The following is a 72,089-nucleotide window of genomic DNA, read 5'->3' as shown; positions in this document are numbered from 1 at the left end:
AATCAATGTAAAGACCCTGGATTATAGAAACAACTAAGTAACTTAGAGCTCAATTGCAAAGGGATTATGATTTACAAAGCCAAGGATCACAAACAGACGCTCTGATCAAGGATGGATAAGTTTAATAGACATAGGGGCAAAATCAACGACAATTTGATTGGCGAGAACCAGCTCACGTTTCAAATGACGTCTGAGCCGGAAGGATGAATTCTAGGATCTGATTGAGAATTGCGAGCATTCGCAACAAATTGAATCAACGGACTCAAAATGATAATGACAAGAGATGCCAATAAGATTACGAGACTTAAGATTAATCATAATGCAAGTAAGCAAGAATTTCAAGAGCAAAAAGGCTCCTGAGGATTTTCGGAAGATCGAATGGTATTTCGAACACTTTTGTGAAATACTTGAATCAACTGGGGATGAGCAGATACTCGGTAAGTGCGAGAATTATCCGTAGGGGTATTCAGGTGGCAAAGAACTGCAAGGCAGTAGGCACAAAGTATTCTCGAAACAACAGAGAGAATTTTGGGTCATCTTGTAATAACAAGATCAACTGGGAAACATTGTATGAATGGCGAGTATACGTGGTTATCCATAGGAGTTTATCGATGGAAGGGAATTGCAAAAGCGATGAACACAAGTTCTCGGGTTAACAGCGGAGAGTGTCTTCAGGGTCTTCACGTGCAGCAGACGATCATCAATAATAAGGGGCTCTCCGGGTGAAAGTGATAACGAGATCCTAATGTTAGATTTAGCAAAATTCATTTAACCCGAATAGGAGAGAGATCAGAGTCCCAGAGTAAAGGTCGAGGAGTAAAAGATCCTAGTACCACCCAATGGCGACGTGGGCCTGTAAGACACACAGCCATGTTAGTAAAAGTTTTTGCAATGTCTAGACTCGACTTCGGCCAAGGAGTTTGGAAGGGGGATTCCTACAGGCAGTCGGCTCTGATACCAACTTGTGACGCCCCCGATTCAATCGTACACTAATCATGCACGCAAACGTGTACGATCAAGATCAGGGACTCACGGGAAGATATCACAACACAACTCTAAAACATAAATAAGTCATACAAGCATCATAATACAAGCCAGGGGCCTCGAGGGCTCGAATACAAGTGCTCGATCATAGACGAGTCAGCGGAAGCAACAATATCTGAGTACAGACATAAGTTAAACAAGTTTGCCTTAAGAAGGCTAGCACAAACTGGGATACAGATCGAAAGAGGCGCAGGCCTCCTGCCTGGGATCCTCCTAAACTACTCCTGGTCGTCGTCAGCGGGCTGCACGTAGTAGTAGGCACCTCCGGTGTAGTAGGAGTCGTCGTCGACGGTGGCGTCTGGCTCCTGGGCTCCAGCATCTGGTTGCGACAACCAGGTAGAAAGGAAAGGGGGAAAAGAGGGAGAAAAGCAACCGTGAGTACTCATCCAAAGTACTCGCAAGCAAGGAGCTACACTACATATGCATGGGTATATGTGTAAAGGGCCATATCGGTGGACTGAACTGCAGAATGCCAGAATAAGAGGGGGATAGCTAATCCTGTCGAAGACTACGCTTCAGGCCACCTCCATCTTGCAGCATGTAGAAGAGAGTAGATGGTAAGTTCACCAAGTAGCATCGCATAGCATAAACCTACCCGGCGATCCCCTCCTCGTCGCCCTGTTAGAGAGCGATCACCGGGTTATATCTGGCACTTGGAAGGGTGTGTTTTATTAAGTATCCGGTTCTAGTTGTCATAAGGTCAAGGTACAACTCCGGGTCGTCCTTTTACCGAGGGACACGGCTATTCGAATAGATAAACTTCCCTGCAGGGGTGCACCACATAACCCAACACGCTCGATCCCATTTGGCCGGACACACTTTCCTGGGTCATGCCCGGCCTCGGAAGATCAACATGTCGCAGCCCCACCTAGGCTCAACAGAGAGGTCAGCACGCCGGTCTAAATCCTATGCGCGCAGGGGTCTGGGCCCATCGCCCATTGCACACCTGCACGTTGCGTACGCGGCCGGAAGCAGACCTAGCCCCCTTAATACAAGCGCGAGCTTACGGTCCAATGCGGCGCGCGCCACTCAGTCGCTGACGTCAAAAAGATCTTCGGCTGATACTACGACGCCGAGTGCCCATAACTGTTCCCGCGTAGTTGGTTAGTGTATATAGACCAAATGGCCAGACTCGGATCAAATACCAAGATCTCGTTAAGCGTGTTAAGTATTCGTGAACGCCGACCAGGGCCAGGCCCACCTCTCTCCTAGGTGGTCTCAACCTGCCCTGTCGCTCCGCCACAAAGTAACAGTCGGGGGCCGTCAGGAACCCAGGCCCACCTCTACTGGGATGGAGCCACCTGTCCTTTCAGCCCCCTCATCAGAATCACTTGCGGGTACTCAACAAGCTGACCCGACTTTAGTCACCACATGTGTCATGTATATAAAGTATATAGTATATACCCGTGATCACCTCCCGAAGTGATCACGGCCCGGTAGTATAGCATGGCAGACGGACAAGAGTGTAGGGCCACTGATGGAACACTAGCATCCTATACTAAGCAGTAGGGTAGCAGGTAAGGGTAACAACTGTAGCAACAATGACAGGCTATGCAGCAGAATAGGATTAACCGAAAGCAGTAACATGCTACACTACTCTAATGCAAGCTGTATAGAGAAGAATAGGCGATATCTGGTGATCAAGGGGGGCTTGCCTGGTTGCTCTACCAAGAAGGAGGGGTCGTCAACACTGTAGTCGTACTGGGTAGCAGCAGCGTCGGTCTCGTAGTCTACCGGACAGAAGAGGGGGAAGAAACAATGAATACAATGCAAACAGATGCATAAAGATGCATGACAAAGCAAACATCGGTGTTAGGTGTGCCCTAACGGGGTAGGAGGAGATACCGGCGAAGGGGGAAAACATCCGGGAAAGTATCCCCGGTGTTTTGCGTTTTCGAACAGATGAACCGGAGGTGAAATGTTGCAGGTTCGCTATGCTAGGGATGTGTGACGGATGAACGGGCTACGTATTCGGATTCGTCTCGTCATTCTGAGCAACTTTCATGTACAAAGTATTTCAATCCGAGCTATGGTTTATTTCATTTTAATTTTTAAAGTTTTAAATCATTTTTAGAATTTATTTAAATGATTTAATTCAACATTATCCAGAATAGGGCATGTTGACATCATCATGACATCAGCATGACGTCAACAGTCAACAGAGGTGTTGACTTGGTCGCTGACGTGTGGGTCCCGCATGTCATAGGTACAATAATCTAATTAACCTATTAACCAGTTTAATTAGTTCATTAGGTAACTAATGTTTTTAGTTTAATTAAACAAGATTAATTAAGTTAATTAATTAATTATTATTTTCATTTTTATTTATTTATTATTATTATTTTCGTTCTAAATAGTACAGGGGCGTGGGCCCCTTGGGTCAGTGGCACAGGTCGGCCAGCGCCATGGCTGGGCACGCGGGGAAGGGGCATGGGACCCCGGCGAGGCCATGGGTGGGCGCGTGAGCCGCGCTCGCGGGGAGGAAGCAAGGCAGGGGCGGCCAGGGAGGTAGCGGCCACCGGAAACAGGCGGAGGCAGCAGCACCGCGGCAGGCAGCGGGGCGGCCAAGCAGCGCCATTGCGCGGGCGCGGCCAGGCCACCGTGGGGGGGGGGGGTCGGCACGGTGAGGGTGCAGTGCCGCGGGCGGGGGCTCGCGGGGAGCATGGCGCAGAGGGCGCGCTGGGCACGGTGAGCGCGTGCTCACCCCTGCGCGCGCGCGTGGAGGATCTAACGTGCGGTGACCGCGAGTGAGGCATGAGGCAGAGAAGGGGAGAGGCCTGGGGCCTCACCAGCGTTGATGGGGAGAGGGGGCGCCGAGGCTTGCTGGCGGCCGGCGGGGAAGAGGACGAGGACGCGAGGTCCCGCGAGGAGGCGGTCGAGGTGGCGTTCCGGGCGACGGCGACGTGGTCCAGCGGCATCGGGGGCGGCGAGGCCTGTTGTAGGCCGTCGTGGGAGGTGACAAGGATGCGGCGAGGTTCGGCGATGCAGTGGCAGGACGAGGCGGCGGCGGTGTGCGGCGGTGGCGTCGGGTGCGCCAGGGGCGTAGCCCAGATCTGGTCGGGGAGGTGGAGGAGACGAGGAAGAAGCAGTCCGGTGGGGGCGGTCGAGGATGGGGAGGTCGACATGGAGGGCGGCGGTGGCGGCTCCGGCGACGTGGTCCCAGGCGGCGGCATCGGGGTCGATTCCCCCGATCCAATCGGGGGCAGAGGAGGGGAAATGTGGATCGTGGTGGGGAAAGAAGTGGGGGAGTGGGTGGTTATGGTTTGTCAGTGGGGGGTTATGCATAGGGTGAGGTGGGTTGGGCCGGCCATTGTGGTCTGCTGGGTCGGCTGGTCCAGTTGGGCCAGGGGGTGGGGGTTTATCCTTTTGATTTTTTGTTTTTCTTTTATCTTTCAATTCCTTTTCTGTTTATTTCATCTTTCAAATTGTTTTAGTTTTGTAAAACATATAGTTAGCTCCTAAATTAGTAATAGTAATTATACCACTGCCACAATTAACTTGGCACCTAAATATAATAGTTTGTAATTGTTTATCATTTTAAAAGCATTTAAATAATTGTTTTTGCTATTATTTTACTCATTTTAGAGTATTGAGACATTTTATAAAAGTGTGGTTTCTCTGCCATAATTACCTATGCATTATTTGGCACAACCCGAACAATTTAGTTTTAATATTTGAAAAGCTTTATCGTTTGACTTGATTTTGAATTTAAATTTGAATCGGTTTCGAATCAACGCGAGTTTATCAACAGTAACCGAGGTGACGTGGCATCATTAGCAGAGGTTCACTGTAGCTTAATTATCCGGGCGTTACAGATTTCCCCTCCAATTCGTGAAAGATCTCTATCTAGGGTTCCACCCTACATCACATGTATTCCGTCAATAGTTATACATGCTTATGGAAAAGAACTTACATGACATCTTTTGTCATACCCTCCTGTGGCAGCGGGGTCCATAAGCAAACTAAGGGATATTAGGATCCCTTTTAGTAGAGAACTGGAAAAAACACATAGTGAATACATGAACTCCTCAAACTACGGTAATCACCGAAAAGAATCCCAATTATTGTCACCTTATGGTATGCGGATCATAACACGTAATAGGTGCATATAACTTGCAAGACCGGATCAAGAACACAAATATATTGGTGAAAATATAAACAGTTCAGATCTGAAATCGTGGCACTCGAGCCCTAGTGACAAGCCTTAAGCATAGCAAAGTCATAGCAACATCAATCTCAGAACATAGTGGATGATGACTCCCTAGCAGTGGCGCCAGAAAGTTCCTGTCTGCTAGAACTACGTCGGTGTTTCCCCAAAGAGGAAGGGATGATGCATCACAACAACGGTAGGTATTTCCCTCAGTTATGAAACCAAGGTTATCAAACCAGTAGGAGAACCAAGCAACACAACGTAAACAGCCCCTGCACACAGATAACAAATCCTCGCAACCCGACGTGTTAAAGGGGTTGTCAATCCCTTTCGGTGTACGGCGCCTCAAGATAGGCAAACAGACATGAGATAAATTTGTAGTAGATTAAAAGATAGATCGCAAATAAAATAAATAGAAATAAAATGGAGCAAGGTATTTTTGTATTTTTGGTTTAATAGATCTGAAAATAAATGCAAGAGAAAAGTAGATCGCAAAGGCAAATATATGAGAAAGAAGACCCGAGGGCCGTAGGTTTCACTAGTGGCTTCTCTCGAGAAAAATAGCAAACAGTGGGTAAACAAATTACTGTTGGGAAATTGATAGAACTTCGAATAATTATGACGATATCCAGGCAATGGTCATTATATAGGCATCACATCCAAGATTAGTAGACCGACTCCTGCCTGCATCTACTAATATTACTCCACACATCGACCACTATCCAGCATGCATCTAGTGTATTAAGTTCATGGAAAAACGGAGTAATGCAATAAGAACGATGACATGATGTAGACAAGATCTATCTATGTAGAGATAGACCCCATCGTTTTATCCTTAGTAGCAACGATACATACGTGTCGGTTCCCCTTCTGTCACTGGGATCAAGCACCGTAAGATCGAACCCACTACAAAGCACCTCTCCTCATTGCAAGATAAATAGATCAAGTTGGCCAAACAAAACCCAAAGATCGGAGAAGAAATACGAGGCTATAAGCAATCATGCATATAAGAGATCAAAGAAACTCAAATAACTTTCATGGATATAAAAAGATAGATCTGATCATAAACTCAAAGTTCATCGATCCCAACAAACACACCGCAAAAGAGTTACATCATATGGATCTCCAAGAGACCATTGTATTGAGAATCAGCGAGAGAGAGGAAGCCATCTAGCTACTAACTACAGACCCAAAGGTCTACAAAGAACTACTCACGCATCATCGGAGAGGCACCAATGGAGGTGGTGAACCCCATCCGAGATGGTGTCTAGATTGGATCTGGTGGTTCTGGACTCTGCGGCGGCTGGATGAATATTTCGTCGATGCTTCTACGGTTTTTGGAATATTGGGGTATTTATAGAGCAAAGAGGCGGTCCGGGGGGCACCCGAGGTGGGCACAACCCACCAGGGCGCGCCTGGGCCTCCTGGCGCGCCCTAGTGGGTGTGCCTCCCTCGGGGCACCCCCTAGGCGCAGCCAGGGCCCATTGTGTTCCTTCTGGCCCATGAAAATTCTTTGTAAAGTTTCATGGCATTTGGACTCCGTCTGATATTGATTTCCTGCGATGTAAAAAACATGTAGAAAACAACAATTGGCACTTGGCACTATGTCAATAGGTTAGTACCAAAAAATGATATAAAATGATTATAAAACATCCAAGATTGATAATATGACAGCATGGAACAATAAAAAATTATAGATACGTTGGAGACGTATCAGCGTCCCCAAGTTTAGCTCCTACTCGTCCTCGAGTAGGTAAGTGATAAAAACAGAATTTTTGATGTGGAATGTTGCCTAACATGTCATATCATATTCTTTTGTTTATAGCATGGACAATTGGACTTTTATGTGACTCAAAGCAATAGTCTAGTTTTGACATGATAATTTAGATACTCAAGCATATCAACAAGCAACCATGTCTTTCATATTATCAACGCTAAAATAAGTTATCCCTAGCCCATCATGCTCAACCATTGATCCATTCATGAAATGCACCCGAATAATAGCTACACCCAATACTTAAGTACGATCATATTGCCTCCTAGTTGGTGCTTTTATAAGAGAAGATGGAGACTCAAAAATAAAAATTGCATAAATTAAAAGAAAGGCCCTTCGCAGAGGGAAGTAGGGATTTGTAGAGGTGCCAGAGCTCAAAGCGAAAAAAATAGAGATAAAAACATTTTGGGAGGTGTATCCATCCCACCAACGAAAACGACTTAAAGTTTCCAACACTTTCCATGCTCGATATATCATAGGCGGTTCCCAAACAGAAAATAAAGTTTATTCCTTTTTCCACCATACTTTCACTTTCCATGGCTAGCCGTATCCACGGTTGCCCTCCATACCAACACTTTCCAAGGAATTTATTATTTGACAACATTAAGTAAATTCATTTTTGCATTTCGGGACTGGGCATCCCTAAAACCTTTGCCTTACTCTCGTGCAATGACAAGTGAATAAACACTCATCGTGAGAATAACACATCCAGCATGGAAAATATTAGCCACCCCTCACCGCTCCGCGAGCAAAACAAATACACAAAAGAGAAGTTTATTTTGAAAATTAGAGATGGCACATGCAAATTTGCTTAGAACGGCAAAAGAATACCGCATATAGGTAGATATAGTGGACTCATGTGGCAAAACTGGTTTAAAGGATTTTGGATGCACAAGTAGAGATCATACTTGGTGCAAAATAAAGGCTAGCAAAAAGATTGAGAAGCGACCAACCAAGAAATGAATAATCTCATAAGCAAGCATTAAGCATAATTAACACCGAATAATGCACCACAAGTAGGATATAATTTCATTGCATGACTATTGACTTTCGTACTTGCATAGGGAATCACAAACCTTAACACCAATATTCTTACTAAAGCATAATTACTCATCAACATAACTCACATATCACATCATCATATCTCAAAACTATTACTAAGAATCAAGTTTATTTTGTCCAATGATCTTCATGAAAGTTTTTATTATATCCTTCTTGGATATCTATCACTTTGGGACTAATTTTCATGTGTTGCTTTTCATAAGCTCAAACAAATATAAGTGAAGATCATGAGCATAATTTTTTCTTTCTCTCAAAATAATTTAAGTGAAGCAAGAGAGAATTTCTTGAAAATTTTACTAACTCTCAAATAAATCTAAGTGAAGCAAGAGAGCATTTCTTCAAAAATACTAAGCACACCGTGCTCAAAAAGATATAAGTGAAGCACTAGAGCAAGTCCATAGCTCATAAAAATTTAAGTGAAGCATAGAGAGCAATTCTAACAAGTCATGACATAATTTTGGCTCTCTCAAATAGGTGTGTCCAGCAAGGATTGATGACTTAAAACACAAAATAAAACAAGCAAAGACTCATATCATACAAGACGCTCCAAGCAAAACACATATCATGTGACGAATAAAAATATAGTTTCGAGTAAAATATCGATAGCCGTTGGAAGAAAGCGGGGATGCCACTCGGGGGCATCCCCAAGCTTAGTTGGTTGCTCATTTTTGGATAATAGCTTGGGATGCTGGGGCATCCCCAAGCTTAGGCTCTTCTATCCTTCCTTCATCCATCATAAGATAACCCAAAACTTGAAAACTTCAATCACACAAAACTCAACAAAACCTTCGTGAGATCCGTTAGTATAAGAAAGCAAACCACTAATAAGTATTGTATCAAACTAATTCATATTTTGTTTTTGTATTATATCTACTATATTCCAACTTTTCTATGGCAAAAACTCATCAAAGAAAACCATAGAGCCATCGAAATAAGCACACAACACAAAGAAAACAGAATCTGTCAAAACAGAACAGTCTGTAGAAATCTGACTTTTTCGAAAACTTCTAGAACTCCAAAAATTCTGAAAAAATAGGACGACCTCGGTAATTTTTATATTAATCTTCTGCAAAAAGAATCAGGGCAAAAGCACTTTCTGGTAAAAAAATGAGAATTGTTTTTGTGAGCGCAAAGTTTCTATCTTTTTCAGCAAGATCAAACAACTATCTCCCAAGAAGATCCTATCGGTTCTACTTGGCACAAACACTAATTAAAACACAAAAACACAATCATGCCTGTAGCATAATTATGCTAACACTCAAGAACAGAAAGCAGAAAGCAAAAATAAAATTTATTCATTGGGTTGCCTCCCAACAAGCGCTATAGTTTTACGCCCTTAGCTAGGCATAAAGGCAAGGATCTAAGTTTTGTCATCTTTGGTTCGAGATCCATAAGATGCCCTTATGGTTGATTCATAAGGTGGCTTAATTCTTGTTCTAGGAAAGTGTTCCATACCCTTACTCAAAGGAAATTGAACTTAATATTGCCTTCTTTCATATCAATCACGACACCGATAGTGCGTAAAAATGGTCTACCAAGAATAATTGGGCAAGATGGATTGCAATCAATATCAAGAACAATAAAATCTATGGGCACATAATTCCTATTTGCAAGAATAAGGACATTATTAATTCTTCCCATAGGCTTTTTATAGTAGAATCCTCCAAGTGCAAATTCAAAGAACATTCTTCAAGATTAGTAAGACCAAGCACATCACATAAAGATTTCGGAATTGTAGAAACACTAGCACCCAAGTCACACAAAGCAAAACACTCATAATTTTTAATATTGACTTTGATAGTAGGTTCCCATTCATCATGCAATTTTGTAGGAATTGAAACTTCTAATTCCATTTTTTCTTCGAAAGCTTTCATCATAGCATCCACAATATGTTTAGTAAAAGCTTTGTTTTGTTCATAGGCATGGGGTGAATTTATCATGGATTGCAACAAGGAAATACAATCAATCAAAGAGCAATTATCATAATTAAAGTCTTTGTAATCCAAAAGAGTGGGCACTTCACTAGTTAAAGTTTTGACCTCTCCAAACCCACTTTCATCAATTTTCTCCACAAGATTTTCACCCTCCGAAATATCAGGACGCCTTCTACCTAAAGTTGACTCTTCTCCAGTCCCTTTTTCATCAATCTTAACTTTCCTAAACAAAGAATCAATAGAAGAAACACCAATCATTTTAAGATCTTCATCACTTTTAATCACTAAAAACGCTTTTTCTAAAAATTCTCTTTTAGCTCTAAGCATAGCGGTTCTTTACTTACTTTCATCCATAGAAACATAAAGAGCTTTAATCGATTCATCTACTTTAGGCACAAAAATTTTCATCTTGAGATTTTCCACATCATGAGCAATTCTATCGACACTTCTAGACAAATCATCAATCTTACTCAACTTTTCTTCTATGGAAGTGTTGAAAACTTTTTGAGTGTTGATAAATTCTTTAATATTATTCTCAAGATCATAGGTGTTCCTATTATTATTATAAGATGATTTCCATAGGAATTACCATAATTATTAGAGGAATTACTAGGAAAAGGCCTAGGATTAAAATTACCTCTATAAGCATTGTTGTTGAAATTATTTCGAGAGATAAAATTCACATCTATGGCATCACTATTTTGCTCAATCAAAGTAGACAAAGGCATATCATTAAAATCAATAGGAGCACTTTTACTAGCAACCAATTTCATAAGAGCACCAACTTTTTCAGTCAAAGAAGAAATTTCTTCGACCGAATTAACTTTTTTACTAGTAGGAGCCCTTTCGGTATGCCATTGTGAATAATTTGCCATGATATTATCAAGCAATTTGGTGGCTTCACCCAAAGTAATTTCCATAAAAGTACCACCCGCGGCGGAATCTAAAAGATTACGAGAAACAAAATTCAATCCCGCATAAAAATTTGTATGATCATCCAAAGATTTAACCCATGAGTTGGGCAATTCCTTAGCATCATTTTCATCCTTTCCCAAGATTGTGCAACATGCTCATGTTCAAGTTGCTTGAAATTCATGATCTGGGTTCTAAGGGAAATAATTTTTGTGGGAGGAAAATACTTAGTGATAAAAGCATCTTTGCACTTATTCCAAGAATCGATACTATTGCGAGGCAAAGAAGAGAACCAAATTTTTGCAGAATCACGCAAAGAAAACGGAAATAATTTCATCTTCACCACATCATTGTCCACATCTTTTTTCTTTTGCATATCGCACAATTCCACGAAGGTATTAAGATGGGACGCGACATCCTCATTAGGAGTACCGGAAAATTGATCTTTCATAACAAGATTCAGCAAAGCAGTATTAATATCACAAGACTCCGCACTAGTGGCGGGAGGAGCAATCGGAGTGCCAATAAAATAATTGTTGTTGGTATTTGAGAAATCACATAACTTGGTGTTCTATTGAGTCATGATGACCACACAACAAGATTGCACTCAAAAACAGATCCGACAAGAAAATGGCGAACGGAAAAGAGAGGCGAATAAAACGGCAAATTTTTGTGAAGTGGGGGACAGGAAAATGAGAGGCAAATGGCAAATAATGTAAATTGCGAGGACATGAGATTTGTGATTAGGAACCTGGTATATGTTGAAGATCCTCCCCGGCAACGGCACCAGAAATTCCTCTTGATGACTCCCTAGCAGTGGCGCCAGAAAGTTCCTGTCTGCTAGAACTACGTCGGTGTTTCCCCAAAGAGGAAGGGATGATGCAGCACAACAACAGTAGGAATTTCCCTCAGTTATGAAACCAAGGTTATTGAACCAGTAGGAGAACCAAGCAACACAACTTAAACAGCCCTTGCACACAGATAACAAATCCTCGCAACCCGACGTGTTAAAGGGGTTGTCAATCCCTTCCGGAGTACGGCGCCTCAAGATAGGCAAACGGACGTGAGATAAATTTGTAGTAGATTGAAAGATAGATCAAAAATAAAATAAATAGAAATAAAACACAAGAAGGTGTTTTTGTATTTTTGGTTTAATAGATCTGAAAATAAATTTAAGAAAAAAGTAGATCAACGGCAAATATATGAGAAGGAAGACCCGGGGGCCGTAGGTTTTACTAGTGGCTTCTCTCGAGAAAAATAGCAAACGGTGGGTAAACAAATTACTGTTGGGCAATTGATAGAACTTTGAATAATTATGATGATATCCAAGCAATGATCATTATATAGGCATCACGTCCAAGATTAGTAGACTGACTCCTGCCTGCATCTACTACTATTACTCCACACATCGACCGCTATCCAGCATGCATCTAGTGTATTAAGTTCATGGAAAAATGGAGTAATGCAATAAGAACGATGACATGATGTAGACACGATCTATCTATGTAGAGATAGACCCCATCGTTTTATCCTTAGTAGCAACGATACATACGTGTTGGTTCCCCATCTGTCACTGGGATCAAGCACCGTAAGATCGAACCCACTACAAAGCAACTCTCCTCATTGCAAGATAAATAGATCAAGTTGGCCAAACAAAACCCAAATATCGGAGAAGAAATACGAGGCTATAAGCAACCATGCATATAAGAGATCAAAGAAACTCAAATAACTTTTATGGATATAAAAAGATAGATCTGATCATAAACTCAAAGTTCATAGGCTCAACAAACACACCGCAAAAAGAGTTACATCATATGGATCTCCAAGAGACCATTGTATTGAGAATCCAGCGAGAGAGAGGAAGACATCTAGCTACTAACTACGGACCCGAAGGTCTACAAAGAACTACTCACGCATCATCGGAGAGGCACCAATGGAGGTGGTGAACCCCATCCGAGATGGTGTCTAGATTGGGTCTGGTGGTTCTGGACTCTGCGGCGGCTGGATGAATATTTCGTCGATGCTTCTAGGGTTTCTAGAATATTGGGGTATTTATAGAGCAAGGAGGCGGTCCCGGGGGCACCGAGGTGGGCACAACCCACCAGGGCGCGCCTGGGCCTCCTGGCGCGCCCTGGTGGGTTGTGCCTCCCTCGGGGCACCCCCAGGCGCAGCTAGGGCCCATTATGTTCCTTCTAGCCCATAAAAATTCTCCGTACAGTTTCGTGGCATTTGGACTCCGTCTAATATTGATTTCCTGCGATGTAAAAAACATGCAGAAAACAGCAACTAGCACTTGGCACTATGTCAGTAGGCTAGTACCAAAAAATGAGATAAAATGACTATAAAATGATTATAAAACATCGAAGATTGATAATATAACAACATGGAACAATCAAAAATTATAGATACGTTGGAGACGTATCAGTGGATACTAGGGATCAAGGCCTAACAAAACCAACTCGATTACATGATCAATCTCATCCAACCCATCACCGTCCAGCAAGCCTACAAAGGAATTACTCACTCCGGCGGTGAGCATCATGAAATTGGTGATGGAGGATGGCTGATGATGATGACGACAGAGGATCCCCCTCTCCAGAGCTCCGAACGGACTCCAGATCTGGCCTCCCAATAAAGAATAGGAGGTGGCAGCGGCTCCGTATCGTAAAACATGATGAAACTTCCTCTTTGATTTTTTCTTGGGAAATAGGAATTTATAGCATCCAGATTAGGGTCAGCAGAGCCTCATGGGGCCCACTACCCACCAGGGCGCGCCAGAGGGGGCAGGCGCGCCCTGGTGCCTAGTGGGTAGCAGGGGGCCCCATCCAGTGGGTCTTTGCTTCAGTATTTTTCTTTTATTCCAAAATAAATCTCCAAAAAGTTTCGTCCAATTCCGAGAACTTTTATTTCTACACAAAAACAACACCATGGTACTTCTGCTGAAAAGAACGTTGGTTTGGGTTAGTTTCATTCAAATCATGCAAATTAGAGTCCAAAATAAGAGCAAAAGTGTTTGGAAAGTAGATACGATGGAGACGTATCAGCAGTCTCATCTAATTGTGTACACATACGTACAACCACGCTGCAAAAAAGACGGCCACATACGTACATACGGGCGTGGTCTCGAACTCGTACAACGATGACGTCCTGTTCATCGGCAGCCAATCGGTTGGGTCTGAACAGAGAAACAACATCATGCTCATCCGGAGACAATGACTGGGTCGGAATGCGTCCTGTTCAACGGGAGCCAACTAGTTTGGACGGAATAGCCGAAATGGGGTCTGGCATATCACAGAATGGAGGAAACGGACTTCTGCTTGAATGCCTATGGTCGAAACAGGATCCTATTCACCGGGAGGGGTGCGGCGTACCGCAAAACAGAGGAAACAGACTTCTCTCCAACCGCCTATGGTCGAAACAGAGTCTTGTTGATCGGGAGGGGTGTGGCGTACCGCAAAACGGAGGAAATAGACTTCTCTTTGAGCGTCTATGGTCGAAATGGGGTCCTGTTCATCGGGAGGGGTCTGGCGTACCGCAAAACAGGACTCCACAGGATACTATTCATCCATAGTCTAGTGCCTCGCTCCAGCCTCCACGGGCTACTGTTCATCCATCGTCGACTGCCTCCAACCTCCACCGGCTACTGTTCATCCATCGTCGACTTCCTCCAGCCTCCACCAGCCTCTGTTCATCCACGGGCTACTGTTCATCCAGCCTCCACCGGCTACTGTTCAACCAGCCTCCACGGGGTCCTGTTCATACAGTGGCAACCGCGTACTAACACGGGGTCTGGTTCATCCAGCGACAACTGCCTACACACGGCTGGGGCCCTGTTCATCCAACCCCCATCGGGAACTGTTCATCCACAGCCAACCAACCGGCTGGACTCACAATGTCTCGACTCATTATACATATCGCGCACGCGGCAGCATGGGGCATTGTCCATCCAGAGGCAACCCAACCGGCTAGCTATGTCTCGCACGGGAGTTCGATCGGCTTCAGTAAGCAGCAGCAGCGATCGGTCTGCTTCAGTTAGCAACGAAGCAGTCGGACGGCTTCAGTTAGCAGCGAAGGGTTCGATCGATCGGCTTTAGTGTGTAGCAGTGCGTTCACTCGGGTTCAATTATAGCAACACAGCTCGCACCACACGCTCGTATGAGAGAGAAATGCGCAAACCACACTGCATCGCTCGGCCCCGACCACCCATTGTAACCGGGAACTCCGCGAAAATTTCCTCGTCCCTCACTTCTACCATGATTTTTTATGTCATGGACGGCCCAAATAATATCATGCAGGTGCGTCCCCGGCCCACCTAGGACGAAAAGTCCATTTTCTGTCATGATTTTTTGTCATAGAAGCAGGAGCCCACCACATCTATGATGATACATGTTTTTGTCACAATTATCGTCATAGAAGTGTCATAATCATGACAATTTTTTTTCTGTTCGGGCCATAATGTCAAGGATGCGTCTTTTTTTGTAGTGCTACTACTAGAATGTGCCATTTTGAAATTGTATATGGTTTCCTACCTCGTGCACCCATTGATTTGTTGCCTCTTCCATCTTCGGGGAAGCCTAATTTGATGCTAAACAACATGCTGAATTGATCTTAAAAATGCATGAGTTAACTAAGGAAAACATTGAGCGTGTGAATGCTAAATATAAACTTGTTGAAGATAAGGGTAGGAAACATGTTGTCTTTGAACTTGGCGATCTTGTTTGGTTACATTTACGTAAGGATAGCTTTTCTGATTTGCGCAAATCCATGCTAATGCCACATGTTGATGGTCCTTTTATGGTGTTGTCTTTTTAGGATGCGAAGATAGAAAGCTCTTCTATGCCTCTGCACCCATTGCACACATTGACCGTCATACACAGACGAACTGGTAATGCTAATAGTGGTAGATCAACATCATAATAGCAGCAAGATCACTCGCAAAAAAAGTAGCAAAATAATCAATGATGCTACGACGGTCATGTACATCTGATAGTGATACTGACTCGTAAATCTCGTCCAGATTGACTCTCGTACCCTACTGATCTGATTTCATTTGCTTCACGACGCGGAATAAGTAGGACATATTACTTTTACTGAACGGTGGTGGCCGGTACGATAGCTTAATCCAACGGAATAGATAAATCCCGAACGTTCGATTTTTAAGCATGTCATGCCGAACTCTTTTCATGGCAACTTTAGTAATAAGGTGATGTTGACAAACATGGCAATTTTCTGATAAAAAATTAAAATGGAACAAAGTTGCCATATGTTAACAACTAAAGTTGCCACCTCGCAACAACTAAAGTTGTCATTAAAAAACGTTCGGGGTGACATGCTTAAATTCTGAACGTTCGGGACTTATTGAGGTCCTAATCCAATATTGGACCAGAACATGTCTATCTACACCGGTGGCGGCAGCATGACATCTTTCCAGGGACCCCAGGTGGGCTGGGCTGAAGCACTGTACATATACCTGGCCATACCTCGGGCCGGGCTTCGGGCCGGGCCTAGCCAAGCCCGACGCAAAAAACCCAGGCCCGAGCCCGGCCCGGCCCGGCCGTCGGGCCCGTTTTCTGGGCCCGAGCCCGGCCCGAACACGTAAAAGCCCGTCGGGCTTCAGGCCGGCCCGGCCCGTCCTTCAGGAAAACGTGAAAACGATGGGCCCGGGCCCGGCCCGGCCCGGCCTTTGGGCTCAAAATCTAGGCCCGAGCTCGGCCCGGGAGCGGCGTCGGGCCGGGCCGGGTTGGGCTTTTTCGGGCCGGGCTGCCCATGGCCAGGACTAACTGTACACTTGTGGCCCAAGTGTGCATGTTTTTTTATTTTTATTTTTTGTTTCATTTTCTTTCACTGTTTTGCGTTTAACTATTATACCAATTGAATTTTGTCGATTACAAAACTTGTCACATAAATACAGGGCAACATTCTGGGTCTGCTCAAAAAGTTTCAGGCCATTAGGAACTGAATATTTTTATAAATTGAAAAGGTCGGTTAAATGGCTGCTGGTCCATTGTTTTAATTCCAGTTTAACAAATCAAATAATGTTGGTTTCTACATGACAAACAATTAGTGATTATTTGAAATATTATGAACTATTTTGTTTGCATTTTTGGAGAAGTAAGTATTTGGCTGCAAATTAAATTTGAATTTGACTTGATTTTTATTAAGTGGCAATTTGCATGTAATTATGATGACATGGCCACCATTAGGGGGAGATTACTGTAGCATGATTCTCGGGGTGTCACACATCTCCTCTACTATTCCATTAGGCTTTGCATGATCGACTTGAATGACACAACCTGCCCACCGGTTGCAACACTCTTGAATTAGACTCCACCGGTGATTGAGTGAACCGATTGTGCATTCAGATGATACCGTCACATTGCGATGATAGTGCTTAGTAATATACTTTCAATATGTGTCCATGTTTTTATTATTCCCTGTAATCAGACCGATGCACCCATTCTCACATGCCATGACCAATGCCTTATCTTCCTTAGACGACAGTTGCTTGACCAAGACCCTTTTTTGTTGTTGCAAGGGCAACATTAACTGCTCCATTATCAACTCCATTGCATGCATCATTTGTTAACGTAATTTCGCCTATGCCGACAGATTCATTTATCAAGTTCATAAAGGAGTGTCAAATACATATAAAAATAATATGATTCAGTCACAAGTTCATGAATGGTGCATCATCATTCATAATTCAAAACATTGCATAATATCAACATATAATAAAAAATCAAACCTTTTTCTGCTTAGGATCGAAGTCATCAACATTGTCAACTCGCTGGCCTAGAAGAAGGTGTCCGTCATGGTCGGCGAAGGGGCTGCAATGCTCATGGGCGGAGTTTTGGTGTTGCCGGTCATCGGAGGTCTCACAGTCTTCATCTGCTTCTTCGCCCGTGGCACCAGTCGTGGTCGCACGATGACGTCTACCTCCACTCCTCCCAAGCCGGTGGGGACCCGACGGTGGCGCCATGAGTCCAACATGCCGGTGTGTGGCCGCGTGGAAGATGGAGCAAGGGAGGCGACGATTGTTGTTGTAGATCGCAGACCCGTGGTACGACCATAAGCGACAGGGGTGGATGCCTGCCCAGCCGCTACGGCGGCGCGCAGAGATTGCTAGAGGCATGGAGATAAAGAGGCCACGACGTGGAGTTGAAGGGGTTGTTTCTTTCCTACCAATGTAAATTGGGCTATTGGGAAAGATCCATGTTCCTCTTTGTATAGGGGGAAAATGTGGTGTTGTTTTTATGACCACCTAATTTTCTCGAGATATAGGGAAGCTGCTAGAGTGTGTTTTGTGCCAACTTCTGTTATAACACTTTTTTAAGGGGAAAGAGAAGCTGTTGGAGATGCTTTTAATTACTACATACACTAGTGGTCATAGTATCATATTTTCATTTTATTTATTCATTTGTAGAATCCCAATAAAGTGGTGGATATGATGCTTGTTTTGTTTGGAACTGTAGCAGAACATGACACTAGAATCTTCTCTCACATATTCTCCTTCTAAGTTTATGCGTGGTTTGAGTCTGTCGATTGTATGAGTCTTGCGCATGGGCCAGCACAGCTGGTGGTGGTGTGATTCACACGAGTCTGAGATTATATATGTAGGGCCAACCGATACACGACACTTGTTAATTGTAATGCCACACACATATCTCCTTGTAAGGTATACACCTATCGTACTTGCATTGAGAGAGATCCAAAGTTCGAGTTAATTTTTTTTAGGGATAGTTCGAGTTAAATAAATTGTAGAAATGTATCATGTTAAAAAAAATTGTAAGCCATATTAAGCCTTTTTAAAGGAGTTTGATGGCAATATGACAATTGGGCTTGTTGCTAGTCAGATTGGAGGAAAACCCAAAGCAGGCAGGGCAGGCAGCGACCAGCCCAAGCCTCCAGCATCGTCCTCCTCGGCTAATCCGCCCCGCCTCCGATACTCCCAAGGCGGCAGCAGCAGCGGCAGCAACAACAACAGCAAGGGAGCCAAGGCCAACTATCTCAAAGCCTCACTACTCTCTTTCCCTCCTCCTGCCCCTCCCGTCCCCGCAATGGCCGGTCTCCTCCACCTCCACTCCACGCTGCTGCCCTCGGCCTCCCTGCTCCGCCAACGCGGCGGCGCGCAGGCCGTGCCACGGCGCCGGCGCGCGTGCCGGGTGGAGGCCAAGATCCGGGAGATCTTCATGCCGGCCCTCAGTTCCACCGTCGCCTGGAACGCCGCCGAGGGGGACCGCCTCGCCAAGGGCGACCCTGTTGTTGTTGTGGAGTCTGATAAGGCCGACATGGACGTCGAGACCTTCCACGACGGGTTCCTCGCCGCCGTACTCGTCCCCGCGGGAGAGTCCGCGCCCGTCGGCTCCGCCATCGCGCTCCTCGCCGAGTCCGAGGAGGAGATCCCGCTCGCCCGGTCCCAGGCTGCCAGCTTCTCCTCCGCCGCCGCCTCGCCGCCGGCTCCTCAGGAAACCGTCGCTCAAGAAGCGTCCCCTGCTCCGCCGCCGCCTCCTCCTCCGGCGCCCGTAGCAGTCTCCGTGCCAGCACCGCCCTCACCGGCCACACAGGGCGGGGCGCGCGTGGTTGCCTCGCCTTACGCCAAGAAGCTCGCAAAGGAGCTCAGCGTTGATCTATTCGCAGTCACTGGCTCTGGCCCAGGGGGGAGAGTTGTGGCAAAGGACGTAGAGGCTGCGGCAGCTGCCCCCAAGAAAGCGGCGCCAGTGGCAGCTGCTCGACCAGATGTTCCATTGGGATCCACTGTGCCATTCACCACAATGCAGGGCGCTGTGAGCAAGAACATGGTGGAGAGCCTTGCTGTGCCGGCGTTCAGGGTCGGGTACACCATCACAACCGATGCTCTCGATGCGCTCTACAAGAAAGTAAGCGCTTAGTGCTCTGTTCAGTACTTACCACCCTTATGTTAGCTGTATGCTGTGAGATAGCTGGATAATTGAGTGAATCTTTTGCAGATTAAGGCAAAGGGGGTGACAATGACAGCGCTGCTGGCGAAGGCTACAGCGATGGCGCTGGTGCAGCATCCTGTGGTGAACTCCAGCTGCAGAGATGGGCAGAGCTTTACTTACAACAGTAGCATCAACATTGCTGTCGCAGTGGCCATCGATGGTGGATTGATAACCCCCGTGCTCCAGGATGCTGATAAGGTTGAATGCTTTGTGTATTTGTTGATTGTTCTGAAGGTTGATGTTTAAACTGATGCTTTTGTCGGAGTTAATCGAGAACTGTTGGTTTGTGCAGCTTGATATTTATTCACTGTCAAGGAAATGGAAGGAGCTGGTTGATAAGGCTCGTGCAAAGCAGCTACAGCCCCAGGAGTACAACTCTGGTACTTTGTTTGCTTCACACGAACTTGAATGTCTAATGCATTGTATATGCATCTCTGTACACTGATTCAGATTGGTATAGCCTTATAGGGAATTAACTGTTGTTTGTTACTCCCTCCGTCCCATAATGTAAGACGTTTTTTGACACTCAGTGGGGCCTGAAGACGTGCGCCCAGTAGATATTGCTTTAACCAGTTCCACCATTTTTCTTATGATATTGAAATTCACTTCAGTAATAAATAATGTTTATGGCTAGCAAACCTCCAGATCACAGTGTGTATAAGTTTCCTTGGATGAACATGTAATTAATTTCAGGTTGAGAGCAGACCAGAAAAGAACTGAAGTAATTTATATTTTCTTTGTTCTGTTGAAACGTTTTTATATTTTCTTAACTCATATTTGTGTAATTTAAAATGCTTGAGCTATTGTATGGCTGGTTTACAACTCTCTCACACACACATTGATTGAGAGGTTCATCTGAAAAACATTGCCAGCACTGTTATGTCTCTTATCGGACTGTGGCTGAAAAACAAGAGCTGCCTGAATAGTTGTATTGTTTAATTTGGAAGAAATAGCTATATGAATGTGCTTTACAGAATTTATCGTCTATTAAGAAAGAAATAGGAGGCAAGGTGAGGCACCATGTTATATGTGCCAAACTATACTAATATTATGCTATGATCTATCCACTGAGCTTCTGAGTCTTCTCTCCTTGGTATATGCTTGTATAGAGTTTCTTTAAAAAAATATAATGTGCTTCATGCCAATGATAGTATTTAGTTTGCATGTACAGGGTTCGTTTGGGTGTTGTTTATGTCAAAAAAGATGACATTTGCTACAGAAACCAGAGCTTGCTAACTAATTTGGCATTTGTTCGGTTGTTCTTATGCTTTCGAAACATAAGATTCAGTTCAAATCCAGCTGTAGATTGTGGACTGCATGTTTTTTTTTGCACTGAAGAGATCTGACTGAATTTCTAAAATTCACACGACAAAGCACTGGAATTATTTTTAATCGCATTTTGCTGTGCTACTTGTACTGTGTTAAAATCATATGGTACTTCATGGCTGAAGTATCTTGGCCAAAAATTGAGCAGTCACATATAAACTTACCGAAGCTACAAAGTTGCCTATGACCATCTCCTTTACTTTGGTAGTGCTTTAGATGTTGGGCACAAGAAACTGGTAGGATCCAACTGTACGTGTATGCTCATGTATGCTAATAACCATCAGTGTTCAATCTGCAGGTACCTTTACTCTTTCAAACCTCGGTATGTTTGGAGTTGATAGATTCGATGCGATCTTGCCACCTGGAACTGTAAGATGAACTCTTCATGTTTCCACTTCTGTTTTCATTTAATGCACGACACCCCTTTGGTAATAAGGTTTTGTCTCAAAACAGGGAGCAATCATGGCTGTTGGCTCATCACAACCGACAGTTGTTGGTACAAAAGATGGTAGAATTGGGATCAAGAGCCAAATGCAGGTAAAAATTAATTGTAGTTTTGGCACTTTTGCTTTCGCACCAACCAATTTGAAGTTAATGATTTTGTGCTTATCTGACCTGACCAATAAATCTAGGTCAATGTTACTGCTGATCATCGGGTTATTTATGGATCTGATCTTGCTGCTTTTCTGCAAACTCTGTCCAAGATAATTGAGGATCCCAAGGACCTTACATTCTAGACGCACCAAGTGATTCTTTTTCCCTGATGCGATCACATAGGATGCTTGTCAGTAGATGTGTAGCATGTTGGTGGTGTGAATTAGTTACTTAAGTTGCCAGCTTTGTTGGTATCAGGTAACCTTGTTACCGTCTCCCCATTGGTTTGTTTCTCAATAATCCTTTTACCTTCTGTTCAGATAGGTGTCAGGCATGAGTATTTACCTGAGTGTTTATTAATTGTTGATTACGTTGAGCTCGATGTACAAGTACAACAGATCATGTCACTGCCACCCTTGAATACAAAGAAATGGAATGAACTTTTATCATCAATGTGGTTAAATTTTATTATTGGATCCACACTGATTTCTGAATTATTTGATCTGTATGTTCCCAAATCTGAGCATATCAATCTCAACAAAAGATGTGACACGGGAGACAAGAAATAGCGAGCTTGGTCGGGTTGTTGCACTTGCAAGGGTGCCAAGGCGAAATTGCTTAAGAAGAATCAGAAGATGAGTGAAATGTGACACCATATCTGATATGTTTGAATGGTTGTTTTACAAGTGAAGGCTCATGAGTTCTCCCAACCACTCTCATCACACCATAGTCGGGCTATCTGATATTTTGTCTTGTTGTACGTTCCTGGGGCAGCATATATAGTACATTACTTAATTTGCTGGGAAAGCATTCCAGCCTCAGCTCAGCTGTACTGCCACTCATCTCTACTTGAAGGGTTCTATTAGGTGGCTAGTCTTGTCTCTTGCTTGATGGCCTTGCCATTTTGTAGTGGAAGCAAAGCAAGACAGCTGCTTTGATCGACCGCCTTCATAATCCCCTCAAGGAGCTTATTCTTGCTTCCATTTCCATAGCCTGGTGGGAAGCCATTGCCTGCAAAAGCTGTTGCTTCTATTTCTATAGCCTGGTGGGAAGCCATTGCCTGCAAATCTGCGGCATGGCTGCCGCCTCATCTGGCCGTGCAGAGGTCGACACCTCTCGCGCGTTCCGGTCTGTCAAGGAGGCGGTCGCTGTGTTCGGTGAGCGCATTCTCGCAACGGAAGCACAGTTCAGGCCGGGTGCACATGCCAACCATCGTGTTGTTAGGGAGAGGAGTTCTTGGCGAGACTCTGTCGCCATTGCTTCCTCAAAAGAGAAGCTTGAGGGGAGTTCTGACCTCATCAGGGGAAGCCACTCCACCAGTCCAAACGCCATCGCCGTTGCCATTGCCAAGCACGAGGGAAATAGCAGTGAGCCTGCTAGAATTGTAATGCCAGTGTCTAATGCCCAGCCAATGTGCCTGGTCCCGTTGTCTCCACGGTTCCAGGCATCATCGTCCCCGTCTCTAGCCCGTGGCGACGGCTACGACAAGCAGGACGGGAAGGAAGCCAATCTCATGATCATGAGCTCCATCAAGAAGGTGGAGGAAGAGGCGGCCAAGACAAGGCTGGAGGCGGTGCAGGTCAAGAGGAGGCTGGCCGACCTGGAGCTAGCCATGGCGAACCTCAAAGCGAAGCTCCACCGTGCCCTCTCGAGGCTGGCATACATGGAGGCTGACAAGGCGGCGGCCGCAAGGGCCAACATCCAGCAGAGGGATATCAACACGTCGGCGCTGACGGTCTGGGCCGAGGCCAAGACCGAGCGGCACCCATTGCGACACCTGCTGAGCCTCGACGATGCCGACGAGGAGGTGAAGCATGGCCAGGAAAGGGAGATGACGACGACAACGACGAAGAGGAAGATGCAGAAGCAGAAGCCAATCATGCCCCTTGTTGTTCCGCTCATCAGTGAGGTGCTTTTCTCCAAGAAGAAGAGGATGAACGACAAGGAGAGCTTGTACCTGAAGGAGCTCTACAGCTTGCTAAGGCTGTCTTGATCGGTGGTCTCCATGCTGATTAAACTTGTGCTGATGTGTATGATTGTTTGATCTTGCACACATACCTAACTAATTTGAAAATCTTTTCTCAGGTTCTGTGTTTAACTATGTTATTAATTGTGTGAATGAATGGATTAGGGGGAATGATCAAATGTTTGCAGCTTGTAAATTATAATTATTACGTATAAAGGTGGCTAGCATTCTTTATAATTATAATTATAATTATCTTATGGTCAATCGATGAAGAAGTCAGAGATTTTGTCCTCTTTGTCAGAGTTATTTATCCAAAATCACCACACTTGGGTTAGGGTAACAACTTGATGCCATATTTATGTCAGGGCACAAAAACCCACGAAATTGCGCCTAATCTATAACGCAAAGCACTGGTACTCAGATTTGGTTGAGAAAACAGCAAAACTGACATGATGGGCCCGCCTGTCAGGCTGATGTGTCGAAGACCAAAAACTTTGACCAACTGATGTGGCAAATGAGTCGTGTGCCCCACCTGTCAATGACTACACTGTCATCTTCTTCGCATCTCTGCTAGGGGGCATTCCATCGAGCAGGTTCTAGGCGGCCGGATTACGTCTGCGGCGTTGTGCCTCTGGTGGAGGCCGCTGTGGAGAGGAGGCGCTCGGAGCTGCCCGGCCGGAGAGCCGCGGAGCCGTCGCGTCGACAACGCAGCCGGCCGCCATGCCTAGCACGAGGAGCCGCGGAGCCGTCGCGTCGACAACCCAGCCGGCCGCCATGACTAGCGCGAGGAGCCGCAGAGCACAAACCACACAGCGAGCCAGCCGCCATGGCCAGCGCGAGGAGCCGCAGAGCTCGTGTCACACAGCGCATCCAGCCGCCATGGCCAGCGCGAGGAGCCACGCCACCAACGCGCCCACTGCAGGCTGGCGGAGGTGTGGCAGCGAGGAGCAGGCACGCGCACGCACACATCAAGCTGTCACGGTCGTCGACATCCCGCCGTGCCGAGCTCGCCTGCCCGTGCGCCTCCAGCCCGGCTCTCGGCGATGGGCGCCGCACCTCCTCCTGCCAAGCAACTATGGCGGTGCATCCCGGGTGCGCGCATACGAGCTCTACGGCGCACACGGCGGCGCTCCAGGGAGTGACGGCATGGTGGAATCCCATGCGGTCCGTGAGCATCGACGGTGGCGGCGGCTGCGACGAGCAGCCGAAGTCTTCGGGCACCGCCCGCAACCTCCTTGTTGAAATGCCAATGGGAGAAAAGAGGAAGAAATAAAAAGAAAAAGGTGAAATGAAAAAAACACTTGAGTCATTGACAAACGGGACACTCTTCCAACTCAGCATATTGTCGCACGCCAAATCAGCCTGACAGGCGGGCCCTATTGGTCAGTTTCGCTGTTTTCTCGACCAAATCCGAGCATCAGTGCTCCGCGTTATAGATTAGGCACAATTTTGGTGGTTTTTGTGCCCTGACACAAATCTGGTATCAAGTTGTTACCTTAGCCACAAGTGTGGTGGTTTTGGATAAATAACTCTCTTTTTTTTAAAAAAAATATGCACAAATAAAGAGAGCACTTTGTACTACTTTTTGGACTATATATCTTTTGTAGGCTCGCACTTCATCCCACAATATACTATATGCTACTAATTTCTCAAACTAAATACATTATGCACGTGAGGTTAATCGATCCCATATATTTCATGCAATTCACCATGCTACTATTATAGGGTACTTTCAGTTACCATGGATTGAACATTTCCATCCGCCTTGCCGACGCGCGCCACAAAAGAACGAACAACGAAGATAGATCAAAACTTTTGCCGGTTTACAATTAACAGCCAAGAATCAATGCAATTGCGAAGATCGATCGCATCATTTTCGGAGTGCAGTGTTCATCACGGTCTTTTGATTAACCAGAGGTCTTGGAGGTCTGGTGCTGAGGGTCGATTGATTGATGGGGCAGCCCGATCAGGCAAGGCCGCCGGGAAGCGCGTGCGTGTGGGTGGTTGCGGTGCTCCTCCTCCTCGCCGTGTTCGCCGGAGGCGGGTGCCTGGTGCTCTACGTGACGCTGCCGCCGGCCGAGGTGCCGCAATGGCTTCCCATTGCCGGACTCGCACTCGTCGCGCTCCCTTGGGCGTTCTGGATCGCCACGTGCGCCTACAGTTGCTGCTGCTCGCGTTCGTCGCCTCCGGCTCAGGCGGCGGGGGCCGTGGAGCGGCAGCCTTTGAGGTCGGCCGCGGTAGTACCGCTGCCGAGCAGCACGAACATCAAGAGCGCGCTTAGCAAGAAGCACAGGCGATCTCCGGCGGCGTCAACCAACAACGCGTGGCGGGTGCACTTCGGGGAGTCCATCGTTCTCGGAGACGAGGAGAAGGACGATACCTCGTCGGTGAATTCGCACGAGAGCGAGGCGCCGCTGGCCTACTCCGAGCATCCTTCCTGATTTAGATATGTACTACATGATGTACAGGTAATAGATTACTCCTTCCATTCCAAAATACAGGTAATACAAATTGGACCGCGAATAGTTTTTTTAGATTCACATGACATTTTCTTCAAAACAACATGACAGTTTCTTTTCAGAGGAAGACCTTTTTCCTATATAAGTATGATTCATTGTACGACAATATGAGTGAGCAGGGAGAGAGACATGCTTCTCACCATTGACCTCTCCCTTGCAATTGCTCAGCAACCTTTTCTTTCTCTTGCACATTTTTTCGAGCGACGACGCATTGTGGTCTGGGTTCGGATAAGAGGTTTGTCATTGTGGTTTCCAATGCTTAGAGTATCTACAATCGGAGCCCTCATACTCTCCCCAAACATCCGAACGGAGAACCCAACCACTGTCCGGACAGGAGAGAAGGAAAAAAAGTCGCCCAACCGGACCATCCACTTTGTATGGGCGTGTTCGGGCAGTACACAAATTACTATACCCAACCCATGTATGAAGAAGATACAGAGATGTCTGGGCAGTGCGTCACATAGGATGTGGCCCACCGCGGACCACCTTTTCTCGTTCTTTATTCTTTCTTTTCTCCCCCTCTCTCTTCATCCCCATCAATCACATGCATGTGACGCACAAATTGGGATGGGTGGTTGTTTTGCAAGGAATGTAGAGGGTCAAAGCGGACATCCTATCGGATGCGTTCACAACAATTTGAGGGGCCAGATTTGTGCATCATGGTTGTAGATGCTCTTACCGAGCTTAGAGAGGAGGCCGATCTGAGAACAGGGGTGAGAGAGAGAATGCACTAAATGAATATCCAAGGGCCCAGGCAGTCGTTGCGATTCGAGACGACAATCTGTTAAAACAGTTGAGATGGTAGAGAACAAGTATATTAACGAACTAGAGAAAAATGCAGGGTATTCTCTCTCTCCTCTTTGGTAGTCAAATCCAGCAGATCTCGGGTAGGGGTCCGGAACAGGTAGCCTTGGTACCATAGTAACATAGGCATGTATTTTACCTAAGTTCGGGCTCTCTCAAAGAGATAATACCCTATGTCCTGCTTTGATTGTATTAATTTCGAGGCAGTACAAGTTACATGTTGATCACCACGAGATCGTGTGTGTATGAGGTGTCATCTACAAGCCTCACCCCTCAGTTTATATAGATGTCGAGGGTGTCTAGGGTTTGCATATATATATATATATATATATATATATATATATATATATATATATATATATCGGTTGCATCTAGGGTAATCGTGGTGTAGACGACCTCTAAGTCTTGGAGTATGTGCCAAGTCTTCGGAAGTTTCCATCTTGGCGCTCCTAGGCTCGATGAGTTTGGCCCACGGGTAAACTCATAGGCATTGGGTGAATTTAACATGGATAAATAAATACATTCAATCAAATAGCAACTATCATAATTAAAGTATTTGTAATCCAAAATAGTGGGCACATCAGTAGTTAAAGTTTTTACCTCTCCAAATCCACTTCTATAAAAAAAATCAATAAGATTTTCACCCTCTGAATTATGAGGACGCTTTCTAGCTAAAGTTGACTCTTCTCCAGTCCTCTTATCATCAATTTTAACATTACTAAACAAAGAATCAATAGAATAAACACCAATCTTTTTAACATCTTCATCATTACTATGAAAGAAACCGGGCGAAAATGCTCTTTCTCAAAATTCTCTTTTAGCACTAAGCATAGTGGCTCTTTCCTTCCTTTCATATATGGAAACATATAAAGCTTTAATTGATTCATTAATATCAACCTTGGCTGGAAAAAAAATTATCTTGAGATTTTTCCACATCATGTGTAATTTTATCGATGCTCCTGTTTACTCAATTTTTCTTCTATCGTAGTGTTGAAAACTTTTTGAGCATTGATAAATTCTTTAATATTACTTTAAGATAAGATGGCATCCTATTATTATTAATAGAAGAATTACCATAGGAATTGCCATAATTATTAGAGGAATTTCCAGGAAAAGGCCAAGGATTAAAATTACCTCTTATTAAAATTGACCTTTATTATTAATATAAGCATTGTTATTAAAATTGTTTCGTGAGAGAAAATTCAGGTCTACGGGATCACTATTTTTCTCAATCAAAGTAGACAAAGGCACATCATTAAGATCAATAGGAGCATTTTTACTAGCAACCAATTTAATAAGAGCATCAACTTTCTCACTCAAAGTACTAATTTCTTCAATACAATTGACCTTTTTATTAGTAGGAGGTCTTTCAGTATGCCATTGTGAATAATTAGCCATAATATTATCAAGCAAATACTGGCTTCACCCAAAGTAATTTCCATAAAGGTACCACCCACAGTGGAATCTAAAAGATTTCTAGAAATAAAATTCAATCATGCATAAAAAATTTGTATGATCATCCACAAATTTAAACCATGAGTAGGACAATTTCTTAACATCAACTTCATCCTTTCCCAAGATTGGGCAACATGTTCATGCTCCAGTTGCTTAAAATTCATGGTTCGATTTCTAAGGGAAATAATTTTCGCGGGAGGAAAATACTTAGTGATAAAATCATCTTTGCACTTGTCCCAAGAATCAATACTATTTTGTGGAAAGATGAAAACCAAATTTTTGTACGACCTCGCAAAGAAAAGGGAAACAATTTAATTTCACAATATCATTGTCTACATCTTTTTTCTTTTGCATATCACACAATTCTACGAAAGTGTTTAGATGGGACACGGCATCCTCATTAGGATTACCGGAAAATTGCTCTTTCATAACAAGATTCAACAAAGCGACATTAATATCATAAGACCCCGCACTAGCGGCGGGAGGAGCAATCGGAGAAGTAATAAAATCATTATTATTAGTATTGGAAAGTCACACGATTTGGTATTTTCTTAAGACATCGTGACTATGCAAACAAGGACACAAGCAAACAAAAGATCAAACAAGAAAAGGCAAACAAAAAATAATTTTGTATTTTTGCAAAAACTTTTTAGAAGTGGGGGAGATAAAAACGAGAGGCAAACGGCAAACAAAGTAAATTGCAACGATATGAGAGTTTATGCATAGGTACTTGATAGATGTTGACAATGTCTCCCCGGCAATGGCACCAGAAATTCTTCCCGATTGCTTGTATCTGCGCTGGTAATTCCCCGAAGAGGAGGGGATGATGCAACATAGTGTTGGGGATCGTAGCAGAAATTAAAATTTTCTACGCATCACCAAGATCAATCTATGGAGTTTACTAGCAACGAGAGGGGAGGAGTGCATCTACATACCCTTGTAGATTGCGAGCGGAAGCGTTCAAGAGAACGGGGTTGATGGAGTCGTACTCGTCGTGATCCAAATCACCGATGATCCAAGCGCCGAACGGACGGCACCTCCGCGTTCAACACACGTACGGAGCGGTGACGTCTCCCACGCCTTGATCCAGCAAGGAGGAGGGAGAGGTTGAGGAAGAAGGCTCCAACAGCAGCACGACGGCGTGGTGGTGGTGGAGTGACAGTTCTTCGGCAGGGCTTCGCCAAGCACACGCGGAGGAGGAGAGGTGTTGGGGAGGGGAGGGGCTGCGCCTTGGGAAAGGTATGGCTGCCCTCCCACCCCTCCACTATATATAGGGGCAAGGGAGAGGGGGGCCGGCCCCCTCAGATCCCATCTGGTGGGAGGGGCGGCGGCGAGGGGGAGGTGGCTTGCCCCCCAAGCAAGGGGGGGCGCCCCCGTTTAGGGTTTCCCCCAAACCCTAGGCGCATGGGCCCTAGGGGGGTTGGCGCCCAGCCCACTAAGGGCTGGTTCCCTTCCACCTACAGACCATAAGGCCCTCCGGGGCAGGTGGACCCTCCCGATGGACCCCCGGAACCCCTCCAGTGGTCCCGGTACAATACCGGTATACCCCCGAATATTTTCGGTGACCGTATGGTGACTTCCCATATATAAATCTTTACCTCTGGACCATTCCAGAACTCGTCGTGACGTCCGGGATCTCATCCGGGACTCCGAACAACATTCGGTAATCACATACAAACCTTCCTTATAACCCTAGCGTCATCGAACCTTAAGTGTGTAGACCCTACGGGTTTGGCAATCATGCAGACATGACCGAGACACCTCTCTAGCCAATAACCAACAGCGGGATCTGGATACCCATGTTGTCTCCCACATGTTCCACGATGATCTCATCGGATGAACCACGATGTCGAGGATTCAAGCAATCCCGTATACAATTCCCTTTGTCAATCGGTACATTACTTGCCCGAGATTCGATCATCGGTATCCCAATACCTCGTTCAATCTCGTTACCGGCAAGTCACTTTACTCGTTCTGTAATGCATGATCCCGTGACTAACTACTTAGTCACATTGAGCTCATTATGATGATGCAATACCGAGTGGGCCCAGAGATACCTCTCCGTCATACGGAGTGACAAATCCCAGTCTCGATCCGAGCCAACCCAACAGACACTTTCGGAGATACCTATAGTGCACCTTTATAGCCACCCAGTTACGTTGTGACGTTTGGTACACCCAAAGCATTCCTACGGTATCCGGGAGTTGCACGATCTCATGGTCTAAGTAAATGATACTTGACATTAGAAAAGCTTTAGCAAACGAAGTACACGATCTAGTGCTATGCTTAGGATTAGGTCTTGTCCATCACATCATTCTCCTAATGATGTGATCCCGTTATCAATGACATCCAATGTCCATGGTCAGGAAACCGTAACCATCTATTGATCAACGAGCTAGTCAACTAGAGGCTCACTAGGGACATGTTATGGTCTATGTATTCACATATGTATTACGATTTCCGGATAACACAATTAAAGCATGAACAATAGACAATTATCATGAACAAGGAAATATAATAATAACCATTTTATTATTGCCTCTAGGGCATATTTCCAACAGTCTCCCACTTGCACTACAGTCAATAATCTAGTTACATTGTGATGAATCGTACACCCATAGAGTTCCGGTGTTGATCATGTTTCGCTCGTGGAAGAGGTTTAGTCAACGGATCTGCGACATTCAAATCCGTATGCACTTTACAAATATTTATGTCTCCATTTTGAACATTTCCACGAATGGAGTTGAAGCGACGCTTGATGTGCCTGGTCTTCTTGTGAAACCTGGGCTCCTTGGCAAGGGCAATAGCTCCAGTGTTGTCACAGAAGAGAGTCATCGGCCCCGATGCATTGGGAATAACTCCTAGGTCGGCAATGAACTCCTTCATCCAGATTGATTCATGTGCTGCCTCCGAGGCTGCCATGCACTCCGCTTCACATGTAGATCCCGCCACGACGCTTTGCTTGCAACTGCACCAGCTGACTGCCCCACCATTCAAAATATACACGTATCCGGTTTGTGACTTAGAGTCATCCAGATCTGTGTCGAAGCTAGCATCGACTTAACCCTTTACGACGAGCTCTTCGTCACCTCCATAAACGAGAAACATATCCTTAGTCCTTTTTAGGTACTTCAGGATGTTCTTGACCGCAATCCAGTGTTCCATGCCAGGATTACTTTGGTACCTTCCTACCAAACTTACGGCAAGGTTTACATCAGGTCTGGTACACAACATGGCATACATAATAGACCCTATGGCCGAGGCATAGGGGACGACACTCATCTTTTCTCTATCTTCTGCCGTGGTCGGGCATTGAGCCGTGCTCAATCTCACACCTTGCAATACAGGCAAGAACCCCTTCTTGGACTGATCCATATTGAACTTCTTCAATATCTTGTCAAGGTATGTGCTTTGTGAAAGACCTATGAGGTGTCTCGATCTATCTCTATAGATCTTGATGCCTAATATGTAAGCAACTTCTCCAAGGTCCTTCATTGAAAAACACTTATTCAAGTAGGCCTTTATACTTTCCAAGAATTCTATATCATTTCCCATCAATAGTATGTCATCCACATATAATAAGAGAAATGCTACAGAGCTCCCACTCACTTTCTTGTAAACACAGGCTTCTCCATAAGTCCGCGTAAACCCAAACGCTTTGATCATCTCATCAAAGCGAATGTTCCAACTCCGAGATGCCTGCACCAGCCCATAGATTGAGTGTTGGAGCTTGCATACTTTGTCAGCATTCTTAGGATCGACAAAACCTTCCGGCTGCATCATATACAATTCTTCCTTAAGGAAGCCGTTAAGGAATGCCGTTTTGACGTCCATTTGCCATATTTCATAATCGTAGAATGCGGCAATTGCTAACATGATTCGGACGGACTTCAGCTTCGCTACAGGTGAGAAGGTCTCATCGTAGTCAACTCCTTGAACTTGTCGATAACCCTTAGCGACAAGTCGAGCTTTATAGATGGTAACATTTCCATCCGCGTCCGTCTTCTTCTTAAAGATCCATTTATTTTCTATCGCTTGCCGATCATCGGGCAAGTCTGTCAAAGTCCATACTTTGTTTTCATACATGGATCCTATCTCGGATTGCATGGCTTCAAGCCATTTGTTGGAATCTGGACCCGCCATTGCTTCTTCATAGTTCGAAGGTTCACCGTTGTCCAACAACATGATTTCCAGGACAGGGTTGCCATACCACTCTGGTGCAGAACGTGTCCTTGTGGACCTACGAAGTTCAGTGGTAACTTGATCATGATCGTCATCATTAACTTCCTCTCTAGTCGGTGCAGGAACCACAGAAACATTTTCTTGTGCTGCACTACTTTCTGGTTCGAGAGGGGTCATCTCATCAAGTTCCACTTTCCTCCCACTTACTTCTTTCGAGAGAAACTCTTTCTCCAGAAAGGACCCGTTCTTGGCAACGAAGATCTTGCCTTCGGATCTGAGGTAGAAGGTATACCCAATGGTTTCCTTAGGGTACCCTATGAAGACGCATTTTTCCGACTTGGGTTCGAGCTTTTCAGGTTGAAGTTTCTTGACATAAGCATCGCATCCCCAAACTTTAAGAAACGACAGCTTAGGTTTCTTTCCAAACCATAATTCATACGGTGTCGTCTCAACGGATTTCGACGGAGCCCTATTTAAAGTGAATGCGACAGTCTCTAAAGCATAACCCCAGAATGATAGCGGTAGATCGGTAAGAGACATCATAGATCGCACCATATCCAATAGAGTGCGATTACGACGTTCGGACACACCATTACGCTGAGGTGTTCCAGGCGGCGTGAGTTGTGAAACAATTCCACATTTCCTTAAGTGTGTGCCAAATTCGTGACTCAAATATTCCCCTCCACGATCTGATCGTAAGAACTTTATTTTCCTGTCACGTTGATTCTCAACCTCACTCTGAAATTCCTTGAACTTTTCAAAGGTCTCAGGCTTGTGTTTCATTAAGTAGACATACCCATATCTACTCAAGTCATCAGTGAGGGTGAGAACATAACGATAGCCACCGCGAGCCTCAACGCTCATTGGACCGCACACATCAGTATGTATGATTTCCAATAAGTTGGTTGCTCGCTCCACTGTTCCGGAGAACGGAGTCTTGGTCATTTTGCCCATGAGGTATGGTTCACACGTGTCAAATGATTCATAATCAAGAGACTCCAAAAGTCCATCTGCATGGAGTTTCTTCATGCGTTTGACACCAATGTGACCAAGGCGGCAGTGCCACAAGTATGTGGGACTATCATTATCAACCTTACATTTCTTGGAATTCACACTATGAATATGTGTAACATCACGTTCGAGATTCATTAAGAATAAACCATTGACCAGCGGGGCCTGACCATAAAACATATCTCTCATATAAATAGAACAACCATTATTCTCGGATTTAAATGAGTAGCCATCTCGCATTAAACGAGATCCAGATACAATGTACATGCTCAAAGCTGGCACTAAATAACAATTATTGAGGTTTAAAACTAGTCCCGTAGGTAAATGTAGAGTAGCGTGCCGACGGCGATCACATCGACCTTGGAACCATTCCCGACGCGCATCGTCACCTCGTCCTTCGCCAGTCTCCACTTATTCCGCAGCTCCTGCTTTGAGTTACAAATATGAGCAACCGCACCGGTATCAAATACCCAGGAGCTACTACGAGCGCTGGTTAGGTACACATCTATAACATGTATATCACATATACCTTTGGTATTGCCGGCCTTCTTATCCGCTAAGTACTTGGGGCAGTTTCGCTTCCAGTGACTGTTTCCCTTGCAATAAAAGCACTCAGTCTCAGGCTTGGGTCCATTCTTTGTCTTCTTCCCGGCAGCTTGCTTACCGGGCGCGGCAACTACCTTGCCGTCTTTCTTGAAGTTCTTCTTACCCTGGCCTTTCTTGAACTTAGTGGTTTTATTCACCATCAACACTTGATGTTCCTTTTTGATCTCCACCTCCATTGATTTCAGCATTGAATATACCTCAGGTATGGTCTTTTCCATCCCCTGCATATTGAAGTTCATCACAAAGCTCTTGTAGCTAGGTGGGAGCGACTGAAGGATTCTGTCAACGACCGCGTCATCCGGAAGATTAACTCCCAGCTGAGACAAGCGGTTGTGCAACCCAGACATTTTGAGTATGTGTTCGCTGACGGAACTATTCTCCTCCATCTTACAACTGTAGAACTTGTCGGAGACTTCATATCTCTCGACCCGGGCATGAGCTTGGAAAACCATTTTCAGCTCTTGGAACATCTCATATGGTCCGTGCTGCTCAAAACGCTTTTGGAGCCCCGGTTCTAAGCTGTAAAGCATGCCGCACTGAACCAGGGAGTAATCATCACTACGTGACTGCCAGGCGTTCAGAACGTCTTGAGTTGCTGGGAAAACAGGTGCATCACCTAGCGGTGCTTCAAAAACATATGCTTTCTTGGTAGCTATGAGGATAATCCTCAGGTTACGGACCCAGTCCGTGTAGTTGCTACCATCGTCTTTCAGCTTGGTTTTCTCTAGGAACGCGTTGAAGTTGAGGGCAACATTAGCGTGGGCCATTTGATCTACAAGACATATTGTAAAGGTTTTTAGACTAAGTTCATGATAATGAAGTTCATCTAATCAAATTATCAACGAACTCCCACTCAGACAGACATCCCTCTAGTCATCTAAGTGATACATGATCCGAGTCAACTAGGCCGTGTCCGATCATCACGTGAGACGGACTAGTCATCATCGGTGAACATCTTCATGTTGATCGTATCTGCTATACGACTCATGTTCGACCTTTCGGTCTCTTGTGTTCCGAGGCCATGTCTGTACATGCTAGGCTCGTCAAGTCAACCTAAGTGTATTGCGTGTGTAAATCTGGCTTACACCCGTTGTATGCGAACGTTAGAACCTATCACACCCGATCATCACGTGGTGCTTCGGAACAACGAACCTTCACAACGGTGCACAGTTAGGGGGAACACTTTCTTGAAATTTTAGCGAGGGATCATCTTATTTATGCTACTGTCGTTCTAAGCAAATAAGATGTAAAACATGATAAACATCACATGCAATCAAATAGTGACATGATATGGCCAATATCATTTTGCTCCTTTTGATCTCCATCTTCAGGGCGCCATGTTCATCATCGTCACCGGCATGACACCATGATCTCCATCATCATGATCTCCATCATCGTGCCTTCATGAAGTTGTCTCGCCAATTATTACTTCTACTGCTATGGCTAACGGTTAGCAATAAAGTAAAGTAATTACATGACGTTCCAGTTGACACGCAGGTCATAAATAAATTAAGACAACTCCTATGGCTCCTGCCGGTTGTCATACTCATCGACATGCAAGTCGTGATTCCTATTACAAGAACATGACCAATCTCATACATCACATATATCATTCATCACATCCTTCTGGCCATATCACATCACATGACACTTGCTGCAAAAACAAGTTAGACGTCCTCTAATTGTTGTTGTAAACTTTTACGTGGCTGCTATAGGTTTCTAGCAAGAACGATTCTTACCTACGCCAAAACCACAACGTGATATGTCAATTTCTATTTACCCTTCATAAGGACCCTTTTCATCGAATCCGATCCGACTAAAGTGGGAGAGACAGACACCCGCTAGCCACCTTATGCAACTAGTGCATGTCAGTCGGTGGAACCTGTCTCACATAAGAGTACGTGTAAGGTCCGTCCGGGCCGCTTCATCCCACGATGCCGCTGAATCAAGATAAGACTAGTAACGGCAAGTAAATTGACAAAATCGACGCCCACAACAACTTGTGTTCTACTCGTGCATAGAAACTACGCATAAACCTGGCTCATGATGCCACTGTTGGGGATCGTAGCAGAAATTAAAATTTTCTACGCATCATGAAGATCAATCTATGGAGTTTACTAGCAACGAGAGGGGAGGAGTGCATCTACATACCCTTGTAGATCGCGAGCGGAAGCGTTCAAGAGAACGGGGTTGATGGAGTCGTACTCGTTGTGATCCAAATCACCGATGATCCAAGCGCCGAACGGACGGCACCTCCGCGTTCAACACACGTACGGAGCGGTGACGTCTCCCACGCCTTGATCCAGCAAGGAGGAGGGAGAGGTTGAGGAAGAAGGCTCCAACAGCAGCACGACGGCGTGGTGGTGGTGGAGTGACAGTTCTCCGGCAGGGCTTCGCCAAGCACACGCGGAGGAGGAGAGGTGTTGGGGAGGGGAGGGGCTGCGCCTTGGGAAAGGTATGGCTGCCCTCCCACCCCTCCACTATATATAGGGGCAAGGGAGAGGGGGCCCGGCCCCCTCAGATCCCATCTGGTGGGAGGGGCGGCGGCCAGGGGGAGGTGGCTTGCCCCCCAAGCAAGGGGGGCGCCCCCGTTTAGGGTTTCCCCCAAACCCTAGGCGCATGGGCCCTAGGGGGTTGGCGCCCAGCCCACTAAGGGCTGGTTCCCTTCCACCTACAGCCCATAAGGCCCTCCGGGGCAGGTGGACCCTCCCGGTGGACCCCCGGAACCCCTCTGGTGGTCCCGGTACAATACCGGTATAACCCCGAATATTTCCGGTGACCGTATGGTGACTTCCCATATATAAATCTTTACCTCCGGACCATTCCAGAACTCGTCGTGACGTCCGGGATCTCATCCGGGACTCCGAACAACATTCGGTAATCACATACAAACCTTCCTTATAACCCTAGCGTCATCGAACCTTAAGTGTGTAGACCCTACGGGTTCGGGAATCATGCAGACATGACCGAGACACCTCTCTAGCCAATAACCAACAGCAGGATCTGGATACCCATGTTGTCTCCCACATGTTCCACGATGATCTCATCGGATGAACCACGATGTCGAGGATTCAAGCAATCCCGTATACAATTCCCTTTGTCAATCGGTACGTTACTTGCCCGAGATTCGATCGTCGGTATCCCAATACCTCGTTCAATCTCGTTACCGGCAAGTCACTTTACTCGTTCCGTAATGCATGATCCCGTGACTAACTACTTAGTCACATTGAGCTCATTATAATGATGCAATACTGAGTGGGCCCAGAGATACCTCCCCGTCATACGGAGTGACAAATCCCAGTCTCGATCCGAGCCAACCCAACAGATACTTTCGGAGATACCTGTAGTGCACCTTTATAGACACCCAGTTACGTTGTGACGTTTGGTACACCCAAAGCATTCCTACGGTATCCGGGAGTTGCACGATCTCATGGTCTAAGGAAATGATACTTGACATTAGAAAAGCTTTAGCAAACGAAGTACAAGATCTAGTGCTATGCTTAGGATTAGGTCTTGTCCATCACATCATTCTCCTAATGATGTGATCCCGGTATCAATGACATCCAATGTCCATGGTCAGGAAACCGTAACCATCTATTGATCAACGAGCTAGTCAACTAGAGGCTCACTAGGGACATGTTATTGTCTATGTATTCACATATGTATTACGATTTCCGGATAACACAATTAAAGCATGAACAATAGACAATTATCATGAACAAGGAATAAAATAATAACCATTTTATTATTGCCTCTAGGGCATATTTCCAACACATAGCAATGGTAAGTACTTCCCTCAGTTATGAAACCAAGGTTGTCAATCCAGTCGGAGAACCAAGCAACACTATGTAAGCAACACCTGCACACAAACAACAAATACTTGCAACCCAACGCGTGAAGGGGTTGTCAATCCCTCAAGGATATTGAGATAGATTAAATTGTATGAGATTTGATAAATAGATATAACTGAAACACAAAATAAAATAAATAAAGAAAAGTGCAGCAAGGTATTTTTTTAGATTTAATATGATAGGAAATAGACCCAGGGGCTCTAGATTTTACTAGAGGCTTCTCTCAAGAAAATAGCATACGGTGGGTAAACAAATTACTGTTGGGCAATTGAGAGAAAAAACAAGTAATTATGACGATATCCAAGGCAATGATCATGTATATAGGCATCACGTCAAAGATTAGTAGACCCACTCCTGCCTGCATCTACTACTATTACTCCACACATCGACCGCTATCTAGCATGCATCTAGTGTATTAAGTTCATGGAAAAATGAAGTAATGCAATAAGAACGATGACATGATGTAGACAAGATTTATTCATGTAGGAATAAACCCCATATTTTTACCCTTAATAGCAATGATACATGCGTGTCATGTCTCTTTCTGTCATTGAGATTGAGCACCGCAAGATCGAACCCATCACAAAGCACCTCTTCCCATGGCAAGAAAAATCAATCTAGTTGGCCAAACCAAACCAAAGTTTCGGAAAAGAAATACGAAGCTATAACAATGAAAGAGTTCAGCAAAAACTCAAATAATATTCATGGATAGATCTGATCATAAACTCATAATTCATCGGATCCCAACAAACACACCGAAAGTCATTACATCAAATAGATCTCCAAGAATATCGAGGAGAACATTGTATTGAAGATCAAAAAGATAGAAGAAGTCATCTAGCTACTGCCTACGGACCCGTAGGTCCATGGTGAACTATTCACGCATCATCGGAGGGGCAACAAGGATGGTGAAGAACCTCTCCGTGATCATTGCCCCCTCCGGCAGAGTGCCGGAAAAAAGCCTCTAGATAGGATCTCGTGGTTTTGGAACTTGTGGCAGCTGGAAAAGTGTTTCGTCGACTCCCCTAGGGTTTTTGGGATTTTATAGTATTTATAGAGGTGGAGGTGACTCCAGAAGGTTCTCGTGGTCTCCACTACCCACCAGGGTGCGTCTTGGGCCTCTGGCGTGCCCTGGTGCTTAGTGGGCACCACATGCCTCCTCTCTTGTGCTCCTTTGGCTCCCTGGGTGTCTTCTGTCCAGAAAAATATCTCCAAAGAGTTTCGTGGCATTTGGACTTCGTTTGGTATTGATATTCTGTGAAGTAAAAAACAAGCAAAATACAACAACTAGCAGTGGGTGAGAACCCACAAGTATAGGGGATCGTTTGTAGCCTTTTTCAATAAATAAGAGTGTTGAACCCAACGAGGAGCTAAAGTTAGAACAAATATCCCCTCAAGTTCTATCGACCACCGATACAACTCTACGCACACTTTAACGTTTGCTTCACCTAGTACAAGTATGAAACTAGAAGTACTTTGCGACAATACACTAAGAATAAATTGCAAGATAATAAAGTTAGTTGTTTAGTAGAGAGCTTTTTGTCACAGAAGAAAGTTATTTGTCCCTAGGCGATCGATAACTAGACCGGTAATCATCATTGCAATTTTATATGAGGGAGAGGCATGAGCTAACATACTTTCCGTACTTGGATCATATGCACTTATGATTGGAACTCTAGCAAGCATCCGCAACTACCAAAGATCATTAAGGTAAAACCCTATCACAACATTAAGTATCAAGTCCTCTTTACTCCCATACGCAACAACCCCCTTACTCAGGCGTAAGCTTCTGTCACTCTAGCCACCCACCATAAGCGAATCATGAACGTACTGCAACACCCTACAGCGAGGATCCCTCATGTTTGCACGACACAGAGGGAATCATAGGACAGCACCAAAATAAAATATACAACTCAAAGCAATCATGATCATCAATCAACACATAGGACAAAACAGATCTACTCAAACATCATAGGATAACCACATATCATTGGATAATAATATATAGTGTTGAGCACCATGTTTAAGTAGAGAATTACAGTGGGAATAGAGAGGTTGCACCACTACATAGAGGGGGAGAAAGTTGGTGTTAACGGTAGCAAGGTTGTTGATGTAGATCGCCATCATGATCCTTGCCCCAGCGGCACTCCGGCGCCACCGGGAGAGAGGGGGAGAGAGCCCCCTCCTTCTTCCTCTTCTTCCTTGGCCTCCCCCCCTAGACAGGAGGAGAGTTCCCCCTCTGGTCCATGGTCTCCATGGGACGGAGGGGCAGGAGCCCCTCCTAGATTGGATCTCTCTCTCTGTTCTTTTCTGTTTCGTGTTCCCCATTTTGTGGCCGAAAACTGTTTCTTAAATATCCGAAGATCCGTAAGTCCGATTGCGATGAAATTTTTACACTATTTTTCTCCGGATATAAGCTTCCTTGCGGCCAAAGAAGAGCCCCAACTGACTTATGGGATGCCCACTAGGCACCATCGCGCGCCAGGGGGGGGGGGCAGGCGTGCCCTGGTGGTTAGTGGAGGCCCCGAGCCTCCATTTGCGTTGATTGCACCTCCCAAAAATCACATATATTCCAAAATAATTCTTCGTAAATTTTTATCACGTTTGGACTTCGTTTGAGATGGATATTCCGCGAAACAAAAAAACATGCAACAAACAGGAACTGTCACTAGGCACTGGATCAATAAGTTAGTCCCAAAAATAATATAAAATGTTGCCAAAAGTATATGAAAGTTGTGTAATATTGGCATGGAACAGTAAAAAATTATAGACACGCGACATATCAACATCCCCAAGCTTAATTCCTGCTCGTCGTCGAGTAGGTAAATGATAAAAAAAAAAGATAATTTTTGATGTGGAATGCTACCTATCATAATCTTGCTCATATAATCTAATCATGGCATGAATACTAAGACATGAGTGATTCAAAGCAATAGTCTATAATTTGACATAAAGACATTAATACTCAGGCATCCCAACAAACAATCGTGTCTTTCAAAATATCAAGGCTAAAGAACGCTATCCCTACAAAATCATATAGTCTTGTCATGCTCCAACTTCTTAACACGAAGTATTTATCATGTACTACATCGGTTCCAGCCAAGCAATTGGTTAATACTTTTTAAAATGCTTTAGCTTTTTCAACTCCCACGCAATACATGAGTGCAAGCCATGGATATAGCACTATGGGTGGAATAGAATACGGTGGTAGAGATAAATATGGAGAAGAAAAAAAAGGAACAAAGTCTTACATCGACGTGGCTAATCAATGAGCTATGGAGATGCCCATCAATTGATATTAATGCGAGGAGTAGGGATTGCCATGCAACGGATGCACTAAGAGCTATAAGTGTATGAAAGCTCAAATTGAAAACTAAGTGGGTGTGCATCTAACTCTATAATGAAATATTCCCACTAGTATATGAAAGTGACAACATAGGAGACTCTCTATATGAAAAACATGGGCTACTTTGAAGCACAAGTGTGGAATTAGCATCCCCTTCTCTCTTTTTCTCTCATTTTATTTTTTTGTTTTTTTGTTTTTTTTTCTTGGGCTCTTTTTGGCCTCACTTTTTTAATATATTTTTGTCCGGAGTCTCATCCCGACTTGTGGGGGAATCATAGTCTCCATCATCCTTTCCTCACTGGGACATGCTCTAATGATGATCATCACACTTCTATTTACTTAAAACTCAATATTAAAACTCGATACCTAGAACAATATATGACTCTGTATGAATGCCTCTGGCAGTGTACCAGGATGTGCAATGATCTAGTGTAGCAAAGAAATCAAAAAACGGACAACCATGAAAATATCATGCTAGCTATCTTACGATCATGCAAAGCAATATGACAATGAATTCTCAAGTTATGTATATATGATGATGATGGAAGTTGCATGGCGATATATCTCGGAATGGCTATGGAAATGCCATAATAGGTAGGTATGGTGGCTGTTTTGAGGAAGATATAATGAGGCTTTGCTACCTCTTGAGCACTGCGTTGGTTTTCCCTTGAAGAGGAAAGGGTGATGCAGCAAAGTAGCGTAAGTATTTCCCTCAGTTTTTGAGAACCAAGGTATCAATCCAGTAGGAGGCTACACGCAAGTCCCTCGTACCTACACAAAACAAATAAATCCTCGCAACCAACGCGATAAGGGGTTGTCAATCCCTACACGGTCACTTACGAGAGTGAGATCTGATAGATATGATAGGATAATATTTTTGGTATTTTTATGATAAAGATGCAAAGTAAAATAAAAGCAAAGTAAAAAGCAACGGAAATAGCTAAGTGTTGGAAGATTAATATGATGAAGATAGACTCGGGGGCCATAGGTTTCACTAGTGACTTCTCTCAAGAGCATAAGTATTTTACGGTGGGTGAACAAATTACTGTTGAGCAATTGACAGAATTGAGCATAGTTATGAGAATATCTAGGTATGATCATGTATATAGGCAGCACGTCCGAGACAAGTAGACCGACTCCTGCCTGCATCTACTACTATTACTCCACACATCGACCGCTATCCAGCATGCATCTAGAGCATTAAGTTCATAAGAACAGAGTAACGCCCTTAAGCAAGATGACATGATGTAGAGGGATAAATTCATGCAATATGATAAAAAAACCATCTTGTTATCCTCAATGGCAACAATACAATACGTGCCTTGCTGCCCCTACTGTCACTGGGAAAGGACACCGCAAGATTGAACCCAAAGCTAAGCACTTCTCCCATTGCAAGAAAGATCAATCTAGTAGGCCAAACCAAACTGATAATTCGAAGAGACTTGCAAATATAAACAATCATACATAAAAGAATTCAGAAGATTCAAATATTGTTCATAGATAAACTTGATCATAAACCCACAATTCATCGGTCTCAACAAACACACCGCAAAAGAAGATTACATCGAATAGATCTCCATGAGAGAGGGGGAGAACATGGTATTGAGATCCAAAAAGAGATAAGAATCATCTAGCTAATAACTATGGACCCGAAGGTCTGAGGTAAACTACTCACACTTCATCGGAGAGGCTATGGTGTTGATGTAGAAGCCCTCCGTGATCGATGCCCTCTTCGGCGGAGCTCCGGAACAGGCCCCAAGATGGGATCTCGTGGGTACAGAAGGTTGCGGCGGTGGAATTAGGTTTTTGGCTTCGTATCTGATCGTTTGGGGGTACGTAGGTATATATAGGAGGAAGGAGTACGTCGGTGGAGCAACATGGGGCCCACGAGGGTGGAGGGCGCGCCCAGGGGGGTAGGCGCGCCCCCTACCTCGTGGCTTCCTGGAAGCTTCCTTGACCTAGGGTCCATGTCTCCTGGATCATGTTCATTCCAAAAATCACGTTCCCGAAGGTTTCATTCCGTTTGGACACCGTTTGATATTCTTTTTTTGCGAAACTCTGAAATAGGCAAAAAACAACAATTCTGGGCTGGGCCTCCGGTTAGTAGGTTAGTCCCAAAAAATAATATAAAAGTGGATAATAAAGCCCAATAATGTCCAAAACAGAAGATAATATAGCATGGAGCAATCAAAAATTATAGATACGTTGGAGACGTATCAAGCATCCCCAAGCTTAATTCCTGCTCGTCCTCGAGTAGGTAAATGATAAAAACAAATTTTTTGATGCGGAATGCTACTTGGCATAATTTCAATGTAATTCTTATTAATTGTGGTATGAATATTCAGATCCAAAAGATTCAAGATAAAAGTTCATATCGACATAAAAATAATAATACTTCAAGCATACTAACTAAGCAATTATGTCCTCTCAAAATAACATGGCCAAAAAAAGTTCATCCCTACAGAATCATATAGTTTAGTCATGCTCCATTTTCATCACACAAGAATGCTCTCATCATGCACAACCCCGATGACAAGCCAAGCAATTGTTTCATACTTTAGTAATCTCAAAAAATTCAACCTTCACGCAATACATGAGCATGAGCCATGGACATAGCACTATGGGTGGAATAGAATATGATGATGGGGGTTATGTGGAGAAGACAAAAAAGGAGAAAGTCTCACATCAACGAGGCTAATCAATGAGCTATGGAGATGCCCATCGATTGATGTTAATGCAAGGAGTAGGGATTGCCATGCAACGGATGCACTAGAGCTATAAATATATGAAAGCTCAACAAAAGAAACTAAGTGGGTGTGCATCCAACTTGCTTGCTCACGAAGACCTAGGGCACTTGAGGAGGCCCATTGTTGGAATATACAAGCCAAGTTCTATAATGAAAAATTCCCACTAGTATATGAAAGTGACAAAACAAGAGACTCTCTATCATGAAGATTATGGTGCTACTTTGAAGCACAAGTGTGGTAAAAGGATAGTAACATTGTCCCTTCTCTCTTTTTCTCTCATTTTTTGGGCCTTCTCTTTTTTATGGCCTTTCTCTCTTTTTTTATTCCTCACTTGGGACAATGCTCTAGAGAATGATGATCATCACACTTCTATTTATTTACAACTCAATGATTACAACTCGATACTAGAACAAAGTATGACTCTATATGAATGCCTCCGGCGGTGTACCGGGATATGCAATGAACCAAGAGTGACATGTATGAAAGAATTATGAACGGTGGCTTTGCCACAAATACTATGTCAACTACATGATCATGCAAAGCAATATGACAATGATGAACGTGTCATGATAAACGGAATGGTGGAAAGTTGCATGGCAATATATCTCGGAATGGCTATGGAAATGCCATAATAGGTAGGTATGGTGGCTGTTTTGAGGAAGATATAAGGAGGTTTGTGTGTGAAAGAGCGTATCATATCACGGGGTTTGGATGCACCGGCGAAGTTTGCACCAACTCTCAATGTGAGAAAGGGCAATGCACGGTACCAAAGAGGCTAGCAATGGTGGAAAGGTGAGAGTGCGTATAATCCATGGACTCAACATTAGTCATAAAGAACTCACATACTTATTGCAAAAATCTATAAGTCATCAAAAACCAAGCACTACGCGCATGCTCCTAGGGGGATAGATTGGTAGGAAAAGACCATCGCTCGTCCCCGACCGCCACTCATAAGGAGGACAATCAAAGAACACCTCATGTTTCAAATTTGTTACATAACATTTACCATATGTGCATGCTACAAGACTTGCAAACTTCAACACAAGTATTTCTCAAATTCACAACTACTCAACTAGCACGACTTTAATATCACTACCTCCATGTCTCAAAACAATCATCAAGCAGCAAACTTCTCTTAGTATTCAAAACACTCATAAGAAAGTTTTTACTAATCTTGAATACCTAGCATATTAGGTTTATTTAAGAAAATTACCATGCTATTTAAGACTCTCAAAATAATCTAAGTGAAGCATGAGAGATCAATAGTTTCTATAAAACAAATCCACCACCGTGCTCTAAAAGATATAAGTGAAGTACTAGAGCAAAAACTATATAACTCAAAAGATATAAGTGAAGCACATAGAGTATTCTAATAATTTCCGAATCATGTGTGTCTCTCTCAAAAGGTGTGTACAGCAAGGATGATTGTGGTAAAGTAAAAAGCAAAGACTCAAATCATACAAGACGCTCCAAGCAAAACACATATCATGTGGTGAATAAAAATATAGCTCCAAGTAAAGTTACCGATGGAAGTAGACGAAAGAGGGGATGCCTTCCGGGGCATCCCCAAGCTTTGGATTTTTGGTGTCCTTATATTATCTTGGGGGTGCCATGGGCATCCCCAAGCTTAGGCTCTTGCCACTCCTTGTTCCATAATCCATCAAATCTTTCACCCAAAACTTGAAAACTTCACAACACAAAACTTGGCAGAAAATCTCGTGAGCTCCGTTAGCGAAAGAAAACAAAAGACCACTTCAAGATACTGTAATGAACTCATTCTTTATTTATATTGGTGTTAAACCTACTGTATTACAACTTCTCTATGGTTTATAAACTATTTTACTAGCCATAGAATCATCAAAATAAGCAAACAACACACGAAAAACAGAATCTGTCAAAAACAGAACAGTCTGTAGTAATCTGTAACTAACACAAACTTCTGGAACTCCAAAAACTTAGCCAAACTAGGACGACCTAGGAAATTTGTTTATTGATCAGCAGCAATTGGAATCAATATTTTATCACGTTCTGGTGATTTTTAACAATTGTTTTCGTGAACAGAAAGTTTCTGAAAATTACAGCAAGATCAAATAACTATCATCCAAGAAGATCCCTATAGGTTTAACTTGGCACAAACACTAATTAAAACATAAAAACACATCTAACCAGAGGCTGGAACAAATATTTATTGCTAAACAGAAGCAAAAAGCAAAAAACTAAAAACAAAATTGGGTTGCCTCCCAACAAGCGCTATCGTTTAACGCCCCTAGCTAGGCATAAAAGCAAGGATAGATCTAGGTATTGCCATCTTTGGTGGGCAATCCATAAGTGGCTCCCATGATAGATTCATATGGTAATTTTATTTTCTTCCTAGGGAAGTGTTCCATGCCTTTCTTTAATGGAAATTGGAATCTAATATTCCCTTCCTTCATATCAATAATTGCACCAATCGTTCTAAGGAAAGGTCTACCAAGAATAATAGGACATGAAGGATTGCAATCTATATCAAGAACGATAAAATCTACTGGCACATAGTTCCTATTTGCAACAACAAGAACATCATTAATTCAACCCATAGGTTTTTTAATAGTGGAATCCGCAAGGTGCAAGTTTAGAGAGCAATCATCAAAATCACGGAAACCTAGCAAATCGCACAAAGTTTTTGGAATCGTGGAAACACTAGCACCCAAATCACACAAAGCATAGGATTCATGATCTTTAATTTTAATAGTAGGTTCCCACTCATCATAAAGTTTTCTAGGGATAGAGACTTCCAACTCAAGTTTTTCTTCATAAGATTGCATCAAAGCATCAACGATATGTTTGGTAAAAGCTTTATTTTGACTATAAGCATGAGGAGAATTTAGCACGGATTGCAACAAGGAAGTACAATCTATCAAAGAGAAATTATCATAATTAAATTCCTTGAAATCCAAAATAGTGGGTTTATTAACATCTAATGTTTTGATCTCTTCAATCCCACTTTTATCAATTTTAGCATCAAGATCTAAAAACTCTGAATTTTTGGAACGCCTTCTAGGTAAAGGTGGATCATTTTCAGTCCCATCATTATCAAGATTCATATTGCAAAACAAAGATTTAATAGGGGACACATCAATAACTTTTAGATCTCCATCTTTATTTTCATAGAAATTAGAAGAACACGCTTTCATAAAGCAATCTTTCTTAGCACGCATCCTAGCGGTTCTTTCTTTGCACTCATCAATGGAAATTCTCATGGCTTTGAGAGACTCATTGATATCATGCTTAGGAGGAATAGATCTCAGTTTTAAAGAATCAACATCAAGAGAAATTCTATCAACGTTCCTAGCCAATTCATCAACTTTAAGCAATTTTTCTTCAAGCAAGGCATTGAAATTCTTTTGAGAATTCATAAACTCCTTAACACTAGTCTCAAATTCAGAGGGCATCTTATTAAAATTTTCATAGGAATTGTTGTAGGAATTACCATAATTATTATAGGAATTGCTAGGATAAGGCCTAGGATTAAAGTTTCCTCTATACGCGTTGTTACCAAAATTATTCCTACCAACAAAATTCACATCCATAGATTCATTATTATTCTCAATCAAAGTAGACAAAGGCATATCATTGGGATCAGAAGAAACACTCTTAGTAGCAAATAATTTTGTAAGTTCATCCATCTTTCCACTCAAAAATATTAATTTCTTCTATCGCATGCACTTTTTTATTAGTAGATCTTTCAGTGTGCCATTGAGAATAATTAACCATAATATTATCTAGAGGTTTAGTAGCTTCTCCTAAAGTGATTTCCATAAAAGTGCCTCCCGCGGCCGAATCTAAAAGATTTCTAGAAGGCAAATTCAATCCGGCATAAAAATGTTGTATAATCATCCACAAATTCAAACCATGAGTAGGGCAATTACGTATCATTAATTTCACCCTCTCCCAAGCTTGTGCAACATGTTCATGATCAAGTTGCTTAAAATTCATGATATCGTTTCTAAGAGAGATGATCTTAGCGGGAGGAAAATACTTAGAGATAAAAGTATCTTTGCTCTTATTCCAAGAATCAATACTATTTTTAGGCAAAGACGAAAACCAAGCTTTAGCACGATCTCTAAGCGAAAAAGGAAATAGCTTCAGTTTAACAATATCATTATCAACATCTTTCTTCTTTTGCATATCACACAAATCAACGGAGCTATTTAGATGAGTAGCGGCATCTTCACTAGGAAGGCCGGCGAATTGATCTTTCATGACAAGGTTCAACAAAGCAGCATTGATTTCACAAGATTCAGTATCGATAAGAGGAGCAATCAGAGTGCTAAGGAAATCATTATTGTTGGTATTGGTAAAGTCACACAATTTGGTATTATCTTGAGCCATTGTGACAAGCAAGCAATCCAACACACGAGCAAACAAGAAACGGGCAAAAAGAGGCAAACGGAAAAAAGAGGGCGAATAAAACGGCAAGGTTGAAGTGGGGGAGAGGAAAATGAGAGGCAAATGACAAATAATGTAATGCGGGAGATAAGGGTTTGTGATGGGTACTTGGTATGTTGACTTTTGCATAGACCTCCCCGGCAACGGCGCCAGAAATCCTTCTTGCTACCTCTTGAGCACTGCGTTGGTTTTCCCTTGAAGAGGAAAGGGTGATGCAGCAAAGTAGCGCAAGTATTTCCCTTAGTTTTTGAGAACCAAGGTATCAATCCAGTAGGAGGCTACACGCAAGTCCCTCGTACCTACACAAAACAAATAAATCCTCGCAACCAACGCGATAAGGGGTTGTCAATCCCTACACGGTCACTTACGAGAGTGAGATCTGATAGATATGATAGGATAATATTTTTGGTATTTTTATGATAAAGATGCAAAGTAAAATAAAAGCAAAGTAAAAAGCAACGGAAATAACTAAGTGTTGGAAGATTAATATGATGAAGATAGACCCGGGGGCCATAGGTTTCACTAGTGGCTTCTCTCAAGAGCATAAGTATTTTACGGTGGGTGAACAAATTACTGTTGAGCAATTGACAGAATTGAGCATAGTTATGAGAATATCTAGGTATGATCATGTATATAGGCATCACGTCCGAGACAAGTAGACCGACTCCTGCCTGCATCTACTACTATTACTCCACACATCGACCGCTATCCAGCATGCATCTAGAGTATTAAGTTCATAAGAAGAGAGTAACGCCTTAAGCAAGATGACATGATGTAGAGGGATAAATTCATGCAATATGATAAAAACCCCATCTTGTTATCCTCGATGGCAACAATACAATACGTGCCTTGCTACCCCTACTGTCACTGGGAAAGGACACCGCAAGATTGAACCCAAAGCTAAGCACTTCTCCCATTGCAAGAAAGATCAATCTAGTAGGCCAAACCAAACTGATAATTCGAAGAGACTTGCAAAGATAACCAATCATACATAAAAGAATTCAGAAGATTCAAATATTGTTCATAGATAAACTTGATCATAAACCCACAATTCATCGGTCTCAACAAACACACCGCAAAAGAAGATTACATCAAATAGATCTCCACGAGAGAGGGGGAGAACATTGTATTGAGATCCAAAAAGAGAGAAGAAGCCATCTAGCTAATAACTATGGACCCGAAGGTCTGAGGTAAACTACTCACACTTCATCGGAGAGGCTATGGTGTTGATGTAGAAGCCCTCCGTGATTGATGCCCTCTCCGGCGGAGCTCCGAAACAGGCCCCAAGATGGGATCTCATGGGTACAGAAGGTTGCGGCGGTGGAATTAGGTTTTTGGCTCCGTATCTGATCGTTTGGGGGTACGTAGGTATATATAGGAGGAAGGAGTACGTCCGTGGAGCAACATGGGGCCCACGAGGGTGGAGGGCGCGCCCAGGGGGTAGGCGCACCCCTACCTCCTGGAAGCTTCCTTGACGTAGGGTCCAACTCTCCTGGATCATGTTCGTTCCAAAAATCACGTTCCCGAAGGTTTCATTCCGTTTGGACTCCGTTTGATATTCTTTTTCTGCGAAACTCTGAAATAGGCAAAAAATAGCAATTCTGGGCTGGGCCTCCGGTTAGTAGGTTAGTCCCAAAAAATAATATAAAAGTGGATAATAAAGCCCAATAATGTCCAAAACAGAAGATAATATAGTATGGAGCAATCAAAAATTATAGATACGTTGGAGACGTATCAGGCTTATGTGTGATAGAGCGTATCATATCTTGGGGTTTGGATGCACCGACGAAGTTTGCACCAACTGTCGGGGTGAGAAAGGGCAATGCATAGTACCGTAGAGGCTAGCAAATTGTGGAAAGGTGAGAGTGCGTATAATCCATGGACTCACTGAAAGGATCGAGAAGAGGTGTCTGGGGGGGTGATTAGACCCTCAACAAAGAAAATTAGCACCTTTTGATTTCTTTAAGTTAAGGTGGAGTTTTAGCACAAGTTTAAACATTCACAATACATTTCAAGCAAGCATGGCAAGAGTATATGAGGAGCGGAAAGTAAAGCATGCAATTTGCGAGAATGTAAAGGGATGGGATTGGAGTATGCAAACGCAATTGTAGACACGGAGATTTTTGGCATGGTTCAGATAGGTGGTGCTATCGTACATCCACGTTGATGGAGAATTTAACCCACAAAGGGTAACGGTTGCGCGAGTCCACGAGGGCTCCACCCACGAAGGGTCCACGAAGAAGCAACCTTGTCTATCCCATCATGGACGTCGCCCATGAAGGACTTGCCTCACTTGGGTAGATCTTCACGAAGTAGGCGATCTCCTTGCATACAAACTCCTTGGTTCAACTCCACAATCTTGACGGGGGCTCCCAAGTGACACCTAACCAATCTAGTAGACTCCACTCTCCAAAAGGTAATAGATGGCGATGAACTCCTTGCTCTTGTGCTGCAAATGATAGTCTCCCCAACACTCAACTCTCTCTCACAGATTTGGATTTGGTGGAAAGATGATTTGAGTGGAAAGCAACTTGGGGAAGGCTAGAGATCAAGATTCTTGTGGTTGGATTGGAATATCTTGGTCTCAACACATGAGTAGGTGGTTCTCTCTCAGAAAATGAATGCTGGAAGTGTAGGCACGTTTTGATGGTTCTCTCTACGAATGAAGAGTGGGTGGACGGGTATATATAGCCTCCACACAAAATCTAACCGTTACACACAATTTACCAAACTTTGTGGGACCGAATACTGAAACTCGGTCAGACCGATTTAGTTCAAAATGTGAACGTTAGGATTTTCGGTGGGACCGATATGATCAACTCAGTGGGACCGATGTGCTAGGGTTAGGGTAAAACCTCAACTCGGTTTGACCGATTACACAAACTCGGTGAGACCGAGCTTGGTAATAAGCAAAACAGAGAGTTGGTCAAGCAAACTCGGTGGGACCGATTGCATATCCCGGTGAGACCCAAATTATTGCGATAGGCAACAGAGAGTTTGCAAGCCAATCCCGGTGAGACCGAGATCCCATCGGTGAGACCGAACTGATTAGGGTTTCTGGCAGTGGCTATTCAAGTGAACTCAGTGACGCCGGATAGATCGAATCGGTGGGGCCGAGTTTGACTTCTGGTTTGGGACATATGTGGATATGAGAAAGTGGTTGAGGGCTTTGGAGCATATCACTAAGCACTTTGAGCAAGCAAGCCATTAAGCAACACCTCATCCCCTTTTAATAGTATTGGCTTTCCTATGGACTCAATGTAATCTTGGATCACTAAAATGAAAATGTAGAGTCTTGAGCTTTTGAGATTTTGCCAATCTTCTGTCCTGAGCATCTTGAAGGGGTTCCACATCCTCTTGTCCACGCCACTCCATTGTTGAACTCATCTGAAATATACTAGATAAAAGTATTAGTCCAACAAGAGATATGTTGACATTAATTACCAAAATCACCCAGGGAGCACTTGTGCTTTCAATCTTCCCCTTTTTGGTAATTGATGACAACATACATCAAAGCTTTAGATAAGGATATAGAGAATAGCAAGTAAAGCTTTGGAAGGACATGTAACATGCATATGCTCCCCCTACATGTATGCAATCATGTAAATATGGAATGAAAGAACATGTGAATCCATAAGCATGACAGAGAAAGCAATGAATTACATGTATCTTGGCTATATGCATCAGAGCAAATGATATGAATATAGGAAGTGTACCTTCATGTTCATGAGTCCTTCTTGCAAACAAGATGTACATCAGCAAGAGATCATCATGGACATGAGTGTGATGCATATACTTACCTTGTGGTCTTGAGCTGGCTTTCGAAGAGATGAACCTGAGTAAACAAGGTTAGATAACATAGAAACATCTACTAAACTGTAACGCCCCGAGACCGACGCTTCAGAAGACTTCCATATTTTTGTGATCGCTGTGTGTTTCTTTTGCTCGCTCTATGTATTTTTGCTTGGCATCATGTCATCATGCCATCATGTCATTAATTTCAAAAAAAACTCAACCAAGTAAATTGCATGGATCTTTGATCCATTTAAATCGAGGGAAATGCACATGGTGATTTCTCTTTATAACATATATCCTCCCAATATTATTAGGGAGCTATATTAAAATATTCCATTAATTGGAGTTCACCATAACACACTTCCAAATATCCCAATGCCTTTGTTATCTAAATTCTTGGTGTCCAACCTTGCTATTTATTCTTTCATCATATTCCGGAGCTCCACCAAAAATCCGAACATTTTTGGACCTTCCCAACCCTCACTTCCTATTCAAATCATTTGAATTTATAATTTTCAATCTGGCTTTTTCTATTTTCTCGGAACAAGCACATTTTTATGAGCCCGGGAAAATTAACCGCATGCGCAAATCTTTCCCTAACCCCTCTCTTTCTTTTCTCCTCTCTAAGTACTGTTGATATTTGACGAATACTCATATCATACAAGACGCTCCAAGCAAAACTCATGATATTTGACGAATAAAAATATAGCTCCAAGTAAAATACCGATGGTTGTTAGAAAAAAGAGGGGATGCCACTCGGGCATCCCCAAGGTTAGTTGCTTGCTTTTCTTTGGATAATAGCTTGGGATTCCATGGGCATCCCCAAGCTTAGGCTCTTCTTACTCCTTATTCCTTCATCCATCGTGATCTCACCCAAAACTTGAAAACTTCAATCACACAAAACTCAACAAAACCTTCGTGAGATCCGTTAGTATAACACTACTCTAAGTACTGTTGCGAACCCAATCATATTTTTTTTGCATTATATCTACTGTATTCCAACTTTACCATGGCTTATACCCTCCAATACAAACCATATATTCATCAAAATAAGCACACAACACAAAGACACCAGAATCTATCAGAAACAGAACAGACTGTAGAAATCTGAAAACTTCGAATACTTCTTTAACTCCAAAAATTCTGAAAAATTAGGACAATGTAGGCAATTTGTATATCAATCTTGTGTAAAAAATCAGAATTTTATCACGCTTCTGTAAATTTATACAATTCTATGACTGGCGCACAAAGTTTCTGTTTTTCAACAAGATCAAATCAACTATCACCCAACATGATTTCAAAGGCTTTGCTTGGCACAAACACTGTAGCGACCCGACCCGAATGGATCAAGTCTCTGTGCTTAAGTGTCATCCCCGGATCGGTATGCTGACACATACAGTACTCGAGGATTTATAACAGAGGTAAATCACATGTATAAAGTAACGTAAATACTATTACCTCAATCCAAATAGCGGAAGTAACAAGGTTGTGGATTCCCATCAACACCAACGACAAAGTTGAGTGTAGAAATCGTAACCCTAACGTATCACTTACTCGTCGTAAGATATCCTGCAACATAAAACGTTGCAGCCCGAAAACGGGTTAGCACATGGAATATGCTGGCAAATTCACACCATAGAGAAATGATGAACAAAGGCTATCACTACATGCATATATGGCTGGTGGAAAAGCTCTATGGTTATAATGTTTTTGCGAAAAGCCAATTTTCCCCTACTGCAAAGGAATAAATTTTATTTAGCTATCATGGTGGTTGTGAAACATTGAGATGGTTGACAGCATCTCAATCCCAATTAAGTATCATCATTAACCCAACAAGATTAATTAAAGTAACATGATGAGATCAATATGAATATCCAAAGACCAGAGACTCAAAATTGTCCATAACCGGGGACACGAGTAATCATGATTAGTTTGTACACTCTGCAGAGGTTTGTGCACTTTTCCCCACAAGACTCAATCTCCTCCGTTGGATTTCTTGCACTACATGGTGTTTGAGAAACGGACGACCGAGACACAGTCTTTCAGAAGCGTTAGCACCTTACGATGGGTAGACCGTACCACCTACATCCCCTACATCTGCTAGTCTACCACTGTAAGAGTTCACACGACTTAATCAACTATGCTAGAGCCCATAATAGCTTGTGGCTGCACACGGAAGTTTCCAGCATGAATAATCTCATGATCCCTTTGAGCCTGGGTGGCGGTCCAAAGAAAAACAGGTAATCCTGAAATACCCAGGTACCTCAATCCACCCAGATGTGTGTTTTAGTTGCCACCTTAAGTTTAACCATTAATTAACAATCTCACATCTTTCATGGTAACACTCAAACCCAATCCACGTCTACTAGCATAGCATAACGATATAAGCAAACGTAGAAGTAACTCCCAAGGGTTTGATAAAAACAGGGCAATAGGTTCTACCTCATCATCTACTTCCCAACACCCACATGTTATCAATCCTACTCATGCAATGTTTGAGGGTTGAATCTAATGCATAAAAACTGGGTATGAAAGGGATATGATCAAAGTGTGAACTTGCCTGCAATGTTGATGAAGATGATTCGCACTCATAACTCTTGATAGTTCTACTCGTCACACTCCGATCAATCTATCGTGAGCAAGCAATAGTAACAACACATAAGCAATCACTCAAAAGAATCGAAGAAAAGATCACGGAAAACTTTGAAAACAAGAAAATAACTCTTGCAACATAAAACAGTTTCTAACAGTACCAAAATTAGGTGGATTTGGCCTTATCATAAAGTTTATGTCAAGAGCTTCGCTTTGCAAAAAGAATCAACTCAAATGGAGTTACGAAACTTAAGTTATGAACAAAATAAGTTTGAATATGAATTTGAACAAAATTCGAAATTTGAAAATTTCAAAAAGTTGACGTGACAGGTTAACTGGATAGGTGATAACAAGACGAAACTATAAGCGCTGGTTTCATCTAATTTGGATGAACGAGTGAAAAGTTATGGTTATTTGAAAAATCAGGGCCAAGCTGTTTTACGGAAGAAAAATATTTACGTAGACTAATTGCAAAAAAACTTAAAGGTCAAAGGCTAGGCAATGTGAGACTAAACATAGATGAAAAGAAAAGAAGCAGAGAAGAAAAGAGGCGCCTCGCATGGGCCTAAAGGCCTTCGGCCGGCCCCGCGCGCGTAAGCTGCTGCTGCAGTTTTTTTTATTCGGTCAACAGAAAAAAATCATTTGAAAAAAAAAGTTTGGGGAAATAATATGGCCGGTTGGGCCTGGCCCATATAGGAAAAAAAGATGGGGCGCCCGCTGGTACTATGATGTGCACCTGGGCGGCAGTTAGTGATGGGCCACATGTACATTTTTTGTTATTTGTTTTTAAATAGAAACAGAAGGAAAACCGAATGAAGAACAAATAAAATAAAATATTTATATAGGCATATTATATATCAAAATTTTCAGAAAAAGATTTTCTACGAAATGAACATTTTTATAGCGTCAAATAAAATATAAAAAAATTCAGATAAAGCGAAGAGTGCTACTGCTGCAATAAAACCTCATAAAAATCATTTTAAAAATACCAAAATGATTTCAAATTAATTTTTCTCCGATTTTCTATTGTAGGGAATCATGTTACCCTATTTTCCATATATTTTATTTTGGAGAAAAATAATTTGAATAAAACCCAAATACTCCAAATTGAAAATAATTTCCAAAAGGACTTTAAATTAGATCCTTTTAAACTTCCAACTCATATTTCATATGTTTTGAAGAAGTCATTTTATCTTCTCTCATGAAAATCATTGAGTTGCTTGAAGTTTCTGAATTTGAAATATTTCCAAGTGAAATTCAAATATTTTCAAAAACCCTTTTCATTTATTTAAAATGGAAGAAGTCATGTCATCTTCTCTCTAGGGTTTTGTATTTGAAAAGAATTTGAATTCACGGAGATCATAAAAGCAAAATGAAAGTTTGGGAAAGTCCTTTTATTCCCTCTCATTTAACTTTCAAAGATTTCGAATTCACTCACTTCCAGTCAATCAATCAAATAATCAATCCAATATATCTGTTTATTATAACATTCCAAAATTTAGAATTTTGGGATGTTACAAACCTACCACCCTTAAAATGAATCTCGTCCTCGAGATTCGGAGAGGCTAGCAAGTAATAGGTTAGGTTTGGGGTCTTTTCAAAATCCATCGATCATCACAGGGGGGTCTGGGGTGCTACCACCCTTAGAAGCATTGTTACTGTTCCATCAAAACTCATATTTTCCATCCGTATCTTTGACGGTGTCAGTCTTCTCAAATTCTTGGAAAATTCCTTCTCTGGGCTCTTCCGGTAGTGGCATAACCTTTTTCCTCAATTCTTTTGTATCCTTTCATCTTGGTATGGTTATTCCGAGACTGGGTCTTCTTAGCTGACGGGTCTGGCGCCAATGCTAAACAACTTTCGATATCTCATGGTGGTCAACAATTTATGGTTTCTCCTGCAGGAAATGGGTCTCGTTGATCCTCACCGTATAACCTACGATTGGCAACAACTGCCGTGTACAAGGGAAACATTCTTATACCATTCTAAGGTTCAAACAAGGTTTAATACCGCCGTCTCTCTACTATAGGTAAGTCACTCAGATTTACCATCCCGTATAGCAAGGTGAACAATAAGAGTAAGTCGGTATGGTGATCAATCCATCCCGCACCCAAATCATTTCCCTGTATATGGTTTAGTGAATCTCGCATTCTAACACTCGGTCATCCTCACAAGCATTGCAGAATTTTCTCTTGTCGACGAACCAGGTTCGGATAAATCCATGGATTCTGCAAGCCAAACAAACATCTATCGTTCCTTCACAACTCTCAGGTTTTGCGTAAACTCCTATAAAATCGTCGGTTGATACAGGTATATCCTCTTCCAGGGTTTTTCCTTCAGTAAGAGTGTGCTTGCTTCTTGGCAGGTCCTGGAGCCTGTGGGTTATGGCCCATCTCATCACTGGTAAACCTTGAACTCATCATCGGGGAAACTGATCCTTAATCCAACATCCAACTTCCTAGTATTCTTAAATCCATCCAATTGTACTGTCTTCCTTCCTTCTATTGGCACCAAACTAGGACATGATTTTATGGAATTTCCATTGATCCATATTTCCAACATCATACCTCCTTTATATCCAATAGTAATTCATCTCTTCATCCTCGGGGATATCCCACATACCGAGATAAAAAAACTTATACTTATGAAGTCCATACTCCACTTCGTGGAACATCATTATCCTTTCCAGGGTCAAGCGTCCTTACAGGGGAATATTGGCCATCTCTGCATGGCACTTCTTCAACTGGGAAACATGAAACACATCATGAACTCCTGACAGTCCTTCGGGTGACTCCAACTTGTTGGCCAGTTCTCCCATACGCTCCAAAACTCGGTATGGTCCTACAAATCTCGGGGCTAACTTTCCCTTAACTCCAAATCGTTTAATTCCTCGCAGAGGGGACACACGAAGACATGCTCTGTCTCCAATTTCATAGACTACCTCCTTGCGTTTTTTAGTCTGCATAACTCTTCTGCCTGGACTGAGCTACCTTCAGTCTATCTCGAATCAACTTAACATTCTCTTCTGACTCCTTGATCACATTTGGTCCAAACAACTTACGGTCTCTAACTTCATCCCACATCAACGGTGTCTGGCTCCTTTTCCCATACAAAGCTTCAAAAGGGGCCATCTTCAAACTGGCTTGGTAACTGTTGTTGTATGAGAACTCCGCGTAAGGTAGCTTATCATCCCTACTAGATCCATAATCTAGCGCACACGCTCTCAACATGTCCTCCAGAGTCTGATTGACTCTCTCGGTCTATCCATCTGTCTGCGGATGAAAGGCTGTACTGAACTCTAGCCTAGTACCCAAAGTCTGGTGCAGCTGATTCCAAAACTTTGAGGTAAACTGTGTTCCTCTATCTGATACGATGGTCCTCGGAACTCCATGCAGACATACGATCCTGGTCATATATATCTTGGCCAACTTCGCACTTGTATAGGTGGTTTTTACTGGGATAAAGTGAGCCACTTTGGTCAAGCGAATCAATTACTATCCAGATAGAATCATATCCCGTTCGGGTTCTGGGAAATCCGATAATGAAATCCATGCCAAGCTTATCCTACTTCCATTCGGGTATCGGCATAGGCTGTAGTAACCCTGCTGGCTTCTGATGCTCTGCTTTTACTCTCTCTGGCATACATCACCTACGACTACATACTCCGCAATATCCTTCTTCATACCAGTCCACCAGAAACGCTCCTTCAAATCCAAATACATCTTGGTGTTTCCAGGGCGAATCGAGTATGGTGAGTCATGAGCCTCCTGAAGTATTAACTTCCTGATCTTTGCATTATTGGGCACATATACACGGTCCTCGAACCATAAGGTGTCGTGCTCATCCTTACGAAAACATTTGGCCTTTCCTTTGCTCATCCTCTCTTTTACCTCAGCAATCTCTTTGTCATTCTTCTGAGCTTCACGGATCTTTCCCAACAATGTAGACTGAACTTCCATTGCTGCAACAAAACCTTTGGGAACAATCTCCAACCGAAGTTCCCTGAGATCCTCTGCTAACTCCTTTGGTAATCCTCCGCTTATGAGGGTATTCGTCCTTGTTTTCTTTATGGTTGTGTCCTATTTCTCCACAAAGCTTGTATGCACAAGGTTTCTTCATATCCTTTCCATAAGGCCTCAACTTTTGGGACACAAGCCAAGACTTTAACAAAGTCCACTTAAATTCCTTCCAAGTGGTTACTCCTTGCCATCCGTTGATGGTTTGGTACATCCTCCACCAAGTAGTAGCACCTCTTTCAAAACACTGAAGAGCATGCTGGGCCATATCTTTTCCGACTATAGGGTTATTCTCCATATGATCCTCCATGTTCTGAATCCATCGGTCTGTCTCCAATTGACTCATCGGTCCAGAAAATATGAGTTCATCTCCATTCATCCTCTATTGGGTCCATGGGTTTGGGGTGAGATAAGAGAGATAGAGAGAGATGCACACAATACAAACAAAAGTTTTGAAAAGACAGATTTTTATTTTGTGGCTGTCGGAAAACAACAAACAAATGACAGCTCACAATCGTCGCATCTAACGTAGGTATATAACAGGGGTTTGGTCTTCTAAGGGTCAATAAATTTTCAACGTCGCTGAACTCTTCAAGTCTTGTTCATGTCTCCAATGGCTTCTTCAGATCATGCTTGTCCTTCTCAAGTTCTTTTGCCAGATCATCTCTGTTGACGTGAAGACTCGAGCGTCGTCCTTTAATATTTCTGGAGTTGCGTTCCACACTTCTAGGTTTCAACATCCTTGACATGAACCATGATCCTACTGTCCTTCAGTTCCTGACGAATCTTTGATGTCTCAAGGTTTTGCTCCTCTAGCTTGGCTACTTTCAGCTTCTGGGTCCTGAGTTCTTCACGAAACGCTTCCTTATCAAATACTATTTCCTGCAGGTCCATCTTAACTTCTTGATGTAATACTCCAGATCCTGGTGATACACTGGTCTAAAGTTAAAACTTCATCTTGCTGATAGGTGCTCCATCAGCCTTCTACCATCCAATCCTTCCATGCATCTGCATGCTTAACTCCGCACGGTGACAATAGCATAAACGGGTAATAACACCATGGTCAGCCGTGTCTATGCCCATGTTACTGCCATGAGCTTTCATTCCATAACTGATATCTCCTGTCTTTGGGTTTTCTTAACAAAAACTTTGAGTTCTAATGCTCCATGTTCCGGTCTTTCTCCGATACACCTTGGTCTCGGGTATTGACGGCTTCCATAGTCTGCCAAGTTCCATAAGGGTAGCCTTCCTATACCAATCTGGAAATTCTTCAGAGCCTTCAAATTCTCCTAGTCTTCAGAGTCTTTAACCATTGTAGTTCCATTATAACAATGCTCGATAAAATCCTCTTCACTCCGAAGTGGTCTTAGTTGTCCGATACCTTGTACTTCTTGGAGTGGTCTCATCAGTAGAGTCTTTGTGTGGTCAAAAGGGAAAAGGGGTATGGTCTCACTAAAAGGGAATATTTGAATAAGACTCGGAAAAGAAGAGAGGTAAATGATCTTTTTGAAAAGGAAAGTTTTAGAGAAAATCCTTCCTATGGGCTTGCCAGTTTCTAGGGTCACGTCCTACAGTCAACATGTGCTCTGATACCATCTTGTAGCGACCCGACCCGAATGGATCAAGTCTCTGTGCTTAAGTGTCATCCCTGGATCGGTATGCTGACACATACAGTACTCGAGGATTTATAACAGAGGTAAATCACATGTATAAAGTAATGTAAATACTATTACCTCAATCCAAATAGCGGAAGTAACAAGGTTGTGGATTCCCATCAACACCAACGGCAAAGTTGAGTGTAGAAATCGTAACCCTAACGTATAACTTACTCGTCGTAAGATATCCTGCAACATGAAACGTTGCAGCCCGAAAACGGGTCAGCACATGGAATATGCTGGCAAATTCACACCATAGAGAAATGATGAACAAAGGCTATCACTACATGCATATATGGCTGGTGGAAAAGCTCTATGGTTATAATGTTTTTGCGAAAAGCCAATTTTTCCCTACTGCAAAGGAATAAATTTTATTTAACTATCATGGTGGTTGTGAAACATTGAGATGGTTGACAGCATCTCAATCCCAATTAAGTATCATCATTAACCCAACAAGATTAATTAAAGTAACATGATGAGATCAATATAAATATCCAAAGACCAGAGACTCAAAATTGTCCATAACCGGGGACACGGCTAATCATGATTAGTTTGTACACTCTGCAGAGGTTTGTGCACTTTTCCCCACAAGACTCGATCTCCTTCGTTGGATTTCTCACACTACATGGTGTTTGAGAAACGGATGACCGAGACACAGTCTTTCAGAAGCGTTAGCACCTTACGATGGGTAGACCGTACCACCTACATCCCCTACATCTGCTAGTCTACCACTGTAAGAGTTCACACGACTTAATCAACTATGCTAGAGCCCATAATAGCTTGTTGCTGCACACGGAAGTTTCCAGCATGAATAATCTCATGATCCCTTTGAGCCTGGGTGGCGGTCCAGAGAAAAACAGGCAATCCTGGAATACCCAGGTACCTCAATCCACCCAGATGTGTGTTTTAGTTGCCACCTTAAGTTTAACCATTAATTAACAATCTCATATCTGTCATGGTAACACTCAAACCCAATCCACGTCTACTAGCATACCATAACGATATAAGCAAATGTAGAAGTAACTCCCAAGGGTTTGATAATAAACAGGGCAATAGGTTCTACCTCATCATCTACTTCCCAACACCCACATGTTATCAATCCTACTCATGCAATGTTTGAGGGTTGAATCTAATGCATAAAAACTGGGTATGAAAGGGATATGATCAAAGTGTGAACTTGCCTGCAATGTAGATGAAGATGATTCGCACTCATAACTCTTGATAGTTCTACTCGTCACACTCCGATCAATCTATCGTGAGCAAGCAATAGTAACAACACATAAGCAATCACTCAAAAGAATCGAAGAAAAGATCACGGAAAACTTCAAAAACAAGAAAATAACTCTTGCAACATAAAACAGTTTCTAACAGTACCAAAATTAGGTGGATTTGGCCTTATCAGAAAGTTTAGGTCAAGAGCTTCGCTTTGCAAAAAGAATCAACTCAAACGGAGTTACGGAACTTAAGTTATGAACAAAAGAAGTTTGAATATGAATCTGAACAAAATTTGAAATTTGAAAATTTCAAAAAGTTGACGTGACAGGTTAACTGGATAGGTGATAACAAGACGAAACTATAGGCGCTGGTTTCATCTAATTTGGATGAACGAGTGAAAAGTTATGGTTATTTGAAAAATCAGGGCCAAACTGTTTTACGGAAGAAAAATAGTTACGGCTAAGGTCTATGTATAAATACGTAGACTAATTGATAATCTAATTATTCTATTATATTAGTTTAGAAATAATAAACTACGAAAGTATAAAAAGAGAAAAAAGTTACCTTTATAAGGCATAAAAAAGATGACTTCGAAGAGAGGAGACAATTCTCAAAAGTCGCGCCGGAGAGGAGAAAAATATTTTTATTTAAAGAATCTAGTCAAACCAAAATATTGATTTAACCCAAGTCGGATGATTTTTGAAGGCTCTATTGGTCTATATTTATTGATGCAAAAAAAGCTTAAAGGTCAAAGGCTAGGCAATGTGGGACTAAACATAGATGAAAAGAAAAGAAGCAGAGAAGAAAAGACGCGCCTCGCATGGGCCTAAAGGCGTTCGGCCGGCCGCGTGCGCGTAAGCTGCGGCTGCAATTTTTTTATTCGGTTAACAGAAAAAAAAATCATTTCTAAAAAAAAGTCTGAGGAAATAATATGGCCGGTTGGGCCTGGCCCATATAGGAAAAAAAGATGGGGCGCCCGCTGGTACTATGATGTGCACCTGGGCGGCAATTAGTGATGGGCCACATGTACAGTTTTTGTTATTTGTTTTTAAATAGAAACAGAAGGAAAACCGAATAAAGAACAAATAAAATAAAATATTTATATAGGCATATTATATATCACAATTTTCATAAAAAGATTTTCTACGACATGAACATTTTTATAGCGTCAAATAAAATATACAAAAATTCAGATAAAGCAAAGAGTGCTACTGCTGCAATAAAACCTCATAAAAATCATTTTAAAAATACCAAAATGATTTAAAATTAATTTTTCTTCAATTTTCTATTGTAGGGAATCATGTTACCCTATTTTCCATATATTTTTATTTTGGAGAAAAATAATTTGAATAAAACCCAAATACTCCAAATTGAAAATAATTTCCAAAAGGACTTTAAATTAGATCATTTTAAACTTCCAACTCATATTTCATATGTTTTGAAGAAGTCATTTTATCTTCTCTCATGAAAATCATTGAGTTGCTTGAAGTTTCTGAATTTGAAATATTTCCAAGTGAAATTCAAATATTTTCAAAAACCCTTTTCATTTATTTAAAATGGAAGAAGTCATGTCATCTTCTCTCTAGGGTTTTGTATTTGAAAAGAATTTGAATTCACGGAGATCATAAAAGCAAAATGAAAGTTTGGGAAAGTCCTTTTATTCCCTCTCATTTAACTTTCAAAAGATTTCGAATTCACTCACTTTCAGTCAATCAATCAAACAATCTATCCAATCTATCTGTTTATTATAACATTCCAAAATTTAGAATTTTGGGATGTTACAAACACTAATTAAAACACAATAATAACAGTAGCATAATTGTGCAATCACTCAAGAACAGAAAAAAATAAAAAAATAAATTTTATTCATTGGGTTGCCTCCTAATAAGCACTATCGGCTAGGCATAAGATTTCAACAATGCTCACACGAAAGATAAAAATTGGAACACAAAGAGAGCATCAAGAAACATATGACAAACACATTTAAGTCTAACATACTTACTATGCATAGGAATTTTATATGCAAAAAAATTATCAAGACAAGAAACATCTACCATATGCAAAGAAGAGGAGTAAAACATTGACGATATCAACATAACGATAGGTAATTTAGTAACATGAAAATTTCTACAACAATATTTTCCTCTCTCATAATAATTACATGAAGGATCAATAAAATTCAACAATATAACTATCACATAACATTTTCTCTTCATGATCCACATGCATGCAAAGTTGATACTCTTCCAAAATAGTGGGATTATCATCAAATAAAGTCATGACCTCTCCAAGCCCACCTTTATCAAAAAATTCATAAGATTGAACACTCTCCAAATATGTGGGATTATTTTTAGCTAAAGTTGACACTCTTCCAAACTCACTTTTACTATTATCGCTACATATTCATCATGAGGTTTAAATAAATTTTCAAGATCATAAGAATCATTATCACCCCAATCATGATCACTGCAATAAGTAGTGGACATAGGAAAACAAGCATCCCCAAGCTTGGAGTTTTGAATATCACTAACACAATTGACATTAATAGAATTTATAATAACATCATTGCAATCATGATTTTAATTCAAGGATCTATCATGAATCACTTTATAAATTTCTTCGCTTAACACTTCATCACAATTTTCAGATTCATAAGTCTCAAGCAAAACTTCATAAAGAGGATCTTGTGAACTCAATTCACTAGCAATTGGTTCACCATAATTGGATCTTTTGAAAAGATTAGCAAGTGGATGAGGATCCATATTAAGATATTTTTAGGAAGAGAAGATGCAAGCAAATAGAAGACACATGGCACACAAGCAAAGAAGAGATCTGACGAGAAAACGGCGAACGAAAAAGGGGGCGAATAAAACGACAAACTTTTGTGAAGTGGGGGAGATGAAAACGAGAGGCAAATGGCAAATAATGTAAATTGCAAGGAGATGAGATTTGTGATTAGGAACCTGGTAGATGTTGATGATGTCTCCCCGGCAACGGCGCCAGAAATTCCTTTTGATTGCGGCTTGAACTATGTTGGTATTTCCCCAAAGAGGAAGGGATGATGCAGCACAACGATGGTAGGTATTTCCCTCAGTGATGAGATCAAGGTTATCGAACCAGTAGGAGAATCACGCAACACTACGTAAACGGTACCTGCACACAAAGAACAAATACTTGCAACCCGACGTGTTAAAGGGGTTGTCAATACCTTTCGGGTAACGGTGCCAGAAATTGCCAAGTTGACGGGATAAAAATATGATAGATTGGATAAATAGATCTCGAATAAATGCGAAATAAAATAAAGTGCAGCATGGTATTTTTGGATTTTTGGAAATATAGATCTGAAAATAAAAGCGAATAAAAATAGATCTCGAAGGCAAATATGATAAAGAAGAGACCCTGGGGCCGTAGATTTCACTAGTGGCTTCTCTCGAGAAAAGTACCATTCGGTGGGTAAACAAATTACTGTTGGGCAATTGATAGAACGTCAAATAATCTTGACGATATCCAGGCAATGATCATTATATAGGCATCACATCCAAGATTAGTAGACAGACTCCTGCCTGCATCTACTATTACTCCACACGTCGACCGGTATCCAGCATGCATCTAGTGTATTAAGTTCATGGAGAAACGTAGTAATGCAATAAGAATGATGAAATGATGTAGACAAGATCTATTTATGTAGAAATAGACCCCATCTTGTTATCCTTCATGGCAACGATACATACGTGCCGTTTCCCCTTCTGGCACTAGGATCAAGCATCGTAAGATAGAACCCATCACAAAGCACCACTTCCATGGCAAGAAAATTTGATCTAGTCGGCCTAACTAAACCAAAGATTCGAAGAAGAAATACGAGGCTATAAGTAATCATGCATATAAGAGATCAAAAGACTCACATAACTTTCATGGATAAAAACATAGATCTGATCATAAACTCAAAGTTCATCGGATCCCAACAAACACACAGCAGAAAGAGTTACATAAAATAGATCTCCAAGAGACCATTGTATTGAGAATAAAAAGAGAGAGAGAGAGAGAGGAAGCCATCTAGCTACTAACTACGGACCCATAGGTCTACAATGAACTACTCACGCATCATCGGAGAGGCACCAATGAGGATGATGAACCCCTCTGTGATGGTGTGTAGATTGGATCTGGTGGTTCAGGAACTTGCGGCGTCTGGAATTGATTTTCGTCGACTCCCCTAGGGTTTCTGCAATGTTGGGGTATTTATAGAGCAAAGAGGCGGTGCGGGAGGCCACCGAGGTGGGCACAACCCACCTGGGCGTGCCTGGGCCCCCAGGCGCGCTCTGGTGGGTTGTGCTCCCCTCGGAGCCCCCTCTGGTACTTCTTTGGTCCAACAGGTGTCTTCTGGTCTAAAAAAATCTCCAAAAAGCTTCGCTGCGTTTGGACTCCGTTTGGTATTGATTTTCTGCGAAGTAGAAAACAAGCAAAAAACAGCAACTGTCACTAGGCATTATGTCAATAGCTTAGTCCCCAAATATGATATAAATTTGCTATAAAATGATTGTAAAATATCCAAGAATGATAATATAACAACATGGAACAATAAAAAATTATAGATACGTTGGAGACGTATCATTGATCAATACCAATGAAAACAAAAACTAAACACTAGCAGTCCAGCAATGCTTCTTCCATGAAGTGAATCAAACCTGCAAAAATGGGAGTAAGAAAGTTAGAAGAAGAAGACTAGAAGAAGAAGAAGAATAAGAACAAGAAGACTAGAAGAAGAAGAAGATGATGATGAAGAAGAAGTAGAAGAAACAAGAAGAATAAGAATTCTTCTTCTTTTATTCTTTCCTTTTCTTCTTCTCTTCTATATTTTTATCATTTTCCTTCTCATTCTCATTCTTCTTCTTTTATTCTTACTTTTTCTTCTCTTTCTTCTTCTATTCTTTCTTTTTCTCCTCTTCCTTGTTTTTCTTCTTCTTATTCCTTATTTGTGTCATTTATGAGCTAACTTTGGTAAAAATGACATTTATGAGCTAACTTAGGTAAAATGGATTATTTATGAGCTAACTTAGCTAAAATGATCATTTATGAGCTAACCTAGGTAAAATGGATAATTTATGAGCGAACTTAAGTAAAATGGATCATTTTGGAGCTAACCTAGGTAAAATGGATCATTTTGGAGCTAACCTAGGTAAAATGGATCATTTTGGAGCTAACTTAGGTAAAATGGATCATTTTGGAGCTAACCTAGGTAATTATGCCATTTTTGAGTTAACTAAGCATATTATGCCATTTTTGATATAAAGCAGCTAAGTATAGGTTATTATTGAACTAACCTAGGTAACTAAGCATATTAGAGCGAACTTAGGTCATTTTGGAGCTAACTTAGGTAAAATGGATCATTTAGGAGCTAACTTAGGTAAAATGGATCATTTTGGAGCTAACTTAGGTAAAATGGATCATTTATGAGCTAAATTAGGTAAAATGAACTAAATAAGCTAAGTATAGGTCATTATTGAGCTAACCTAGGTAATTATGCCATTTTTGAGTTAACTAAGCATATTGTGCCATTTTTGACATAAGTAAGCTAAGTATATGTCATTATTGAGCTAACCTAGGCAACTAAGCATGTAGAGCTAACTTAGCATATTATAGCTAACTTAGAGCTAACTTAGGTCATTTTGGAGCTACCTTAGGTAAAATGGATCATTTTGGAGCTAAGTAAGGTTATTATGTCATTTTGGAGGAAAATAAGCTAAGTCTAGGTCATTATGGTAAGCATATTGGAGGAAATAAAGCTAAGTCTAGATCATTATGCATTTGTTAATGAAAACACTAGAGAAAACTTACCCTCATCACGGAGGTGAAGCACCGGGGTTTCTCGTGCCGGTACCACCTGGAGAAGGATCGTGCGATGCTTGCCTGGAGTTATGCTGCACCAAATATCATTTGTAATGTCTCAGCGGCCTGGGCAGGGCGGCTGGGCGACGTGGTCGGCGTGGTGGGGGCGGCCAGGGGCAGCGGAGGCGCGTTGGCTGATGGCCGACGGCGGTCTGGGTCGTGTGTGGGGGGTCGGGTCGAGGGTTAGGGAGAGAGAGAGAGAAGAGAGAGAGAGAAGAGAGAGAGAGAGAGAGGAGGTAGTGGGGAAATGGCCGTTAGATAGTCAATTCTTTACCGTCTGTCAGCAGACGACAAAGATTCTTTGCCGTCCGCTAGCAAATGACAAAGAGCTAGGGCTGGTGGGCCGTTACATCGCTGGACCCCACCCACCTATTTGCCGGCTGCTGGCAGACGACAAAGAATTGGCTGATGGCAAATAGGCTCTTTGCCGTCAGCCGGGTCTTTGCCGTCTGTTTTTATAAGCAGACAACAAAGAAGGTCGTTGCCGTCCGCTAGCAGACGACAAAGAACTGACTAATGGCAAATTCTCCGTTTCTAGTAGTGATCCACTCGGATCCCTAGGTATATCAATGCCAATTTTAATTAACAATGATTTGTAATTTAGTAGTGAGCACAAAGAAACATATATCATGCAATGATGAAGTCTAACTCTCTTCCTATGCGTCAGCATGTCATAAAAGAATAGTTCATGCACACATAATAAAGACCGATACATAGCATAAATAGTTTCTTGCAATTTTATCATGTTGGGAACATAGAGAGGTTGAGATGTAGTTCCTCTATCATAATAATTGCAAGTAGGAGCAGAAAGCACGTGCATATTATACTCAACAAAATCATCATGTGTAGTGGTAAAACTCAACCCATCAATATAATCCTTAATAAGAGAAAACTTCCCGATATAGTGTAGTTTGGAGAATTCAAAAAATAATAGGACTATATGTGTGGGTGTAATAGCAACAATTTCATTCTTAACATAAGGAACTATAGCAAGTTCATCTCCATAAGCATTATTCAAATTGGCATCTTGGCCACAAGCATAGCAAGCATCAATTTCATCAAAAGGAATATTTCAAAAGAATCAACAGGATCATAGCAATCATCCTTCGGTAAGCTCGAAGGGAAATTAAACAATGTATGGGATAAAGGGTTACTCTCATTAGAAGGTGGGCACGGGTGATCAATCCGCTCTTCCTCCTTTTGTTCTTCGCTCTCCTCCTCATCTTTTTCATCTAACGAGCCCACAATTTCAGCAATTTCTTCTTCCATAGTTTCCTGCAAAATATTAGTCTCTTCTTGGACAACGGAGACTTTCTCAATAAATACATCAATATCGAAATTGTATTTATAATTCTCATAGCAATATTTAAGTATAGAAAAAATTTCAGGTATATAAACAACATCATCATAATCATCATACTTTTCAAACAGAGATTCAATTTCATAAGCACCCTTGAAAGCAACAAATTCTTCTATTCGTTCCACATCATAGTAATCATATCTACCATTAGCATAAGAAGCCAAGGTTTCATTATCATTAAATTCACATGAAAAGGGAAGGTGTTTAACATTCATCCTAGAGCAACAAGTATAATCATATCTCAAGCATAAATCCCAAGCATACCAATGCAACATTTCAATTTGATCCCATAAGAGTTTCCCTTTTTGAGTCAAGCGATAATCCCTAAAGTATTCACCTTGTCTCCCATTATCAAGTTGAACGGGGTTTTCTCAGGATTATCAAAGTAGTGATCAATATTTTTCACATAACGAGCATCAAGGGTTTTAGGAGGTTCCCCATCTCCATGAGTAGCAAGTACAACTAATTTTTTTGGTATTTCGTGTTCCATATCCATAACTAAAGATAGAGAACAACTTATAACAGAAAAAAAACTACTTAGTGATAAAGCAGACAAGCACACACGAGAATATTCACCCCACGCTATTGCTCCCCGGCAACGGCGCCAGAAAAAGGTCTTGATAACCCACAAGTATAGGGGATCATTTGTAGCCTTTTTCGATAAATAAGAGTGTCAAACCCAACAAGGAGCTAAAGGTAGAACAAATATTCCCTCAAGTTCTATCGACCACAGATACAACTCTACGCACACTTTAACGTTTGCTTTACCTAGAACAAGATAAAACTAGAAGTACTTTGCAAGAATAAAACTACGAATAAATTGCAAGATAATAAAAGTTAGTTTCTAGTAGAGAGCTTTTTGTCACACAAGAAAGTTATTTGTCCCTAGCCGATCGATAACTAGACCGGTAATTATTATTGCAATTTTATATGAGGGAGAGGCATGAGCTAACATACTTTTCGTACTTGGATCATATGCACTTATGATTGGAACTCTAGCAAGCATCCGCAACTACCAAAGATTATTAAGGTAAAACCCAACCACAACATTAAGTATCAAGTCCTCTTTATCGCCATATGCAACAACCCCCTTACTCAGGCGTAAGCTTCTGTCACTCTAGCCACCCATCATAAGCGTATCATGAACGTATTGCAACACCCTACAGCGGGGATCCCTCATGTTTGCGCATCATGGAGGGCACCATAGGACAGAACCAAAATAAAATATACAACTCAAACCAATCATGATCATCAATCAACCCATAGGACAAAACAGATCTACTCAAATGTCATAGGATAACCACATATCATTGGATAATAATATATAGTGTTGATGACCATGTTTAAGTAGAGAATTAGAGTGGGCATAGAGAGGTTACACCGCTGCATAGAGGGGGAGAAAGTTGGTGTTGACAGTAGCAAGGTTGTTGATGTAGATAGCCATCACGATCCTTGCCCCGGCGGCACTCCGGCGCCACAGGGAGTGAGGGGGAGAGAGCCCCCCTACTTCTTCTTCTTCCTTGCCCCCCCTAGATGGGAGGAGAGTTTCCCCCCTCTGCTCCATGGTCTCCATGGTGGCAGAGGGGCAGGAGCCCCTCCTAGATTGGATCTCTCTCTCTCTCTCTCTCTCTCTCTCTCTCTCTCTCTCTCTCTCTCTCTCTCTCTCTCTCTCTCTCTCTCTGTTCTCTTCTGTTTTGTGTTCCCCGTTTTCTGGCCGAAAACCGTTTCTTAAATATCGAGAGATCCGTAAGTCCGATTGCGCTGAAATTTTTACATTATTTTTTCCACATATAAGCTTCCTTGCGGCAGAAGAAGAGCCTCAACCGACTTACGGGATGCCCACTAGGCACCATCGCGCGCCAGGGGGGCCAGGCGCGCCTTGGTGGTTAGTGGTGGCCCTGGGCCTCCATTTGCGTTGATTCCACCTCCCAAAAATCACATGTATTCCGAAATAATTCTCTGTAAATTTTTATCGCGTTTGGACTTCGTTTGAGACGGATATTCCGCGAAACAAAAAACATGCAACAAACAGGAACTGGCACTGGGCACTGGATCAATAAGTTAGTCCCAAAAATAATATAAAATGTTGCCAAAAGTATATGAAAGTTGTGTAATATTGGCAGGGAACAATGAAAAATTATAGATACGATGGAGATGTATCACTGGGCACTATGTCAATAGGTCGGTCCCAAAAATGATATAAAGTTGCTAGTAAATTAATATAAAACATCCAAGATTGATACTTTAATAGCATGGAACAATAAAAAAGTATAGATACGTTGGAGACGTATCAGTAATCACGGGAGGTGTTGTTGCACAATGGGAATACCCCTTTCGGCAAGGCAGTTTTGGGGTTGGCGCATAATAGCTGCTTGAGCAATCCACATAACTGCATCATCACCAAGTTATGATGACGCCTCGGCCTAAGGCACATGGTGTCAGTAGGGCCATTGTTCAACCAAGCATGGCAGGTTCTCTGTTGCAGAGGATTAATCTCCGCAAGAGAAATAATGCACCAACCATCTCCATGATCAGTTTGGAGGCTCCAAGGGACTTGATACGCTGAATGGGCAGGATCAGTGATGTAGGGTGGAACTCTATGGTGTCGATCTTTCATGTTTTGTAGGGGAAATGGGGAAGAGCATGAAGCACACAACAGGGAAATCACTCAAATAGACAAGACAGAATCACACATGTGCTAAATCCACATACACACGGAGAGATATACGATCCAAAGTCAACAGGGGAGGATACAAATGGTAGCTAGTTCATCCCAATCTGTGAGGAGAGAGGTCTTGAATCCTAGGAGGATTTTCCCATGAAGGGGTCTTGAATCCACTTGGGGGATCTTCTCACATGGAGGCCTTGATCTCCATGGGAGTAGGGGGGTAAGAGGACGAGC

General features: G+C 42.5%; 2 protein-coding genes across 2 annotated transcripts; both read left to right on the top strand.

The window, feature by feature from the left end:
- The first annotated feature begins 18,716 nt into the window (after nt 1-18,716).
- Nucleotides 18,717-22,209, top strand: LOC123120043 (dihydrolipoyllysine-residue acetyltransferase component 5 of pyruvate dehydrogenase complex, chloroplastic). Its single transcript, XM_044540051.1, has 6 exons — nt 18,717-19,752; nt 19,843-20,034; nt 20,129-20,216; nt 21,461-21,531; nt 21,616-21,699; nt 21,795-22,209. The coding sequence occupies exons 1-6, from the start codon at nt 18,934-18,936 to the stop codon at nt 21,897-21,899; spliced, it is 1,359 nt and encodes a 452-aa protein (XP_044395986.1). The 5' UTR covers nt 18,717-18,933; the 3' UTR covers nt 21,900-22,209.
- A 577-nt stretch (nt 22,210-22,786) lies between these two features.
- On the top strand, nt 22,787-23,901 carry LOC123120044 (uncharacterized). The gene has a single exon (XM_044540052.1). The coding sequence runs from the start codon at nt 22,832-22,834 to the stop codon at nt 23,747-23,749; it is 918 nt and encodes a 305-aa protein (XP_044395987.1). The 5' UTR covers nt 22,787-22,831; the 3' UTR covers nt 23,750-23,901.
- Nucleotides 23,902-72,089: the final 48,188 nt, after the last annotated feature.

This window comes from Triticum aestivum, chromosome 5D (assembly GCF_018294505.1).
Source record: "Triticum aestivum cultivar Chinese Spring chromosome 5D, IWGSC CS RefSeq v2.1, whole genome shotgun sequence".
Classification (NCBI taxonomy): domain Eukaryota; kingdom Viridiplantae; phylum Streptophyta; class Magnoliopsida; order Poales; family Poaceae; genus Triticum; species Triticum aestivum.
This window is presented reverse-complemented; position numbering and strand designations above follow the sequence as displayed.

Bases quoted from the DNA above. Each gene is read 5' to 3' on its own strand.
- LOC123120043 (XM_044540051.1), top strand. From the start codon at position 18,934: ATGGCCGGTCTCCTCCACCTCCACTCCACGCTGCTGCCCTCGGCCTCC. The intron at 19,753-19,842 runs GTAAGCGCTTAG...AATCTTTTGCAG, and splicing joins TCGATGCGCTCTACAAGAAA to ATTAAGGCAAAGGGGGTGAC. The intron at 20,217-21,460 runs GTACTTTGTTTG...TTCAATCTGCAG, and splicing joins GCCCCAGGAGTACAACTCTG to GTACCTTTACTCTTTCAAAC.
- LOC123120044 (XM_044540052.1), top strand. From the start codon at position 22,832: ATGGCTGCCGCCTCATCTGGCCGTGCAGAGGTCGACACCTCTCGCGCG.